We start from the raw sequence: 72,089 nt of genomic DNA, 5'->3' as shown, positions 1-72,089 counted from the left end.
CTCACCCTGAATAAACAGTGACTCTGTACAGTTACACAGTGAGTGATCCTCACCCTGAATAAACAGCGACTCTGTACAGTTACACAGTGAGTGATCCTCACCCTGAATAAACAGTGACTCTGTACAGTTACACAGTGAGTGATCCTCACCCTGCTGAATAAACAGTGACTCTGTACAGTTACACAGTGAGTGACCCTCACGCTGCTGAATAAACAGTGACTCTGTACAGTTACACAGTGACTGACCCTCACCCTGCTGAATAAACAGTGACTCTGTACAGATACACAGTGAGTGATCCTCACCCTGCTGAATAAACAGTGACTCTGTACAGATACACAGTGAGTGACCCTCACTCTGCTGAATAAACAGTGACTCTGTACAGTTACACAGTGACTGACCTTCACCCTGCTGAATAAACAGTGACTCTGTACAGTTTCACAGTGAGTGAGCCTCACCCTGCTGAATAAACAGTGACTCTGTACAGTTACACAGTGAGTGATCCTCACCCTGCTGAATAAACAGTGACTCTGTACAGTTACACAGTGAGTGACCCTCACTCTGAATAAACAGTGACTCTGTACAGTTACACAGTGCGTGATCCTCACCCTGAATAAACAGTGACTCTGTACAGTTACACAGTGAGTGATCCTCACCCTGAATAAACAGTGACTCTGTACAGTTACACAGTGAGTGATCCTCACCCTGCTGAATAAACAGTGACTCTGTACAGTTACACAGTGAGTGACCCTCACGCTGCTGAATAAACAGTGACTCTGTACAGTTACACAGTGACTGACCCTCACCCTGCTGAATAAACAGTGACTCTGTACAGATACACAGTGAGTGATCCTCACCCTGCTGAATAAACAGTGACTCTGTACAGTTACACAGTGAGTGACCCTCACTCTACTGAATAAACAGTGATTCTGTACAGTTACACAGTGACTGACCTTCACCCTGCTGAATAAACAGTGACTCTGTACAGTTACACAGTGAGTGAGCCTCACCCTGCTGAATAAACAGTGACTCTGTACAGTTACACAGTGAGTGATCCTTACCCTGCTGAATAAACAGTGACTCTGTACAGTTACTCAGTGAGTGATCCTCACCCTGAATAAACAGTGACTCTGTACAGTTACACACTGAGTGATCCTCACCCTGAATAAACAGTGACTCTGTACAGTTACACAGTGAGTGATCCTCACCCTGCTGAATAAACAGTGACTCTGTACAGTTACACAGTGAGTGACCCTTACGCTGCTGAATAAACAGTGACTCTGTACAGTTACACAGTGACTGACCCTCACCCTGCTGAATAAACAGTGACTCTGTACAGATACACAGTGAGTGATCCTCACCCTGCTGAATAAACAGTGACTCTGTACAGTTACACAGTGAGTGACCCTCACTCTGCTGAATAAACAGTGACTCTGTACAGTTACACAGTGACTGACCTTCACCCTGCTGAATAAACAGTGACTCTGTACAGTTACACAGTGAGTGAGCCTCACCCTGCTGAATAAACAGTGACTCTGTACAGTTACACAGTGAGTGATCCTCACCCTGCTGAATAAACAGTGACTCTGTACAGTTACACAGTGAGTGAGCCTCACTCTGAATAAACAGTGACTCTGTACAGTTACACAGTGCGTGATCCTCACCCTGAATAAACAGTGACTCTGTACAGTTACACAGTGAGTGATCCTCACCCTGCTGAATAAACAGTGACTCTGTACAGTTACTCAGTGAGTGATCCTCACCCTGAATAAACAGTGACTCTGTACAGTTACACAGTGAGTGATCCTCACCCTGAATAAACAGTGACTCTGTACAGTTACACAGTGCGTGATCCTCACCCTGAATAAACAGTGACTTTGTACAGTTACACAGTGAGTGATCCTCACCCTGCTGAATAAACAGTGACTCTGTACAGTTACACAGTGAGTGACCCTCACGCTGCTGAATAAACAGTGACTCTGTACAGTTACACAGTGACTGATCCTCACCCTGCTGAATAAACAGTGACTCTGTACAGTTACACAGTGCGTGATCCTCACCCTGAATAAACAGTGACTCTGTACAGTTACACAGTGCGTGATCCTCACCCTGAATAAACAGTGACTCTGTACAGTTACACAGTGAGTGATCCTCACCCTGCTGAATAAACAGTGACTCTGTACAGTTACACAGTGAGTGATCCTCACCCTGCTGAATAAACAGTGACTCTGTACAGTTACACAGTGAGTGATCCTCACCGTGAATAAACATTGAATCTGTACAGTTACACAGTGAGTGATCCTCACCCTGCTGAATAAACAGTGACTCTGTACAGTTACTCAGTGAGTGATCCTCACCCTGAATAAACAGTGACTCTGTACAGTTACACAGTGAGTGACCCTCACTCTGCTGAATAAACAGTGACTCTGTACAGTTACACAGTGAGTGATCCTCACCCTGCTGAATAAACAGTGACTCTGTACAGTTACACAGTGAGTGACCCTCACGCTGCTGAATAAACAGTGACTCTGTACAGTTACACAGTGACTGACCCTCACCCTGCTGAATAAACAGTGACTCTGTACAGATACACAGTGAGTGATCCTCACCCTGCTGAATAAACAGTGACTCTGTACAGTTACACAGTGAGTGACCCTCACTCTGCTGAATAAACAGTGACTCTGTACAGTTACACAGTGACTGACCCTCACCCTGAATAAACAGTGATTCTGTACAGATACACAGTGAGTGATCCTCACCCTGCTGAATAAACAGTGACTCTGTACAGTTACACAGTGAGTGACCCTCACTCTGCTGAATAAACAGTGACTCTGTACAGTTACACAGTTAGTGATCCTCACCCTGAATAAACAGTGACTCTGTACAGTTACACAGTGAGTGACCCTCACCCTGAATAAACAGTGATTCCGTACAGATACACAGTGCGTGATCCTCACCCTGCTGAATAAACAGTGACTCTGTACAGTTACACAGTGAGTGACCCTCACTCTGAATAAACAGTGACTCTGTACAGTTACACAGTGAGTGATCCTCACTCTGAATAAACAGTGACTCTGTACAGTTACACAGTGAGTGATCCTCACCCTGAATAAACAGTGACTCTGTACAGTTACACAGCGAGAGATCATCACCCTGAATAAACAGTGACTCTGTTCAGTTACACAGTGAGTGACCCTCACTCTGAATAAACAGTGACTGTACAGTTACACAGTGAGTGACCCTCACCCTGCTGAATAAACAGTGACTCTGTACAGTTACACAGTGAGTGATCTTCACTCTGAATATACAGTGACTCTGTACAGTTACACAGTGAGTGATGCTTATCCTGAGTGAACAGTGACTCTGTACAGTTACACAGTGTGTGATCCGCACCCTGCTGAATAAACAGTGACTCTGTACAGTTACACAGTGAGTGATCCTCACCCTGAATAAACAGTGACTCTGTACAGTTACACAGTGCGTGATCCTCACCCTGAATAAACAGTGACTCTGTACAGTTACACAGTGAGTGATCCTCACCCTGCTGAATAAACAGTGACTCTGTACAGTTACACAGTGAGTGATCCTCACCGTGAATTAACATTGACTCTGTACAGTTACACAGTGAGTGATCCTCACCCTGCTGAATAAACAGTGACTCTGTACAGTTACTCAGTGAGTGATCCTCACCCTGAATAAACAGTGACTCTGTACAGTTACACAGTGAGTGATCCTCACCCTGAATAAACAGTGACTCTGTACAGTTACACAGTGCGTGATCCTCACCCTGAATAAACAGTGACTTTGTACAGTTACACAGTGAGTGATCCTCACCCTGCTGAATAAACAGTGACTCTGTACAGTTACACAGTGACTGACCGTCACCCTGCTGAATAAACAGTGACTCTGTACAGATACACAGTGAGTGATCCTCACCCTGCTGAATAAACAGTGACTCTGTACAGTTACACAGTGAGTGACCCTCACTCTGAATAAACAGTGACTCTGTGTAGTTACACAGTGAGTGACCCTCACCCTGCTGAATAAACAGTGACTCTGTACAGTTACACAGTGAGTGATCCTCACTCTGAATAAACAGTGACTGTACAGTTACAGTGAGTGATCCTCACCCTGCTGAATAAACAGTGACTCTGTACAGTCACACAGTGAGTGATCCTCACCCTGAATAAACAGTGACTCTGTACAGTTACACAGTGAGTGATCCTCACCCTGCTGAATAAACAGTGACTCTGTACAGTTACACAGTGAGTGATCCTCACCCTGCTGAATAAACAGTGACTCTGTACAGTTACTCAGTGAGTGATCCTCACCCTGAATAAACAGTGACTCTGTACAGTTACACAGTGAGTGATCCTCACCCTGAATAAACAGTGACTCTGTACAGTTACACAGTGAGTGATCCTCACCCTGAATAAACAGTGACTCTGTACAGTTACACAGTGCGTGATATTCACCCTGAATAAACAGTGACTCTGTACAGTTACACAGTGAGTGATCCTCACCCTGCTGAATAAACAGTGACTCTGTACAGTTACACAGTGAGTGACCCTCACGCTGCTGAATAAACAGTGACTCTGTACAGTTACACAGTGACTGACCCTCACCCTGCTGAATAAACAGTGACTCTGTACAGATACACAGTGAGTGATCCTGACCCTGCTGAATAAACAGTGACTCTGTACAGTTACACAGTGAGTGACCCTCACTCTGCTGAATAAACAGTGACTCTGTACAGTTACACAGTGACTGACCTTCACCCTGCTGAATAAACAGTGACTCTGTACAGTTACACAGTGAGTGAGCCTCACCCTGCTGAATAAACAGTGACTCTGTACAGTTACACAGTGAGTGATCCTCGCCCTGCTGAATAAACAGTGACTCTGTACAGTTACACAGTGAGTGACCCTCACTCTGAATAAACAGTGACTCTGTACAGTTACACAGTGCGTGATCCTCACCCTGAATAAACAGTGACTCTGTACAGTTACACAGTGAGTGATCCTCACCGTGCTGAATAAACAGTGACTCTGTACAGTTACACAGTGAGTGATCCTCACCGTGAATAAACATTGACTCTGTACAGTTACACAGTGAGTGACCCTCACGCTGCTGAATAAACAGTGACTCTGTACAGTTACACAGTGACTGATCCTCACCCTGCTGAATAAACAGTGACTCTGTACAGTTACACAGTGAGTGATCCTCACCCTGAATAAACAGTGATTCTGTACAGTTACACAGTGAGTGATCCTCACCCTGAATAAACAGTGACTCTGTACAGTTACACAGTGAGTGATCCTCACCCTGCTGAATAAACAGTGACTCTGTACAGTTACACAGTGAGTGATCCTCACCCTGCTGAATAAACAGTGACTCTGTACAGTTACTCAGTGAGTGATCCTCACCCTGAATAAACAGTGACTCTGTACAGTTACACAGTGAGTGATCCTCACCCTGAATAAACAGTGACTCTGTACAGTTACACAGTGAGTGATCCTCACCCTGCTGAATAAACAGTGACTCTGTACAGTTACACAGTGAGTGACCCTCACGCTGCTGAATAAACAGTGACTCTGTACAGTTACACAGTGACTGACCCTCACCCTGCTGAATAAACAGTGACTCTGTACAGATACACAGTGAGTGATCCTCACCCTGCTGAATAAACAGTGACTCTGTACAGTTACACAGTGAGTGACCCTCACTCTGCTGAATAAACAGTGACTCTGTACAGTTACTCAGTGAGTGATCCTCACCCTGAATAAACAGTGACTCTGTACAGTTACACAGTGAGTGATCCTCACCCTGAATAAACAGTGACTCTGTACAGTTACACAGTGAGTGATCCTCACCGTGCTGAATAAACAGTGACTCTGTACAGTTACACAGTGAGTGATCCTCACCGTGAATAAACATTGACTCTGTACAGTTACACAGTGAGTGACCCTCACGCTGCTGAATAAACAGTGACTCTGTACAGTTACACAGTGACTGATCCTCACCCTGCTGAATAAACAGTGACTCTGTACAGTTACACAGTGAGTGATCCTCACCCTGAATAAACAGTGATTCTGTACAGTTACACAGTGAGTGATCCTCACCCTGAATAAACAGTGACTCTGTACAGTTACACAGTGAGTGATCCTCACCCTGCTGAATAAACAGTGACTCTGTACAGTTACACAGTGAGTGATCCTCACCCTGCTGAATAAACAGTGACTCTGTACAGTTACTCAGTGAGTGATCCTCACCCTGAATAAACAGTGACTCTGTACAGTTACACAGTGAGTGATCCTCACCCTGAATAAACAGTGACTCTGTACAGTTACACAGTGAGTGATCCTCACCCTGCTGAATAAACAGTGACTCTGTACAGTTACACAGTGAGTGACCCTCACGCTGCTGAATAAACAGTGACTCTGTACAGTTACACAGTGACTGACCCTCACCCTGCTGAATAAACAGTGACTCTGTACAGATACACAGTGAGTGATCCTCACCCTGCTGAATAAACAGTGACTCTGTACAGTTACACAGTGAGTGACCCTCACTCTGCTGAATAAACAGTGACTCTGTACAGTTACTCAGTGAGTGATCCTCACCCTGAATAAACAGTGACTCTGTACAGTTACACAGTGAGTGATCCTCACCCTGAATAAACAGTGACTCTGTACAGTTACACAGTGAGTGATCCTCACCCTGCTGAATAAACAGTGACTCTGTACAGTTACACAGTGAGTGACCCTCACGCTGCTGAATAAACAGTGACTCTGTACAGTTACACAGTGACTGACCCTCACCCTGCTGAATAAACAGTGACTCTGTACAGATACACAGTGAGTGATCCTCACCCTGCTGAATAAACAGTGACTCTGTACAGATACACAGTGAGTGATCCTCACCCTGCTGAATAAACAGTGACTCTGTACAGTTACACAGTGAGTGACCCTCACGCTGCTGAATAAACAGTGACTCTGTACAGTTACACAGTGACTGACCCTCACCCTGCTGAATAAACAGTGACTCTGTACAGATACACAGTGAGTGATCCTCACCCTGCTGAATAAACAGTGACTCTGTACAGTTACACAGTGAGTGACCCTCACTCTGCTGAATAAACAGTGACTCTGTACAGTTACACAGTGACTGACCTTCACCCTGCTGAATAAACAGTGACTCTGTACAGTTACACAGTGAGTGAGCCTCACCCTGCTGAATAAACAGTGACTCTGTACAGTTACACAGTGAGTGATCCTCGCCCTGCTGAATAAACAGTGACTCTGTACAGTTACACAGTGAGTGACCCTCACTCTGAATAAACAGTGACTCTGTACAGTTACACAGTGCGTGATCCTCACCCTGAATAAACAGTGACTCTGTACAGTTACACAGTGAGTGATCCTCACCGTGCTGAATAAACAGTGACTCTGTACAGTTACACAGTGAGTGATCCTCACCGTGAATAAACATTGACTCTGTACAGTTACACAGTGAGTGACCCTCACGCTGCTGAATAAACAGTGACTCTGTACAGTTACACAGTGACTGATCCTCACCCTGCTGAATAAACAGTGACTCTGGACAGTTACACAGTGAGTGATCCTCACCCTGAATAAACAGTGATTCTGTACAGTTACACAGTGAGTGATCCTCACCCTGAATAAACAGTGACTCTGTACAGTTACACAGTGAGTGATCCTCACCCTGCTGAATAAACAGTGACTCTGTACAGTTACACAGTGAGTGATCCTCACCCTGCTGAATAAACAGTGACTCTGTACAGTTACTCAGTGAGTGATCCTCACCCTGAATAAACAGTGACTCTGTACAGTTACACAGTGAGTGATCCTCACCCTGAATAAACAGTGACTCTGTACAGTTACACAGTGAGTGATCCTCACCCTGCTGAATAAACAGTGACTCTGTACAGTTACACAGTGAGTGATCCTCACCCTGCTGAATAAACAGTGACTCTGTACAGTTACACAGTGAGTGATCCTCACCGTGAATAAACATTGAATCTGTACAGTTACACAGTGAGTGATCCTCACCCTGCTGAATAAACAGTGACTCTGTACAGTTACTCAGTGAGTGATCCTCACCCTGAATAAACAGTGACTCTGTACAGTTACACAGTGAGTGACCCTCACTCTGCTGAATAAACAGTGACTCTGTACAGTTACACAGTGAGTGATCCTCACCCTGCTGAATAAACAGTGACTCTGTACAGTTACACAGTGAGTGACCCTCACGCTGCTGAATAAACAGTGACTCTGTACAGTTACACAGTGACTGACCCTCACCCTGCTGAATAAACAGTGACTCTGTACAGTTACACAGTGAGTGACCCTCACTCTGCTGAATAAACAGTGACTCTGTACAGTTACACAGTGACTGACCCTCACCCTGAATAAACAGTGATTCTGTACAGATACACAGTGAGTGATCCTCACCCTGCTGAATAAACAGTGACTCTGTACAGTTACACAGTGAGTGACCCTCACTCTGCTGAATAAACAGTGACTCTGTACAGTTACACAGTTAGTGATCCTCACCCTGAATAAACAGTGACTCTGTACAGTTACACAGTGAGTGACCCTCACTCTGCTGAATAAACAGTGACTCTGTACAGTTACACAGTGAGTGATCCTCACCCTGCTGAATAAACAGTGACTCTGTACAGTTACACAGTGACTGACCCTCACCCTGAATAAACAGTGATTCCGTACAGATACACAGTGCGTGATCCTCACCCTGCTGAATAAACAGTGACTCTGTACAGTTACACAGTGAGTGACCCTCACTCTGAATAAACAGTGACTCTGTACAGTTACACAGTGAGTGATCCTCACCCTGAATAAACAGTGACTCTGTACAGTTACCCAGTGAGTGATCCTCACCCTGAATAAACAGTGATTCTGTACAGTTACACAGTGAGTGATCCTCACTCTGAATAAACAGTGACTCTGTACAGTTACACAGCGAGAGATCATCACCCTGAATAAACAGTGACTCTGTTCAGTTACACAGTGAGTGACCCTCACTCTGCTGAATAAACAGTGACTCTGTACAGTTACACAGTTAGTGATCCTCACCCTGAATAAACAGTGACTCTGTACAGTTACACAGTGAGTGACCCTCACTCTGCTGAATAAACAGTGACTCTGTACAGTTACACAGTGAGTGATCCTCACCCTGCTGAATAAACAGTGACTCTGTACAGTTACACAGTTAGTGATCCTCACCCTGAATAAACAGTGACTCTGTACAGTTACACAGTGAGTGACCCTCACTCTGCTGAATAAACAGTGACTCTGTACAGTTACACAGTGAGTGATCCTCACCCTGCTGAATAAACAGTGACTCTGTACAGTTACACAGTGACTGACCCTCACCCTGAATAAACAGTGATTCCGTACAGATACACAGTGCGTGATCCTCACCCTGCTGAATAAACAGTGACTCTGTACAGTTACACAGTGAGTGACCCTCACTCTGAATAAACAGTGACTCTGTACAGTTACACAGTGAGTGATCCTCACCCTGAATAAACAGTGACTCTGTACAGTTACCCAGTGAGTGATCCTCACCCTGAATAAACAGTGATTCTGTACAGTTACACAGTGAGTGATCCTCACTCTGAATAAACAGTGACTCTGTACAGTTACACAGCGAGAGATCATCACCCTGAATAAACAGTGACTCTGTTCAGTTACACAGTGAGTGACCCTCACTCTGAATAAACAGTGACTGTACAGTTACACAGTGAGTGACCCTCACCCTGCTGAATAAACAGTGACTCTGTACAGTTACACAGTGAGTGATCTTCACTCTGAATATACAGTGACTCTGTACAGTTACACAGTGAGTGATGCTTATCCTGAGTGAACAGTGACTCTGTACAGTTACACAGTGTGTGATCCGCACCCTGCTGAATAAACAGTGACTCTGTACAGTTACACAGTGAGTGATCCTCACCCTGAATAAACAGTGACTCTGTACAGTTACACAGTGCGTGATCCTCACCCTGAATAAACAGTGACTCTGTACAGTTACACAGTGAGTGATCCTCACCCTGCTGAATAAACAGTGACTCTGTACAGTTACACAGTGAGTGATCCTCACCGTGAATTAACATTGACTCTGTACAGTTACACAGTGAGTGATCCTCACCCTGCTGAATAAACAGTGACTCTGTACAGTTACTCAGTGAGTGATCCTCACCCTGAATAAACAGTGACTCTGTACAGTTACACAGTGAGTGATCCTCACCCTGAATAAACAGTGACTCTGTACAGTTACACAGTGCGTGATCCTCACCCTGAATAAACAGTGACTTTGTACAGTTACACAGTGAGTGATCCTCACCCTGCTGAATAAACAGTGACTCTGTACAGTTACACAGTGACTGACCGTCACCCTGCTGAATAAACAGTGACTCTGTACAGATACACAGTGAGTGATCCTCACCCTGCTGAATAAACAGTGACTCTGTACAGTTACACAGTGAGTGACCCTCACTCTGAATAAACAGTGACTCTGTGTAGTTACACAGTGAGTGACCCTCACCCTGCTGAATAAACAGTGACTCTGTACAGTTACACAGTGAGTGATCCTCACTCTGAATAAACAGTGACTGTACAGTTACAGTGAGTGATCCTCACCCTGCTGAATAAACAGTGACTCTGTACAGTTACACAGTGAGTGATCCTCACCCTGAATAAACAGTGACTCTGTACAGTTACACAGTGAGTGATCCTCACCCTGCTGAATAAACAGTGACTCTGTACAGTTACACAGTGAGTGATCCTCACCCTGCTGAATAAACAGTGACTCTGTACAGTTACTCAGTGAGTGATCCTCACCCTGAATAAACAGTGACTCTGTACAGTTACACAGTGAGTGATCCTCACCCTGAATAAACAGTGACTCTGTACAGTTACACAGTGAGTGATCCTCACCCTGAATAAACAGTGACTCTGTACAGTTACACAGTGCGTGATATTCACCCTGAATAAACAGTGACTCTGTACAGTTACACAGTGAGTGATCCTCACCCTGCTGAATAAACAGTGACTCTGTACAGTTACACAGTGAGTGACCCTCACGCTGCTGAATAAACAGTGACTCTGTACAGTTACACAGTGACTGACCCTCACCCTGCTGAATAAACAGTGACTCTGTACAGATACACAGTGAGTGATCCTGACCCTGCTGAATAAACAGTGACTCTGTACAGTTACACAGTGAGTGACCCTCACTCTGCTGAATAAACAGTGACTCTGTACAGTTACACAGTGACTGACCTTCACCCTGCTGAATAAACAGTGACTCTGTACAGTTACACAGTGAGTGAGCCTCACCCTGCTGAATAAACAGTGACTCTGTACAGTTACACAGTGAGTGATCCTCGCCCTGCTGAATAAACAGTGACTCTGTACAGTTACACAGTGAGTGACCCTCACTCTGAATAAACAGTGACTCTGTACAGTTACACAGTGCGTGATCCTCACCCTGGATAAACAGTGACTCTGTACAGTTACACAGTGAGTGATCCTCACCGTGCTGAATAAACAGTGACTCTGTACAGTTACACAGTGAGTGATCCTCACCGTGAATAAACATTGACTCTGTACAGTTACACAGTGAGTGACCCTCACGCTGCTGAATAAACAGTGACTCTGTACAGTTACACAGTGACTGATCCTCACCCTGCTGAATAAACAGTGACTCTGTACAGTTACACAGTGAGTGATCCTCACCCTGAATAAACAGTGATTCTGTACAGTTACACAGTGAGTGATCCTCACCCTGAATAAACAGTGACTCTGTACAGTTACACAGTGAGTGATCCTCACCCTGCTGAATAAACAGTGACTCTGTACAGTTACACAGTGAGTGATCCTCACCCTGCTGAATAAACAGTGACTCTGTACAGTTACTCAGTGAGTGATCCTCACCCTGAATAAACAGTGACTCTGTACAGTTACACAGTGAGTGATCCTCACCCTGAATAAACAGTGACTCTGTACAGTTACACAGTGAGTGATCCTCACCCTGCTGAATAAACAGTGACTCTGTACAGTTACACAGTGAGTGACCCTCACGCTGCTGAATAAACAGTGACTCTGTACAGTTACACAGTGACTGACCCTCACCCTGCTGAATAAACAGTGACTCTGTACAGATACACAGTGAGTGATCCTCACCCTGCTGAATAAACAGTGACTCTGTACAGTTACACAGTGAGTGACCCTCACTCTGCTGAATAAACAGTGACTCTGTACAGTTACTCAGTGAGTGATCCTCACCCTGAATAAACAGTGACTCTGTACAGTTACACAGTGAGTGATCCTCACCCTGAATAAACAGTGACTCTGTACAGTTACACAGTGAGTGATCCTCACCGTGCTGAATAAACAGTGACTCTGTACAGTTACACAGTGAGTGATCCTCACCGTGAATAAACATTGACTCTGTACAGTTACACAGTGAGTGACCCTCACGCTGCTGAATAAACAGTGACTCTGTACAGTTACACAGTGACTGATCCTCACCCTGCTGAATAAACAGTGACTCTGTACAGTTACACAGTGAGTGATCCTCACCCTGAATAAACAGTGATTCTGTACAGTTACACAGTGAGTGATCCTCACCCTGAATAAACAGTGACTCTGTACAGTTACACAGTGAGTGATCCTCACCCTGCTGAATAAACAGTGACTCTGTACAGTTACACAGTGAGTGATCCTCACCCTGCTGAATAAACAGTGACTCTGTACAGTTACTCAGTGAGTGATCCTCACCCTGAATAAACAGTGACTCTGTACAGTTACACAGTGAGTGATCCTCACCCTGAATAAACAGTGACTCTGTACAGTTACACAGTGAGTGATCCTCACCCTGCTGAATAAACAGTGACTCTGTACAGTTACACAGTGAGTGACCCTCACGCTGCTGAATAAACAGTGACTCTGTACAGTTACACAGTGACTGACCCTCACCCTGCTGAATAAACAGTGACTCTGTACAGATACACAGTGAGTGATCCTCACCCTGCTGAATAAACAGTGACTCTGTACAGTTACACAGTGAGTGACCCTCACTCTGCTGAATAAACAGTGACTCTGTACAGTTACTCAGTGAGTGATCCTCACCCTGAATAAACAGTGACTCTGTACAGTTACACAGTGAGTGATCCTCACCCTGAATAAACAGTGACTCTGTACAGTTACACAGTGAGTGATCCTCACCCTGAATAAACAGTGACTCTGTACAGTTACACAGTGAGTGATCCTCACCCTGCTGAATAAACAGTGACTCTGTACAGTTACACAGTGAGTGACCCTCACGCTGCTGAATAAACAGTGACTCTGTACAGTTACACAGTGACTGACCCTCACCCTGCTGAATAAACAGTGACTCTGTACAGATACACAGTGAGTGATCCTCACCCTGCTGAATAAACAGTGACTCTGTACAGATACACAGTGAGTGATCCTCACCCTGCTGAATAAACAGTGACTCTGTACAGTTACACAGTGAGTGACCCTCACGCTGCTGAATAAACAGTGACTCTGTACAGTTACACAGTGACTGACCCTCACCCTGCTGAATAAACAGTGACTCTGTACAGATACACAGTGAGTGATCCTCACCCTGCTGAATAAACAGTGACTCTGTACAGTTACACAGTGAGTGACCCTCACTCTGCTGAATAAACAGTGACTCTGTACAGTTACACAGTGACTGACCTTCACCCTGCTGAATAAACAGTGACTCTGTACAGTTACACAGTGAGTGAGCCTCACCCTGCTGAATAAACAGTGACTCTGTACAGTTACACAGTGAGTGATCCTCGCCCTGCTGAATAAACAGTGACTCTGTACAGTTACACAGTGAGTGACCCTCACTCTGAATAAACAGTGACTCTGTACAGTTACACAGTGCGTGATCCTCACCCTGAATAAACAGTGACTCTGTACCGTTACACAGTGAGTGATCCTCACCGTGCTGAATAAACAGTGACTCTGTACAGTTACACAGTGAGTGATCCTCACCGTGAATAAACATTGACTCTGTACAGTTACACAGTGAGTGACCCTCACGCTGCTGAATAAACAGTGACTCTGTACAGTTACACAGTGACTGATCCTCACCCTGCTGAATAAACAGTGACTCTGTACAGTTACACAGTGAGTGATCCTCACCCTGAATAAACAGTGATTCTGTACAGTTACACAGTGAGTGATCCTCACCCTGAATAAACAGTGACTCTGTACAGTTACACAGTGAGTGATCCTCACCCTGCTGAATAAACAGTGACTCTGTACAGTTACACAGTGAGTGATCCTCACCCTGCTGAATAAACAGTGACTCTGTACAGTTACTCAGTGAGTGATCCTCACCCTGAATAAACAGTGACTCTGTACAGTTACACAGTGAGTGATCCTCACCCTGAATAAACAGTGACTCTGTACAGTTACACAGTGAGTGATCCTCACCCTGCTGAATAAACAGTGACTCTGTACAGTTACACAGTGAGTGACCCTCACGCTGCTGAATAAACAGTGACTCTGTACAGTTACACAGTGACTGACCCTCACCCTGCTGAATAAACAGTGACTCTGTACAGATACACAGTGAGTGATCCTCACCCTGCTGAATAAACAGTGACTCTGTACAGTTACACAGTGAGTGACCCTCACTCTGCTGAATAAACAGTGACTCTGTACAGTTACTCAGTGAGTGATCCTCACCCTGAATAAACAGTGACTCTGTACAGTTACACAGTGAGTGATCCTCACCCTGAATAAACAGTGACTCTGTACAGTTACACAGTGAGTGATCCTCACCCTGAATAAACAGTGACTCTGTACAGTTACACAGTGAGTGATCCTCACCCTGCTGAATAAACAGTGACTCTGTACAGTTACACAGTGAGTGACCCTCACGCTGCTGAATAAACAGTGACTCTGTACAGTTACACAGTGACTGACCCTCACCCTGCTGAATAAACAGTGACTCTGTACAGATACACAGTGAGTGATCCTCACCCTGCTGAATAAACAGTGACTCTGTACAGATACACAGTGAGTGATCCTCACCCTGCTGAATAAACAGTGACTCTGTACAGTTACACAGTGAGTGACCCTCACTCTACTGAATAAACAGTGATTCTGTACAGTTACACAGTGACTGACCTTCACCCTGCTGAATAAACAGTGACTCTGTACAGTTACACAGTGAGTGAGCCTCACCCTGCTGAATAAACAGTGACTCTGTACAGTTACACAGTGAGTGATCCTTACCCTGCTGAATAAACAGTGACTCTGTACAGTTACTCAGTGAGTGATCCTCACCCTGAATAAACATTGACTCTGTACAGTTACACAGTGAGTGACCCTCACGCTGCTGAATAAACAGTGACTCTGTACAGTTACACAGTGACTGATCCTCACCCTGCTGAATATACAGTGACTCTGTACAGTTACACAGTGAGTGATCCTCACCCTGAATAAACAGTGATTCTGTACAGTTACACAGTGAGTGATCCTCACCCTGAATAAACAGTGACTCTGTACAGTTACACAGTGAGTGATCCTCACCCTGCTGAATAAACAGTGACTCTGTGCAGTTACACAGTGAGTGATCCTCACCCTGCTGAATAAACAGTGACTCTGTACAGTTACTCAGTGAGTGATCCTCACCCTGAATAAACAGTGACTCTGTACAGTTACACAGTGAGTGATCCTCACCCTGAATAAACAGTGACTCTGTACAGTTACACAGTGAGTGATCCTCACCCTGCTGAATAAACAGTGACTCTGTACAGTTACACAGTGAGTGACCCTCACGCTGCTGAATAAACAGTGACTCTGTACAGTTACACAGTGACTGACCCTCACCCTGCTGAATAAACAGTGACTCTGTACAGATACACAGTGAGTGATCCTCACCCTGCTGAATAAACAGTGACTCTGAACAGTTACACAGTGAGTGACCCTCACTCTGCTGAATAAACAGTGACTCTGTACAGTTACTCAGTGAGTGATCCTCACCCTGAATAAACAGTGACTCTGTACAGTTACACAGTGAGTGATCCTCACCCTGAATAAACAGTGACTCTGTACAGTTACACAGTGAGTGATCCTCACCCTGAATAAACAGTGACTCTGTACAGTTACACAGTGAGTGATCCTCACCCTGCTGAATAAACAGTGACTCTGTACAGTTACACAGTGAGTGACCCTCACGCTGCTGAATAAACAGTGACTCTGTACAGTTACACAGTGACTGACCCTCACCCTGCTGAATAAACAGTGACTCTGTACAGATACACAGTGAGTGATCCTCACCCTGCTGAATAAACAGTGACTCTGTACAGATACACAGTGAGTGATCCTCACCCTGCTGAATAAACAGTGACTCTGTACAGTTACACAGTGAGTGACCCTCACTCTACTGAATAAACAGTGATTCTGTACAGTTACACAGTGACTGACCTTCACACTGCTGAATAAACAGTGACTCTGTACAGTTACACAGTGAGTGAGCCTCACCCTGCTGAATAAACAGTGACTCTGTACAGTTACACAGTGAGTGATCCTTACCCTGCTGAATAAACAGTGACTCTGTACAGTTACTCAGTGAGTGATCCTCACCCTGAATAAACAGTGACTCTGTACAGTTACACAGTGAGTGATCCTCACCCTGTATAAACAGTGACTCTGTACAGTTACACACTGAGTGATCCTCACCCTGAATAAACAGTGACTCTGTACAGTTACACAGTGAGTGATCCTCACCCTGCTGAATAAACAGTGACTCTGTACAGTTACACAGTGAGTGATCCTCACCCTGCTGAATAAACAGTGACTCTGTACAGTTACTCAGTGAGTGATCCTCACCCTGAATAAACAGTGACTCTGTACAGTTACACAGTGAGTGATCCTCACCCTGAATAAACAGTGACTCTGTACAGTTACACAGTGAGTGATCCTCACCCTGCTGAATAAACAGTGACTCTGTACAGTTACACAGTGAGTGACCCTCACGCTGCTGAATAAACAGTGACTCTGTACAGTTACACAGTGACTGACCCTCACCCTGCTGAATAAACAGTGACTCTGTACAGATACACAGTGAGTGATCCTCACCCTGCTGAATAAACAGTGACTCTGTACAGTTACACAGTGAGTGACCCTCACTCTGCTGAATAAACAGTGACTCTGTACAGTTACTCAGTGAGTGATCCTCACCCTGAATAAACAGTGACTCTGTACAGTTACACAGTGAGTGATCCTCACCCTGAATAAACAGTGACTCTGTACAGTTACACAGTGAGTGATCCTCACCCTGAATAAACAGTGACTCTGTACAGTTACACAGTGAGTGATCCTCACCCTGCTGAATAAACAGTGACTCTGTACAGTTACACAGTGAGTGACCCTCACGCTGCTGAATAAACAGTGACTCTGTACAGTTACACAGTGACTGACCCTCACCCTGCTGAATAAACAGTGACTCTGTACAGATACACAGTGAGTGATCCTCACCCTGCTGAATAAACAGTGACTCTGTACAGATACACAGTGAGTGATCCTCACCCTGCTGAATAAACAGTGACTCTGTATAGTTACACAGTGAGTGACCCTCACTCTACTGAATAAACAGTGATTCTGTACAGTTACACAGTGACTGACCTTCACCCTGCTGAATAAACAGTGACTCTGTACAGTTACACAGTGAGTGAGCCTCACCCTGCTGAATAAACAGTGACTCTGTACAGTTACACAGTGAGTGATCCTTACCCTGCTGAATAAACAGTGACTCTGTACAGTTACTCAGTGAGTGATCCTCATCCTGAATAAACAGTGACTCTGTACATTTACACAGTGAGTGATCCTCACCCTGTATAAACAGTGACTCTGTACAGTTACACACTGAGTGATCCTCACCCTGAATAAACAGTGACTCTGTACAGTTACACAGTGAGTGATCCTCACCCTGCTGAATAAACAGTGACTCTGTACAGTTACACAGTGAGTGACCCTTACGCTGCTGAATAAACAGTGACTCTGTACAGTTACACAGTGACTGACCCTCACCCTGCTGAATAAACAGTGACTCTGTACAGATACACAGTGAGTGATCCTCACCCTGCTGAATAAACAGTGACTCTGTACAGTTACACAGTGAGTGACCCTCACTCTGCTGAATAAACAGTGACTCTGTACAGTTACACAGTGACTGACCTTCACCCTGCTGAATAAACAGTGACTGTGTACAGTTACACAGTGAGTGAGCCTCACCCTGCTGAATAAACAGTGACTCTGTACAGTTACACAGTGAGTGATCCTCACCCTGCTGAATAAACAGTGACTCTGTACAGTTACACAGTGAGTGAGCCTCACTCTGAATAAACAGTGACTCTGTACAGTTACACAGTGCGTGATCCTCACCCTGAATAAACAGTGACTCTGTACAGTTACACAGTGAGTGATCCTCACCGTGCAGAATAAACAGTGACTCTGTACAGTTACACAGTGAGTGATCCTCACCGTGAATAAACATTGACTCTGTACAGTTACACAGTGAGTGATCCTCACCCTGCTGAATAAACAGTGACTCTGTACAGTTACACAGTGAGTGATCCTCACCCTGCTGAATAAACAGTGACTCTGTACAGTTACTCAGTGAGTGATCCTCACCCTGAATAAACAGTGACTCTGTACAGTTACACAGTGAGTGATCCTCACCCTGAATAAACAGTGACTCTGTACAGTTACACAGTGCGTGATCCTCACCCTGAATAAACAGTGACTTTGTACAGTTACACAGTGAGTGATCCTCACCCTGCTGAATAAACAGTGACTCTGTACAGTTACACAGTGAGAGACCCTCACGCTGCTGAATAAACAGTGACTCTGTACAGTTACACAGTGACTGATCCTCACCCTGCTGAATAAACAGTGACTCTGTACAGTTACACAGTGCGTGATCCTCACCCTGAATAAACAGTGACTCTGTACAGTTACACAGTGCGTGATCCTCACCCTGAATAAACAGTGACTCTGTACAGTTACACAGTGAGTGATCCTCACCCTGCTGAATAAACAGTGACTCTGTACAGTTACACAGTGAGTGATCCTCACCCTGCTGAATAAACAGTGACTCTGTACAGTTACACAGTGAGTGATCCTCACCGTGAATAAACATTGAATCTGTACAGTTACACAGTGAGTGATCCTCACCCTGCTGAATAAACAGTGACTCTGTACAGTTACTCAGTGAGTGATCCTCACCCTGAATAAACAGTGACTCTGTACAGTTACACAGTGAGTGACCCTCACTCTGCTGAATAAACAGTGACTCTGTACAGTTACACAGTGAGTGATCCTCACCCTGCTGAATAAACAGTGACTCTGTACAGTTACACAGTGAGTGACCCTCACGCTGCTGAATAAACAGTGACTCTGTACAGTTACACAGTGACTGACCCTCACCCTGCTGAATAAACAGTGACTCTGTACAGATACACAGTGAGTGATCCTCACCCTGCTGAATAAACAGTGACTCTGTACAGTTACACAGTGAGTGACCCTCACTCTGCTGAATAAACAGTGACTCTGTACAGTTACACAGTGACTGACCCTCACCCTGAATAAACAGTGATTCTGTACAGATACACAGTGAGTGATCCTCACCGTGAATAAACATTGACTCTGTACAGTTACACAGTGAGTGACCCTCACGCTGCTGAATAAACAGTGACTCTGTACAGTTACACAGTGAGTGATCCTCACCGTGCTGAATAAACAGTGACTCTGTACAGTTACACAGTGAGTGATCCTCACCCTGCTGAATAAACAGTGACTCTGTACAGTTACTCAGTGAGTGATCCTCACCCTGAATAAACAGTGACTCTGTACAGTTACACAGTGAGTGATCCTCACCCTGAATAAACAGTGACTCTGTACAGTTACACAGTGAGTGATCCTCACCCTGAATAAACAGTGACTCTGTACAGTTACACAGTGCGTGATATTCACCCTGAATAAACAGTGACTCTGTACAGTTACACAGTGAGTGATCCTCACCCTGCTGAATAAACAGTGACTCTGTACAGTTACACAGTGAGTGACCCTCACGCTGCTGAATAAACAGTGACTCTGTACAGTTACACAGTGACTGACCCTCACCCTGCTGAATAAACAGTGACTCTGTACAGATACACAGTGAGTGATCCTCACCCTGCTGAATAAACAGTGACTCTGTACAGTTACACAGTGAGTGACCCTCACTCTGCTGAATAAACAGTGACTCTGTACAGTTACACAGTGACTGACCTTCACCCTGCTGAATAAACAGTGACTCTGTACAGTTACACAGTGAGTGAACCTCACTCTGAATAAACAGTGACTCTGTACAGTTACACAGTGAGTGAGCCTCACCCTGCTGAATAAACAGTGACTCTGTACAGTTACACTGTGAGTGATCCTCACTCTGAATAAACAGTGACTCTGTACAGTTACACAGTGAGTGAGCCTCACCCTGCTGAATAAACAGTGACTCTGTACAGTTACACAGTGAGTGATCCTCACCCTGCTGAATAAACAGTGACTCTGTACAGTTACACAGTGAGTGACCCTCACTCTGAATAAACAGTGACTCTGTACAGTTACACAGTGCGTGATCCTCACCCTGAATAAACAGTGACTCTGTACAGTTACACAGTGAGTGATCCTCACCGTGCTGAATAAACAGTGACTCTGTACAGTTACACAGTGAGTGATCCTCACCGTGAATAAACATTGACTCTGTACAGTTACACAGTGAGTGACCCTCACGCTGCTGAATAAACAGTGACTCTGTACAGTTACACAGTGACGGATCCTCACCCTGCTGAATAAACAGTGACTCTGTACAGTTACACAGTGAGTGATCCTCACCCTGAATAAACAGTGATTCTGTACAGTTACACAGTGAGTGATCCTCACCCTGAATAAACAGTGACTCTGTACAGTTACACAGTGAGTGATCCTCACCCTGAATAAACAGTGACTCTGTACAGTTACACAGTGCGTGATCCTCACCCTGAATAAACAGTGACTCTGTACAGTTACACAGTGCGTGATCCTCACCCTGAATAAACAGTGACTCTGTACAGTTACACAGTGAGTGATCCTCACCCTGCTGAATAAACAGTGACTCTGTACAGTTACACAGTGAGCGATCCTCACCCTGAATAAACAGTGACTCTGTACAGTTACACAGTGAGTGATCCTCACCCTGCTGAATAAACAGTGACTCTGTATAGTTACACAGTGAGTGATCCTCACCCTGAATAAAGAGTGACTCTGTACAGTTACACAGTGCGTGATCCTCACCCTGAATAAACAGTGACTCTGTACAGTTACACAGTGAGTGATCCTCACCCTGCTGAATAAACAGTGACTCTGTACAGTTACACAGTGAGCGATCCTCACCCTGAATAAACAGTGACTCTGTACAGTTACACAGTGAGTGATCCTCACCCTGCTGAATAAACAGTGACTCTGTACAGTTACACAGTGAGTGACCCTTACGCTGCTGAATAAACAGTGACTCTGTACAGTTACACAGTGACTGACCCTCACCCTGCTGAATAAACAGTGACTCTGTACAGATACACAGTGAGTGATCCTCACCCTGCTGAATAAACAGTGACTCTGTACAGTTACACAGTGAGTGACCCTCACTCTGCTGAATAAACAGTGACTCTGTACAGTTACACAGTGACTGACCTTCACCCTGCTGAATAAACAGTGACTGTGTACAGTTACACAGTGAGTGAGCCTCACCCTGCTGAATAAACAGTGACTCTGTACAGTTACACAGTGAGTGATCCTCACCCTGCTGAATAAACAGTGACTCTGTACAGTTACACAGTGAGTGAGCCTCACTCTGAATAAACAGTGACTCTGTACAGTTACACAGTGCGTGATCCTCACCCTGAATAAACAGTGACTCTGTACAGTTACACAGTGAGTGATCCTCACCGTGCAGAATAAACAGTGACTCTGTACAGTTACACAGTGAGTGATCCTCACCGTGAATAAACATTGACTCTGTACAGTTACACAGTGAGTGATCCTCACCCTGCTGAATAAACAGTGACTCTGTACAGTTACACAGTGAGTGATCCTCACCCTGCTGAATAAACAGTGACTCTGTACAGTTACTCAGTGAGTGATCCTCACCCTGAATAAACAGTGACTCTGTACAGTTACACAGTGAGTGATCCTCACCCTGAATAAACAGTGACTCTGTACAGTTACACAGTGCGTGATCCTCACCCTGCTGAATAAACAGTGACTTTGTACAGTTACACAGTGAGTGATCCTCACCCTGCTGAATAAACAGTGACTCTGTACAGTTACACAGTGAGAGACCCTCACGCTGCTGAATAAACAGTGACTCTGTACAGTTACACAGTGACTGATCCTCACCCTGCTGAATAAACAGTGACTCTGTACAGTTACACAGTGCGTGATCCTCACCCTGAATAAACAGTGACTCTGTACAGTTACACAGTGCGTGATCCTCACCCTGAATAAACAGTGACTCTGTACAGTTACACAGTGAGTGATCCTCACCCTGCTGAATAAACAGTGACTCTGTACAGTTACACAGTGAGTGATCCTCACCCTGCTGAATAAACAGTGACTCTGTACAGTTACACAGTGAGTGATCCTCACCGTGAATAAACATTGAATCTGTACAGTTACACAGTGAGTGATCCTCACCCTGCTGAATAAACAGTGACTCTGTACAGTTACTCAGTGAGTGATCCTCACCCTGAATAAACAGTGACTCTGTACAGTTACACAGTGAGTGACCCTCACTCTGCTGAATAAACAGTGACTCTGTACAGTTACACAGTGAGTGATCCTCACCCTGCTGAATAAACAGTGACTCTGTACAGTTACACAGTGAGTGACCCTCACGCTGCTGAATAAACAGTGACTCTGTACAGTTACACAGTGACTGACCCTCACCCTGCTGAATAAACAGTGACTCTGTACAGATACACAGTGAGTGATCCTCACCCTGCTGAATAAACAGTGACTCTGTACAGTTACACAGTGAGTGACCCTCACTCTGCTGAATAAACAGTGACTCTGTACAGTTACACAGTGACTGACCCTCACCCTGAATAAACAGTGATTCTGTACAGATACACAGTGAGTGATCCTCACCGTGAATAAACATTGACTCTGTACAGTTACACAGTGAGTGACCCTCACGCTGCTGAATAAACAGTGACTCTGTACAGTTACACAGTGAGTGATCCTCACCGTGCTGAATAAACAGTGACTCTGTACAGTTACACAGTGAGTGATCCTCACCCTGCTGAATAAACAGTGACTCTGTACAGTTACTCAGTGAGTGATCCTCACCCTGAATAAACAGTGACTCTGTACAGTTACACAGTGAGTGATCCTCACCCTGAATAAACAGTGACTCTGTACAGTTACACAGTGAGTGATCCTCACCCTGAATAAACAGTGACTCTGTACAGTTACACAGTGCGTGATATTCACCCTGAATAAACAGTGACTCTGTACAGTTACACAGTGAGTGATCCTCACCCTGCTGAATAAACAGTGACTCTGTACAGTTACACAGTGAGTGACCCTCACGCTGCTGAATAAACAGTGACTCTGTACAGTTACACAGTGACTGACCCTCACCCTGCTGAATAAACAGTGACTCTGTACAGATACACAGTGAGTGATCCTCACCCTGCTGAATAAACAGTGACTCTGTACAGTTACACAGTGAGTGACCCTCACTCTGCTGAATAAACAGTGACTCTGTACAGTTACACAGTGACTGACCTTCACCCTGCTGAATAAACAGTGACTCTGTACAGTTACACAGTGAGTGAACCTCACTCTGAATAAACAGTGACTCTGTACAGTTACACAGTGAGTGAGCCTCACCCTGCTGAATAAACAGTGACTCTGTACAGTTACACTGTGAGTGATCCTCACTCTGAATAAACAGTGACTCTGTACAGTTACACAGTGAGTGAGCCTCACCCTGCTGAATAAACAGTGACTCTGTACAGTTACACAGTGAGTGATCCTCACCCTGCTGAATAAACAGTGACTCTGTACAGTTACACAGTGAGTGACCCTCACTCTGAATAAACAGTGACTCTGTACAGTTACACAGTGCGTGATCCTCACCCTGAATAAACAGTGACTCTGTACAGTTACACAGTGAGTGATCCTCACCGTGCTGAATAAACAGTGACTCTGTACAGTTACACAGTGAGTGATCCTCACCGTGAATAAACATTGACTCTGTACAGTTACACAGTGAGTGACCCTCACGCTGCTGAATAAACAGTGACTCTGTACAGTTACACAGTGACGGATCCTCACCCTGCTGAATAAACAGTGACTCTGTACAGTTACACAGTGAGTGATCCTCACCCTGAATAAACAGTGATTCTGTACAGTTACACAGTGAGTGATCCTCACCCTGAATAAACAGTGACTCTGTACAGTTACACAGTGAGTGATCCTCACCCTGAATAAACAGTGACTCTGTACAGTTACACAGTGCGTGATCCTCACCCTGAATAAACAGTGACTCTGTACAGTTACACAGTGCGTGATCCTCACCCTGAATAAACAGTGACTCTGTACAGTTACACAGTGAGTGATCCTCACCCTGCTGAATAAACAGTGACTCTGTACAGTTACACAGTGAGCGATCCTCACCCTGAATAAACAGTGACTCTGTACAGTTACACAGTGAGTGATCCTCACCCTGCTGAATAAACAGTGACTCTGTATAGTTACACAGTGAGTGATCCTCACCCTGAATAAAGAGTGACTCTGTACAGTTACACAGTGCGTGATCCTCACCCTGAATAAACAGTGACTCTGTACAGTTACACAGTGAGTGATCCTCACCCTGCTGAATAAACAGTGACTCTGTACAGTTACACAGTGAGCGATCCTCACCCTGCTGAATAAACAGTGACACTGTACAGTTACACAGTGAGTGATCCTCACCCTGCTGAATAAACAGTGACTCTGTACAGTTACACAGTGAGTGATCCTCACCCTGCTGAATAAACAGTGACTCTGTACAGTTACACAGTGAGTGATCCTCACCGTGAATAAACATTGAATCTGTACAGTTACACAGTGAGTGATCCTCACCCTGCTGAATAAACAGTGACTCTGTACAGTTACTCAGTGAGTGATCCTCACCCTGAATAAACAGTGACTCTGTACAGTTACACAGTGAGTGACCCTCACTCTGCTGAATAAACAGTGACTTTGTACAGTTACACAGTGAGTGATCCTCACCCTGCTGAATAAACAGTGACTCTGTACAGTTACACAGTGAGTGACCCTCACGCTGCTGAATAAGCAGTGACTCTGTACAGTTACACAGTGACTGACCCTCACCCTGCTGAATAAACAGTGACTCTGTACAGATACACAGTGAGTGATCCTCACCCTGCTGAATAAACAGTGACTCTGTACAGTTACACAGTGAGTGACCCTCACTCTGCTGAATAAACAGTGACTCTGTACAGTTACACAGTGACTGACCCTCACCCTGAATAAACAGTGATTCTGTACAGATACACAGTGAGTGATCCTCACCCTGCTGAATAAACAGTGACTCTGTACAGTTACACAGTGAGTGACCCTCACTCTGCTGAATAAACAGTGACTCTGTACAGTTACACAGATAGTGATCCTCACCCTGAATAAACAGTGACTCTGTACAGTTACACAGTGAGTGACCCTCACTCTGCTGAATAAACAGTGACTCTGTACAGTTACACAGTGAGTGATCCTCACCCTGCTGAATAAACAGTGACTCTGTACAGTTACACAGTGACTGACCCTCACCCTGAATAAACAGTGATTCTGTACAGATACACAGTGCGTGATCCTCACCTGCTGAATAAACAGTGACTCTGTACAGTTATACAGTGAGTGACCCTCACTCTGAATAAACAGTGACTCTGTACAGTTACACAGTGAGTGATCCTCACCCTGAATAAACAGTGACTCTGTACAGTTACACAGTGAGTGATCCTCACCCTGCTGAATAAACAGTGACTCTGTACAGTTACACAGTGAGTGACCCTCACGCTGCTGAATAAACAGTGACTCTGTACAGTTACACAGTGACTGACCCTCACCCTGCTGAATAAACAGTGACTCTGTACAGATACACAGTGAGTGATCCTCACCCTGCTGAATAAACAGTGACTCTGTACAGTTACACAGTGAGTGATCCTCACCCTGAATAAACAGTGATTCTGTACAGTTACACAGTGAGTGATCCTCACCCTGAATAAACAGTGACTCTGTACAGTTACACAGTGAGTGATCCTCACCCTGCTGAATAAACAGTGACTCTGTACAGTTACACAGTGAGTGATCCTCACCCTGCTGAATAAACAGTGACTCTGTACAGTTACTCAGTGAGTGATCCTCACCCTGAATAAACAGTGACTCTGTACAGTTACACAGTGAGTGATCCTCACCCTGAATAAACAGTGACTCTGTACAGTTACACAGTGAGTGATCCTCACCCTGCTGAATAAACAGTGACTCTGTACAGTTACACAGTGAGTGACCCTCACGCTGCTGAATAAACAGTGACTCTGTACAGTTACACAGTGACTGACCCTCACCCTGCTGAATAAACAGTGACTCTGTACAGATACACAGTGAGTGATCCTCACCCTGCTGAATAAACAGTGACTCTGTACAGTTACACAGTGAGTGACCCTCACTCTGCTGAATAAACAGTGACTCTGTACAGTTACTCAGTGAGTGATCCTCACCCTGAATAAACAGTGACTCTGTACAGTTACACAGTGAGTGATCCTCACCCTGAATAAACAGTGACTCTGTACAGTTACACAGTGAGTGATCCTCACCCTGAATAAACAGTGACTCTGTACAGTTACACAGTGAGTGATCCTCACCCTGCTGAATAAACAGTGACTCTGTACAGTTACACAGTGAGTGACCCTCACGCTGCTGAATAAACAGTGACTCTGTACAGTTACACAGTGACTGACCCTCACCCTGCTGAATAAACAGTGACTCTGTACAGATACACAGTGAGTGATCCTCACCCTGCTGAATAAACAGTGACTCTGTACAGATACACAGTGAGTGACCCTCACTCTGCTGAATAAACAGTGACTCTGTACAGTTACACAGTGACTGACCTTCACCCTGCTGAATAAACAGTGACTCTGTACAGTTACACAGTGAGTGAGCCTCACCCTGCTGAATAAACAGTGACTCTGTACAGTTACACAGTGAGTGATCCTCACCCTGCTGAATAAACAGTGACTCTGTACAGTTACACAGTGAGTGACCCTCACCCTGCTGAATAAACAGTGACTCTGTACAGTTACACAGTGAGTGATCCTCACCCTGCTGAATAAACAGTGACTCTGTACAGTTACACAGTGAGTGAGCCTCACCCTGCTGAATAAACAGTGACTCTGTACAGTTACACAGTGAGTGATCCTCACCCTGCTGAATAAACAGTGACTCTGTACAGTTACACAGTGAGTGACCCTCACCCTGCTGAATAAACAGTGACTCTGTACAGTTACACAGTGAGTGACCCTCACTCTGAATAAACAGTGACTCTGTACAGTTACACAGTGCGTGATCCTCACCCTGAATAAACAGTGACTCTGTACAGTTACACAGTGAGTGATCCTCACCCTGAATAAACAGTGACTCTGTACAGTTACACAGTGAGTGATCCTCACCCTGCTGAATAAACAGTGACTCTGTACAGTTACACAGTGAGTGACCCTCACGCTGCTGAATAAACAGTGACTCTGTACAGTTACACAGTGACTGACCCTCACCCTGCTGAATAAACAGTGACTCTGTACAGATACACAGTGAGTGATCCTCACCCTGCTGAATAAACAGTGACTCTGTACAGTTACACAGTGAGTGACCCTCACTCTACTGAATAAACAGTGATTCTGTACAGTTACACAGTGACTGACCTTCACCCTGCTGAATAAACAGTGACTCTGTACAGTTACACAGTGAGTGAGCCTCACCCTGCTGAATAAACAGTGACTCTGTACAGTTACACAGTGAGTGATCCTTACCCTGCTGAATAAACAGTGACTCTGTACAGTTACTCAGTGAGTGATCCTCACCCTGAATAAACAGTGACTCTGTACAGTTACACAGTGAGTGATCCTCACCCTGTATAAACAGTGACTCTGTACAGTTACACACTGAGTGATCCTCACCCTGAATAAACAGTGACTCTGTACAGTTACACAGTGAGTGATCCTCACCCTGCTGAATAAACAGTGACTCTGTACAGTTACACAGTGAGTGACCCTTACGCTGCTGAATAAACAGTGACTCTGTACAGTTACACAGTGACTGACCCTCACCCTGCTGAATAAACAGTGACTCTGTACAGATACACAGTGAGTGATCCTCACCCTGCTGAATAAACAGTGACTCTGTACAGTTACACAGTGAGTGACCCTCACTCTGCTGAATAAACAGTGACTCTGTACAGTTACACAGTGACTGACCTTCACCCTGCTGAATAAACAGTGACTCTGTACAGTTACACAGTGAGTGAGCCTCACCCTGCTGAATAAACAGTGACTCTGTACAGTTACACAGTGAGTGATCCTCACCCTGCTGAATAAACAGTGACTCTGTACAGTTACACAGTGAGTGAGCCTCACTCTGAATAAACAGTGACTCTGTACAGTTACACAGTGCTTGATCCTCACCCTGAATAAACAGTGACTCTGTACAGTTACACAGTGAGTGATCCTCACCGTGCTGAATAAACAGTGACTCTGTACAGTTACACAGTGAGTGATCCTCACCGTGAATAAACATTGACTCTGTACAGTTACACAGTGAGTGATCCTCACCCTGCTGAATAAACAGTGACTCTGTACAGTTACACAGTGAGTGATCCTCACCCTGCTGAATAAACAGTGACTCTGTACAGTTACTCAGTGAGTGATCCTCACCCTGAATAAACAGTGACTCTGTACAGTTACACAGTGAGTGATCCTCACCCTGAATAAACAGTGACTCTGTACAGTTACACAGTGCGTGATCCTCACCCTGAATAAACAGTGACTTTGTACAGTTACACAGTGAGTGATCCTCACCCTGCTGAATAAACAGTGACTCTGTACAGTTACACAGTGAGTGACCCTCACGCTGCTGAATAAACAGTGACTCTGTACAGTTACACAGTGACTGATCCTCACCCTGCTGAATAAACAGTGACTCTGTACAGTTACACAGTGCGTGATCCTCACCCTGAATAAACAGTGAGTCTGTACAGTTACACAGTGCGTGATCCTCACCCTGAATAAACAGTGACTCTGTACAGTTACACAGTGAGTGATCCTCACCCTGCTGAATAAACAGTGACTCTGTACAGTTACACAGTGAGTGATCCTCACCCTGCTGAATAAACAGTGACTCTGTACAGTTACACAGTGAGTGATCCTCACCGTGAATAAACATTGAATCTGTACAGTTACACAGTGAGTGATCCTCACCCTGCTGAATAAACAGTGACTCTGTACAGTTACTCAGTGAGTGATCCTCACCCTGAATAAACAGTGACTCTGTACAGTTACACAGTGAGTGACCCTCACTCTGCTGAATAAACAGTGACTCTGTACATTTACACAGTGAGTGATCCTCACCCTGCTGAATAAACAGTGACTCTGTACAGTTACACAGTGAGTGACCCTCACGCTGCTGAATAAACAGTGACTCTGTACAGTTACACAGTGACTGACCCTCACCCTGCTGAATAAACAGTGACTCTGTACAGATACACAGTGAGTGATCCTCACCCTGCTGAATAAACAGTGACTCTGTACAGTTACACAGTGAGTGACCCTCACTCTGCTGAATAAACAGTGACTCTGTACAGTTACACAGTGACTGACCCTCACCCTGAATAAACAGTGATTCTGTACAGATACACAGTGAGTGATCCTCACCCTGCTGAATAAACAGTGACTCTGTACAGTTACACAGTGAGTGACCCTCACTCTGCTGAATAAACAGTGACTCTGTACAGTTACACAGTTAGTGATCCTCACCCTGAATAAACAGTGACTCTGTACAGTTACACAGTGAGTGACCCTCACTCTGCTGAATAAACAGTGACTCTGTACAGTTACACAGTGAGTGATCCTCACCCTGCTGAATAAACAGTGACTCTGTACAGTTACACAGTGACTGACCCTCACCCTGAATAAACAGTGATTCTGTTCAGATACACAGTGCGTGATCCTCACCCTGCTGAATAAACAGTGACTCTGTACAGTTACACAATGAGTGACCCTCACTCTGAATAAACAGTGACTCTGTACAGTTACACAGTGAGTGATCCTCACTCTGAATAAACAGTGACTCTGTACAGTTACACAGCGAGAGATCATCACCCTGAATAAACAGTGACTCTGTTCAGTTACACAGTGAGTGACCCTCACTCTGAATAAACAGTGACTGTACAGTTACACAGTGAGTGACCCTCACCCTGCTGAATAAACAGTGACTCTGTACAGTTACACAGTGAGTGATGCTTATCCTGAGTGAACAGTGACTCTGTACAGTTACACAGTGTGTGATCCTCACCCTGCTGAATAAACAGTGACTCTGTACAGTTACACAGTGAGTGATCCTCACCCTGAATAAACAGTGACTCTGTACAGTTACACAGTGCGTGATCCTCACCCTGAATAAACAGTGACTCTGTACAGTTACACAGTGAGTGATCCTCACCCTGCTGAATAAACAGTGACTCTGTACAGTTACACAGTGAGTGATCCTCACCGTGAATTAACATTGACTCTGTACAGTTACACAGTGAGTGATCCTCACCCTGCTGAATAAACAGTGACTCTGTACAGTTACTCAGTGAGTGATCCTCACCCTGAATAAACAGTGACTCTGTACAGTTACACAGTGAGTGATCCTCACCCTGAATAAACAGTGACTCTGTACAGTTACACAGTGCGTGATCCTCACCCTGAATAAACAGTGACTTTGTACAGTTACACAGTGAGTGATCCTCACCCTGCTGAATAAACAGTGACTCTGTACAGTTACACAGTGAGTGATCCTCACCCTGAATAAACAGTGACTCTGTACAGTTACACAGTGAGTGATCCTCACCCTGCTGAATAAACAGTGACTCTGTACAGTTACACAGTGAGTGATCCTCACCCTGCTGAATAAACAGTGACTCTGTACAGTTACTCAGTGAGTGATCCTCACCCTGAATAAACAGTGACTCTGTACAGTTACACAGTGAGTGATCCTCACCCTGAATAAACAGTGACTCTGTACAGTTACACAGTGAGTGATCCTCACCCTGAATAAACAGTGACTCTGTACAGTTACACAGTGCGTGATATTCACCCTGAATAAACAGTGACTCTGTACAGTTACACAGTGAGTGATCCTCACCCTGCTGAATAAACAGTGACTCTGTACAGTTACACAGTGAGTGACCCTCACGCTGCTGAATAAACAGTGACTCTGTACAGTTACACAGTGACTGACCCTCACCCTGCTGAATAAACAGTGACTCTGTACAGATACACAGTGAGTGATCCTCACCCTGCTGAATAAACAGTGACTCTGTACAGTTACACAGTGAGTGACCCTCACTCTGCTGAATAAAGTGACTCTGTACAGTTACACAGTGACTGACCTTCACCCTGCTGAATAAACAGTGACTCTGTACAGTTACACAGTGAGTGATCCTCACCCTGCTGAATAAACAGTGACTCTGTACAGTTACACAGTGAGTGACCCTCACTCTGAATAAACAGTGACTCTGTACAGTTACACAGTGCGTGATCCTCACCCTGAATAAACAGTGACTCTGTACAGTTACACAGTGAGTGATCCTCACCGTGCTGAATAAACAGTGACTCTGTACAGTTACACAGTGAGTGATCCTCACCGTGAATAAACATTGACTCTGTACAGTTACACAGTGAGTGACCCTCACGCTGCTGAATAAACAGTGACTCTGTACAGTTACACAGTGACGGATCCTCACCCTGCTGAATAAACAGTGACTCTGTACAGTTACACAGTGAGTGATCCTCACCCTGAATAAACAGTGATTCTGTACAGTTACACAGTGAGTGATCCTCACCCTGAATAAACAGTGACTCTGTACAGTTACACAGTGAGTGATCCTCACCCTGAATAAACAGTGACTCTGTACAGTTACACAGTGCGTGATCCTCACCCTGAATAAACAGTGACTCTGTACAGTTACACAGTGCGTGATCCTCACCCTGAATAAACAGTGACTCTGTACAGTTACACAGTGAGTGATCCTCACCCTGCTGAATAAACAGTGACTCTGTACAGTTACACAGTGACTGACCCTCACCCTGAATAAACAGTGATTCTGTACAGATACACAGTGAGTGATCCTCACCCTGCTGAATAAACAGTGACTCTGTACAGTTACACAGTGAGTGACCCTCACTCTGCTGAATAAACAGTGACTCTGTACAGTTACACAGTTAGTGATCCTCACCCTGAATAAACAGTGACTCTGTACAGTTACACAGTGAGTGACCCTCACTCTGCTGAATAAACAGTGACTCTGTACAGTTACACAGTGAGTGATCCTCACCCTGCTGAATAAACAGTGACTCTGTACAGTTACACAGTGACTGACCCTCACCCTGAATAAACAGTGATTCTGTTCAGATACACAGTGCGTGATCCTCACCCTGCTGAATAAACAGTGACTCTGTACAGTTACACAATGAGTGACCCTCACTCTGAATAAACAGTGACTCTGTACAGTTACACAGTGAGTGATCCTCACTCTGAATAAACAGTGACTCTGTACAGTTACACAGCGAGAGATCATCACCCTGAATAAACAGTGACTCTGTTCAGTTACACAGTGAGTGACCCTCACTCTGAATAAACAGTGACTGTACAGTTACACAGTGAGTGACCCTCACCCTGCTGAATAAACAGTGACTCTGTACAGTTACACAGTGAGTGATGCTTATCCTGAGTGAACAGTGACTCTGTACAGTTACACAGTGTGTGATCCTCACCCTGCTGAATAAACAGTGACTCTGTACAGTTACACAGTGAGTGATCCTCACCCTGAATAAACAGTGACTCTGTACAGTTACACAGTGCGTGATCCTCACCCTGAATAAACAGTGACTCTGTACAGTTACACAGTGAGTGATCCTCACCCTGCTGAATAAACAGTGACTCTGTACAGTTACACAGTGAGTGATCCTCACCGTGAATTAACATTGACTCTGTACAGTTACACAGTGAGTGATCCTCACCCTGCTGAATAAACAGTGACTCTGTACAGTTACTCAGTGAGTGATCCTCACCCTGAATAAACAGTGACTCTGTACAGTTACACAGTGAGTGATCCTCACCCTGAATAAACAGTGACTCTGTACAGTTACACAGTGCGTGATCCTCACCCTGAATAAACAGTGACTTTGTACAGTTACACAGTGAGTGATCCTCACCCTGCTGAATAAACAGTGACTCTGTACAGTTACACAGTGACTGACCGTCACCCTGCTGAATAAACAGTGACTCTGTACAGATACACAGTGAGTGATCCTCACCCTGCTGAATAAACAGTGACTCTGTACAGTTACACAGTGAGTGACCCTCACTCTGAATAAACAGTGACTCTGTGTAGTTACACAGTGAGTGACCCTCACCCTGCTGAATAAACAGTGACTCTGTACAGTTACACAGTGAGTGATCCTCACTCTGAATAAACAGTGACTGTACAGTTACAGTGAGTGATCCTCACCCTGCTGAATAAACAGTGACTCTGTACAGTTACACAGTGAGTGATCCTCACCCTGAATAAACAGTGACTCTGTACAGTTACACAGTGAGTGATCCTCACCCTGCTGAATAAACAGTGACTCTGTACAGTTACACAGTGAGTGATCCTCACCCTGCTGAATAAACAGTGACTCTGTACAGTTACTCAGTGAGTGATCCTCACCCTGAATAAACAGTGACTCTGTACAGTTACACAGTGAGTGATCCTCACCCTGAATAAACAGTGACTCTGTACAGTTACACAGTGAGTGATCCTCACCCTGAATAAACAGTGACTCTGTACAGTTACACAGTGCGTGATATTCACCCTGAATAAACAGTGACTCTGTACAGTTACACAGTGAGTGATCCTCACCCTGCTGAATAAACAGTGACTCTGTACAGTTACACAGTGAGTGACCCTCACGCTGCTGAATAAACAGTGACTCTGTACAGTTACACAGTGACTGACCCTCACCCTGCTGAATAAACAGTGACTCTGTACAGATACACAGTGAGTGATCCTCACCCTGCTGAATAAACAGTGACTCTGTACAGTTACACAGTGAGTGACCCTCACTCTGCTGAATAAAGTGACTCTGTACAGTTACACAGTGACTGACCTTCACCCTGCTGAATAAACAGTGACTCTGTACAGTTACACAGTGAGTGAGCCTCACCCTGCTGAATAAACAGTGACTCTGTACAGTTACACAGTGAGTGATCCTCACCCTGCTGAATAAACAGTGACTCTGTACAGTTACACAGTGAGTGACCCTCACTCTGAATAAACAGTGACTCTGTACAGTTACACAGTGCGTGATCCTCACCCTGAATAAACAGTAACTCTGTACAGTTACACAGTGAGTGATCCTCACCGTGCTGAATAAACAGTGACTCTGTACAGTTACACAGTGAGTGATCCTCACCGTGAATAAACATTGACTCTGTACAGTTACACAGTGAGTGACCCTCACGCTGCTGAATAAACAGTGACTCTGTACAGTTACACAGTGACGGATCCTCACCCTGCTGAATAAACAGTGACTCTGTACAGTTACACAGTGAGTGATCCTCACCCTGAATAAACAGTGATTCTGTACAGTTACACAGTGAGTGATCCTCACCCTGAATAAACAGTGACTCTGTACAGTTACACAGTGAGTGATCCTCACCCTGAATAAACAGTGACTCTGTACAGTTACACAGTGCGTGATCCTCACCCTGAATAAACAGTGACTCTGTACAGTTACACAGTGCGTGATCCTCACCCTGAATAAACAGTGACTCTGTACAGTTACACAGTGAGTGATCCTCACCCTGCTGAATAAACAGTGACTCTGTACAGTTACACAGTGAGCGATCCTCACCCTGAATAAACAGTGACTCTGTACAGTTACACAGTGAGTGATCCTCACCCTGCTGAATAAACAGTGACTCTGTATAGTTACACAGTGAGTGATCCTCACCCTGAATAAAGAGTGACTCTGTACAGTTACACAGTGCGTGATCCTCACCCTGAATAAACAGTGACTCTGTACAGTTACACAGTGAGTGATCCTCACCCTGCTGAATAAACAGTGACTCTGTACAGTTACACAGTGAGCGATCCTCACCCTGCTGAATAAACAGTGACACTGTACAGTTACACAGTGAGTGATCCTCACCCTGCTGAATAAACAGTGACTCTGTACAGTTACACAGTGAGTGATCCTCACCGTGAATAAACATTGAATCTGTACAGTTACACAGTGAGTGATCCTCACCCTGCTGAATAAACAGTGACTCTGTACAGTTACTCAGTGAGTGATCCTCACCCTGAATAAACAGTGACTCTGTACAGTTACACAGTGAGTGACCCTCACTCTGCTGAATAAACAGTGACTTTGTACAGTTACACAGTGAGTGATCCTCACCCTGCTGAATAAACAGTGACTCTGTACAGTTACACAGTGAGTGACCCTCACGCTGCTGAATAAACAGTGACTCTGTACAGTTACACAGTGACGGATCCTCACCCTGCTGAATAAACAGTGACTCTGTACAGTTACACAGTGAGTGATCCTCACCCTGAATAAACAGTGATTCTGTACAGTTACACAGTGAGTGATCCTCACCCTGAATAAACAGTGACTCTGTACAGTTACACAGTGAGTGATCCTCACCCTGAATAAACAGTGACTCTGTACAGTTACACAGTGCGTGATCCTCACCCTGAATAAACAGTGACTCTGTACAGTTACACAGTGCGTGATCCTCACCCTGAATAAACAGTGACTCTGTACAGTTACACAGTGAGTGATCCTCACCCTGCTGAATAAACAGTGACTCTGTACAGTTACACAGTGAGCGATCCTCACCCTGAATAAACAGTGACTCTGTACAGTTACACAGTGAGTGATCCTCACCCTGCTGAATAAACAGTGACTCTGTATAGTTACACAGTGAGTGATCCTCACCCTGAATAAAGAGTGACTCTGTACAGTTACACAGTGCGTGATCCTCACCCTGAATAAACAGTGACTCTGTACAGTTACACAGTGAGTGATCCTCACCCTGCTGAATAAACAGTGACTCTGTACAGTTACACAGTGAGCGATCCTCACCCTGCTGAATAAACAGTGACACTGTACAGTTACACAGTGAGTGATCCTCACCCTGCTGAATAAACAGTGACTCTGTACAGTTACACAGTGAGTGATCCTCACCGTGAATAAACATTGAATCTGTACAGTTACACAGTGAGTGATCCTCACCCTGCTGAATAAACAGTGACTCTGTACAGTTACTCAGTGAGTGATCCTCACCCTGAATAAACAGTGACTCTGTACAGTTACACAGTGAGTGACCCTCACTCTGCTGAATAAACAGTGACTTTGTACAGTTACACAGTGAGTGATCCTCACCCTGCTGAATAAACAGTGACTCTGTACAGTTACACAGTGAGTGACCCTCACGCTGCTGAATAAACAGTGACTCTGTACAGTTACACAGTGACTGACCCTCACCCTGCTGAATAAACAGTGACTCTGTACAGATACACAGTGAGTGATCCTCACCCTGCTGAATAAACAGTGACTCTGTACAGTTACACAGTGAGTGACCCTCACTCTGCTGAATAAACAGTGACTCTGTACAGTTACACAGTGACTGACCCTCACCCTGAATAAACAGTGATTCTGTACAGATACACAGTGAGTGATCCTCACCCTGCTGAATAAACAGTGACTCTGTACAGTTACACAGTGAGTGACCCTCACTCTGCTGAATAAACAGTGACTCTGTACAGTTACACAGATAGTGATCCTCACCCTGAATAAACAGTGACTCTGTACAGTTACACAGTGAGTGACCCTCACTCTGCTGAATAAACAGTGACTCTGTACAGTTACACAGTGAGTGATCCTCACCCTGCTGAATAAACAGTGACTCTGTACAGTTACTCAGTGAGTGATCCTCACCCTGAATAAACAGTGACTCTGTACAGTTACACAGTGAGTGATCCTCACCCTGAATAAACAGTGACTCTGTACAGTTACACAGTGAGTGATCCTCACCCTGAATAAACAGTGACTCTGTACAGTTACACAGTGCGTGATATTCACCCTGAATAAACAGTGACTCTGTACAGTTACACAGTGAGTGATCCTCACCCTGCTGAATAAACAGTGACTCTGTACAGTTACACAGTGAGTGACCCTCACGCTGCTGAATAAACAGTGACTCTGTACAGTTACACAGTGACTGACCCTCACCCTGCTGAATAAACAGTGACTCTGTACAGATACACAGTGAGTGATCCTCACCCTGCTGAATAAACAGTGACTCTGTACAGTTACACAGTGAGTGACCCTCACTCTGCTGAATAAACAGTGACTCTGTACAGTTACACAGTGACTGACCTTCACCCTGCTGAATAAACAGTGACTCTGTACAGTTACACAGTGAGTGAGCCTCACCCTGCTGAATAAACAGTGACTCTGTACAGTTACACAGTGAGTGATCCTCACCCTGCTGAATAAACAGTGACTCTGTACAGTTACACAGTGAGTGACCCTCACTCTGAATAAACAGTGACTCTGTACAGTTACACAGTGCGTGATCCTCACCCTGAATAAACAGTGACTCTGTACAGTTACACAGTGAGTGATCCTCACCGTGCTGAATAAACAGTGACTCTGTACAGTTACACAGTGAGTGATCCTCACCGTGAATAAACATTGACTCTGTACAGTTACACAGTGAGTGACCCTCACGCTGCTGAATAAACAGTGACTCTGTACAGTTACACAGTGACGGATCCTCACCCTGCTGAATAAACAGTGACTCTGTACAGTTACACAGTGAGTGATCCTCACCCTGAATAAACAGTGATTCTGTACAGTTACACAGTGAGTGATCCTCACCCTGAATAAACAGTGACTCTGTACAGTTACACAGTGAGTGATCCTCACCCTGAATAAACAGTGACTCTGTACAGTTACACAGTGCGTGATCCTCACCCTGAATAAACAGTGACTCTGTACAGTTACACAGTGCGTGATCCTCACCCTGAATAAACAGTGACTCTGTACAGTTACACAGTGAGTGATCCTCACCCTGCTGAATAAACAGTGTCTCTGTACAGTTACACAGTGCGCGATCCTCACCCTGAATAAACAGTGACTCTGTACAGTTACACAGTGAGTGATCCTCACCCTGCTGAATAAACAGTGACTCTGTATAGTTACACAGTGAGTGATCCTCACCCTGAATAAAGAGTGACTCTGTACAGTTACACAGTGCGTGATCCTCACCCTGAATAAACAGTGACTCTGTACAGTTACACAGTGAGTGATCCTCACCCTGCTGAATAAACAGTGACTCTGTACAGTTACACAGTGAGCGATCCTCACCCTGCTGAATAAACAGTGACACTGTACAGTTACACAGTGAGTGATCCTCACCCTGCTGAATAAACAGTGACTCTGTACAGTTACACAGTGAGTGATCCTCACCCTGCTGAATAAACAGTGACTCTGTACAGTTACACAGTGAGTGATCCTCACCGTGAATAAACATTGAATCTGTACAGTTACACAGTGAGTGATCCTCACCCTGCTGAATAAACAGTGACTCTGTACAGTTACTCAGTGAGTGATCCTCACCCTGAATAAACAGTGACTCTGTACAGTTACACAGTGAGTGACCCTCACTCTGCTGAATAAACAGTGACTTTGTACAGTTACACAGTGAGTGATCCTCACCCTGCTGAATAAACAGTGACTCTGTACAGTTACACAGTGAGTGACCCTCACGCTGCTGAATAAACAGTGACTCTGTACAGTTACACAGTGACTGACCCTCACCCTGCTGAATAAACAGTGACTCTGTACAGATACACAGTGAGTGATCCTCACCCTGCTGAATAAACAGTGACTCTGTACAGTTACACAGTGAGTGACCCTCACTCTGCTGAATAAACAGTGACTCTGTACAGTTACACAGTGACTGACCCTCACCCTGAATAAACAGTGATTCTGTACAGATACACAGTGAGTGATCCTCACCCTGCTGAATAAACAGTGACTCTGTACAGTTACACAGTGAGTGACCCTCACTCTGCTGAATAAACAGTGACTCTGTACAGTTACACAGATAGTGATCCTCACCCTGAATAAACAGTGACTCTGTACAGTTACACAGTGAGTGACCCTCACTCTGCTGAATAAACAGTGACTCTGTACAGTTACACAGTGAGTGATCCTCACCCTGCTGAATAAACAGTGACTCTGTACAGTTACACAGTGACTGACCCTCACCCTGAATAAACAGTGATTCTGTACAGATACACAGTGCGTGATCCTCACCTGCTGAATAAACAGTGACTCTGTACAGTTATACAGTGAGTGACCCTCACTCTGAATAAACAGTGACTCTGTACAGTTACACAGTGAGTGATCCTCACTCTGAATAAACAGTGACTCTGTACAGTTACACAGCGAGAGATCATCACCCTGAATAAACAGTGACTCTGTTCAGTTACACAGTGAGTGACCCTCACTCTGAATAAACAGTGACTGTACAGTTACACAGTGAGTGACCCTCACCCTGCTGAATAAACAGTGACTCTGTACAGTTACACAGTGAGTGATCCTCACTCTGAATAAACAGTGACTCTGTACAGTTACACAGTGAGTGATGCTTATCCTGAGTGAACAGTGACTCTGTACAGTTACACAGTGTGTGATCCTCACCCTGCTGAATAAACAGTGACTCTGTACAGTTACACAGTGACTGACCCTCACCCTGCTGAATAAACAGTGACTCTGTACAGATACACAGTGAGTGATCCTCACCCTGCTGAATAAACAGTGACTCTGTACAGTTACACAGTGAGTGACCCTCACTCTGCTGAATAAACAGTGACTCTGTACAGTTACACAGTGACTGACCTTCACCCTGCTGAATAAACAGTGACTCTGTACAGTTACACAGTGAGTGAGCCTCACCCTGCTGAATAAACAGTGACTCTGTACAGTTACACAGTGAGTGATCCTCACCCTGCTGAATAAACAGTGACTCTGTACAGTTACACAGTGAGTGACCCTCACTCTGAATAAACAGTGACTCTGTACAGTTACACAGTGCGTGATCCTCACCCTGAATAAACAGTGACTCTGTACAGTTACACAGTGAGTGATCCTCACCGTGCTGAATAAACAGTGACTCTGTACAGTTACACAGTGAGTGATCCTCACCGTGAATAAACATTGACTCTGTACAGTTACACAGTGAGTGACCCTCACGCTGCTGAATAAACAGTGACTCTGTACAGTTACACAGTGACGGATCCTCACCCTGCTGAATAAACAGTGACTCTGTACAGTTACACAGTGAGTGATCCTCACCCTGAATAAACAGTGATTCTGTACAGTTACACAGTGAGTGATCCTCACCCTGAATAAACAGTGACTCTGTACAGTTACACAGTGAGTGATCCTCACCCTGAATAAACAGTGACTCTGTACAGTTACACAGTGCGTGATCCTCACCCTGAATAAACAGTGACTCTGTACAGTTACACAGTGCGTGATCCTCACATTGAATAAACAGTGACTCTGTACAGTTACACAGTGAGTGATCCTCACCCTGCTGAATAAACAGTGTCTCTGTACAGTTACACAGTGCGCGATCCTCACCCTGAATAAACAGTGACTCTGTACAGTTACACAGTGAGTGATCCTCACCCTGCTGAATAAACAGTGACTCTGTATAGTTACACAGTGAGTGATCCTCACCCTGAATAAAGAGTGACTCTGTACAGTTACACAGTGCGTGATCCTCACCCTGAATAAACAGTGACTCTGTACAGTTACACAGTGAGTGATCCTCACCCTGCTGAATAAACAGTGACTCTGTACAGTTACACAGTGAGCGATCCTCACCCTGCTGAATAAACAGTGACACTGTACAGTTACACAGTGAGTGATCCTCACCCTGCTGAATAAACAGTGACTCTGTACAGTTACACAGTGAGTGATCCTCACCCTGCTGAATAAACAGTGACTCTGTACAGTTACACAGTGAGTGATCCTCACCGTGAATAAACATTGAATCTGTACAGTTACACAGTGAGTGATCCTCACCCTGCTGAATAAACAGTGACTCTGTACAGTTACTCAGTGAGTGATCCTCACCCTGAATAAACAGTGACTCTGTACAGTTACACAGTGAGTGACCCTCACTCTGCTGAATAAACAGTGACTTTGTACAGTTACACAGTGAGTGATCCTCACCCTGCTGAATAAACAGTGACTCTGTACAGTTACACAGTGAGTGACCCTCACGCTGCTGAATAAACAGTGACTCTGTACAGTTACACAGTGACTGACCCTCACCCTGCTGAATAAACAGTGACTCTGTACAGATACACAGTGAGTGATCCTCACCCTGCTGAATAAACAGTGACTCTGTACAGTTACACAGTGAGTGACCCTCACTCTGCTGAATAAACAGTGACTCTGTACAGTTACACAGTGACTGACCCTCACCCTGAATAAACAGTGATTCTGTACAGATACACAGTGAGTGATCCTCACCCTGCTGAATAAACAGTGACTCTGTACAGTTACACAGTGAGTGACCCTCACTCTGCTGAATAAACAGTGACTCTGTACAGTTACACAGATAGTGATCCTCACCCTGAATAAACAGTGACTCTGTACAGTTACACAGTGAGTGACCCTCACTCTGCTGAATAAACAGTGACTCTGTACAGTTACACAGTGAGTGATCCTCACCCTGCTGAATAAACAGTGACTCTGTACAGTTACACAGTGACTGACCCTCACCCTGAATAAACAGTGATTCTGTACAGATACACAGTGCGTGATCCTCACCTGCTGAATAAACAGTGACTCTGTACAGTTATACAGTGAGTGACCCTCACTCTGAATAAACAGTGACTCTGTACAGTTACACAGTGAGTGATCCTCACTCTGAATAAACAGTGACTCTGTACAGTTACACAGCGAGAGATCATCACCCTGAATAAACAGTGACTCTGTTCAGTTACACAGTGAGTGACCCTCACTCTGAATAAACAGTGACTGTACAGTTACACAGTGAGTGACCCTCACCCTGCTGAATAAACAGTGACTCTGTACAGTTACACAGTGAGTGATCCTCACTCTGAATAAACAGTGACTCTGTACAGTTACACAGTGAGTGATGCTTATCCTGAGTGAACAGTGACTCTGTACAGTTACACAGTGTGTGATCCTCACCCTGCTGAATAAACAGTGACTCTGTACAGTTACACAGTGAGTGATCCTCACCCTGAATAAACAGTGACTCTGTACAGTTACATAGTGAGTGATCCTCACCCTGAATAAACAGTGACTCTGTACAGTTACCCAGTGAGTGATCCTCACCCTGCTGAATAAACAGTGACTCTGTACGGTTACACAGTGAGTGATCCTCACCCTGCTGAATAAACAGTGACTCTGTACAGTTACACAGTGAGTGATCCTCACCCTGCTGAATAAACAGTGACTCTGTACAGTTACACAGTGAGTGATCCTCACACTGCTGAATAAACAGTGACTCTGTACAGTTACACAGTGAGTGATCCTCACCCTGCTGAATAAACAGTGACTCTGTACAGTTACACAGTGAGTGATCCTCACCCTGAATAAACAGTGACACTGTACAGTTACACAGTGAGTGATCCTCGCCCTGCTGAATAAACAGTGACTCTGTGCAGTTACACAGTGAGTGATCCTCACCCTGAATAAACAGTGATTCTGTACAGTTACACAGTGAGTGATCCTCACCCTGAATAAACAGTGATTCTGTACAGTTACACAGTGAGTGATCCTCACCGTGAATAATCAGTGACTCTGTACAGTTACACAGTGAGTGATCCTCACCCTGCTGAATAAACAGTGACTCTGTACAGTTACACAATGAGTGACCCTCACCATGAATAAACAGTGACTCTGTACAGTTACACAGTGAGTGATCCTCACCCTGAATAAACAGTGCCTCTGTACAGTTACACAGTGAGTGATCCTCACTCTGAATAAACAGTGACTGTACAGTTACAGTGAGTGATCCTCACCCTGCTGAATAAACAGTGACTCTGTACAGTTACACAGTGAGTGATCCTCACCCTGAATAAACAGTGACTCTGTACAGATACACAGTGAGTGATCCTCACCCTGAATAAAAAGTGACTCTGTACAGTTACACAGTGCGTGATATTCACCCTGAATAAACAGTGACTCTGTACAGTTACACAGACAGTGATCCTCACCCTGCTGAATAAACAGTGACTCTGTACAGTTACACAGTGACTGACCCTCACCCTGCTGAATAAACAGTGACTCTGTACAGTTACACAGTGAGTGATCCTCACCCTGAATAAACAGTGACTCTGTACAGTTACACAGTGAGTGATCCTCACCCTGCTGAATAAACAGTGACTCTGTACAGTTACACAGTGAGTGATCCTCACCCTGCTGAATAAACAGTGACTCTGTACAGTTACACAGTGAGTGACCCTCACTCTGAATAAACAGTGACTCTGTACAGTTACACAGTGAGTGACCCTCACCCTGCTGAATAAACAGTGACTCTGTACAGTTACACAGTGAGTGATCCTCACCCTGAATAAACAGTGACTGTGTACAGTTACACAGTGAGTGATCCTCACTCTGAATAAAGAGTGACTCTGTACAGTTACACAGTGAGTGATCCTCACCCTGAATAAACAGTGACTCTGTACAGTTACACAGTGAGTGACCCTCACTCTGAATAAACAGTGACTGTACAGTTACACAGTGAGTGACCCTCACCCTGCTGAATAAACAGTGACTCTGTACAGTTACACAGTGAGTGATCCTCACTCTGAATAAACAGTGACTCTGTACAGTTACACAGTGAGTGATCCTCACCCTGCTGAATAAACAGTGACTCTGTACAGTTACACAGTGAGTGATCCTCACTCTGAATAAACAGTGACTCTGTACAGTTACACAGTGAGTGATGCTTATCCTGAGTGAACAGTGACTCTGTACAGTTACACAGTGTGTGATCCTCACCCTGCTGAATAAACAGTGACTCTGTACAGTTACACAGTGAGTGATCCTCACCCTGAATAAACAGTGACTCTGTACAGTTACATAGTGAGTGATCCTCACCCTGAATAAACAGTGACTCTGTACAGTTACCCAGTGAGTGATCCTCACCCTGCTGAATAAACAGTGACTCTGTACAGTTACACAGTGAGTGATCCTCACCCTGAATAAACAGTGACTGTGTACAGTTACACAGTGAGTGATCCTCACTCTGAATAAAGAGTGACTCTGTACAGTTACACAGTGAGTGATCCTCACCATGAATAAACAGTGACTCTGTACAGTTACACAGTGAGTGATCCTCACCCTGAATAAACAGTGACTGTGTACAGTTACACAGTGAGTGATCCTCACTCTGAATAAAGAGTGACTCTGTACAGTTACACAGTGAGTGACCCTCACCCTGCTGAATAAACAGTGACTCTGTACAGTTACACAGTGAGTGATCCTCACTCTGAATAAACAGTGACTCTGTACAGTTACACAGTGAGTGATCCTCACCCTGAATAAACAGTGACTGTGTACAGTTACACAGAGAGTGATCCTCACCCTGCTGAATAAACAGTGACTCTGTACAGTTACACAGTGAGTGACCCTCACCATGAATAAACAGTGACTCTGTACAGTTACACAGTGAGTGACCCTCACTCTGAATAAACAGTGACTCTGTACAGTTACACAGTGAGTGACCCTCACCCTGCTGAATAAACAGTGACTCTGTACAGTTACACAGTGAGTGATCCTCACCCTGAATAAACAGTGACTGTACAGTTACACAGTGAGTGATCCTCACCCTGCTGAATAAACAGTGACTCTGGACAGAAACACAGTGAGTGATCCTCACCCTGCTGAATAAACAGTGACTCTGTACAGTTACACAGTGAGTGACCCTCACTCTGCTGAATAAACAGTGACTCTGTACAGTTACACAGTGACTGACCCTCACCCTGCTGAATAAACAGTGACTCTGTACAGTTACACAGTGAGTGACCCTCACCCTGCTGAATAAACAGTGACTCTGTACAGTTACACAGTGAGTGATCCTCACTCTGAATAAACAGTGACTCTGTACAGTTACACAGTGAGTGATGCTTATCCTGAGTGAACAGTGACTCTGTACAGTTACACAGTGTGTGATCCTCACCCTGCTGAATAAACAGTGACTCTGTACAGTTACACAGTGAGTGATCCTCACCCTGAATAAACAGTGACTCTGTACAGTTACATAGTGAGTGATCCTCACCCTGAATAAACAGTGACTCTGTACAGTTACCCTGTGAGTGATCCTCACCCTGCTGAATAAACAGTGACACTGTACAGTTACACAGTGAGTGATCCTCACCCTGCTGAATAAACAGTGACTCTGTACAGTTACAGTGAGTGATCCTCACCCTGCTGAATGAACAGTGACTCTGTACAGTTACACAGTGAGTGACCCTCACCCTGAATAAACAGTGACTCTGTACAGTTACACAGTGAGTGATCCTCACCCTGCTGAATAAACAGTGACTGTGCAGTTACACAGTGAGTGATCCTCAGCCTGAATAAACAGATTCTGTACAGTTACACAGTGAGTGATCCTCACCCTGAATAAACAGTGACTCTCTACAGTTACACAGAGAGTGATCCTCACCCTGAATAAACAGTGATTCTGCACAGTTACACAGTGAGTGATCCTCACCCTGAATAAACAGTGACTGTGTACAGTTACACAGAGAGTGATCCTCACCCTGCTGAATAAACAGTGACTCTGTACAGTTACACAGTGAGTGACCCTCACCATGAATAAACAGTGACTCTGTACAGTTACACAGTGAGTGACCCTCACTCTGAATAAACAGTGACTCTGTACAGTTACACAGTGAGTGACCCTCACCCTGCTGAATAAACAGTGACTCTGTACAGTTACACAGTGAGTGATCCTCACCCTGAATAAACAGTGACTGTACAGTTACACAGTGAGTGATCCTCACCCTGCTGAATAAACAGTGACTCTGGACAGAAACACAGTGAGTGATCCTCACCCTGCTGAATAAACAGTGACTCTGTACAGTTACACAGTGAGTGACCCTCACTCTGCTGAATAAACAGTGACTCTGTACAGTTACACAGTGACTGACCCTCACCCTGCTGAATAAACAGTGACTCTGTACAGTTACACAGTGAGTGATCCTCACCCTGAATAATCAGTGACTCTGTACAGTTACACAGTGAGTGATCCTCACCCTGAATAATCAGTGACTCTGTACAGTTACACAGTGAGTGATCCTCACCCTGAATAAACAGTGACTCTGTACAGTTACACAGTGAGTGATCCTCACCCTGTTGAATAAACAGTGACTCTGTACAGTTACACAGTGAGTGATCCTCACCCTGTTGAATAAACAGTGACTCTGTACAGTTACACAGTGAGTGATGCTTATCCAGAGTGAACAGTGACTCTGTACAGTTACACAGTGAGTGATCCTCACCCTGCTGAATAAAGAGTGGCTCTGTACAGTTACACAGTGAGTGATCCTCACCCTGAATAAACTGTGACTCTGTACAGTTAGACAGTGAGTGATCCTCACCCTGCTGAATAAACAGTGACTCTGTACAGTTACAGTGAGTGATCCTCACCCTGCTGAATAAACAGTGACTCTGTACAGTGACACAGTGAGTGATCCTCACCCTGCTGAATAAACAGTGACTCTGTACAGTTACACAGTGAGTGATCCTCACCCTGCTGAATAAACAGTGACTCTGTACAGTTACACAGTGAGTGATCCTCACCCTGAATAAACAGTGACTCTGTACAGTTACACAGTGAGTGATCCTCACCCTGAATAAACAGTGACTCTGTACAGTTACACAGTGAGTGATCCTCACCCTGCTGAATAAACAGTGACTCTGTACAGTTACAGTGTGTGATCCTCACACTGAATAAACAGTGACTCTGTACAGTTACACAGTGAGTGACCCTCACCCTGCTGAATAAACAGTGACTCTGTACAGTTACACAGTGAGTGATCGTCACTCTGAATAAACAGTGACTGTACAGTTACAGTGAGTGATCCTCACCCTGCTGAATAAAGAGTGACTCTGTACAGTTACACAGTGAGTGATCCTCACCCTGAATAAACAGTGACTCTGTACAGTTACACAGTGAGTGATCCTCACCCTGCTGAATAAATAATGACTCTGTGCAGATACACAGTGAGTGATCCCTACACTGCTGAATAAACAGTGACTCTGCACAGTTACACAGTGAGTGACCCTCACTCTGAATAAACAGTGACTCTGTACAGTTACACAGTGAGTGACCCTCACCCTGCTGAATAAACAGTGACTCTGTACAGTTACACAGTGAGTGATCCTCACCCTGAATAAACAGTGACTGTGTACAGTTACACAGTGAGTGATCCTATCTCTGAATAAAGAGTGACTCTGTACAGTTACACAGTGAGTGATCCTCACCCTGAATAAACAGTGACTCTGTACAGTTACACAGTGAGTGACCCTCACTCTGAATAAACAGTGACTGTACAGTTACACAGTGAGTGACCCTCACCCTGCTGAATAAACAGTGACTCTGTACAGTTACACAGTGAGTGATCCTCACTCTGAATAAACAGTGACTCTGTACAGTTACACAGTGAGTGACCCTCACCCTGAATAAACAGTGACTCTGTACAGTTACACAGTGAGTGATCCTCACCCTGCTGAATAAACAGTGACTGTGCAGTTACACAGTGAGTGATCCTCACCCTGAATAAACAGATTCTGTACAGTTACACAGTGAGTGATCCTCACCCTGAATAAACAGTGACTCTCTACAGTTACACAGAGAGTGATCCTCACCCTGAATAAACAGTGATTCTGTACAGTTACACAGTGAGTGATCCTCACCCTGAATAAACAGTGACTCTGTACAGTTACACAGAGAGTGATCCTCACCCTGAATAAACAGTGATTCTGTACAGTTACACAGTGAGTGATCCTCACCCTGAATAAACAGTGACTCTGTACAGTTACACAGTGAGTGATCCTCACCCTGAATAAACAGTGACTCTGTGCAGTTACACAGTGACTGACCCTCACCCTGCTGAATAAACAGTGACTCTGTACAGTTACACAGTGAGTGATCCTCACTCTGAATAAACAGTGACTCTGTACAGTTACACAGTGAGTGATCCTCACTCTGAATAAACAGTGACTCTGTACAGTTACACAGTGAGTGATGCTTATCCTGAGTGAACAGTGACTCTGTACAGTTACACAGTGAGTGATCCTCACCCTGAATAAACAGTGACTCTGTACAGTTACATAGTGAGTGATCCTCACCCTGAATAAACAGTGACTCTGTACAGTTACCCAGTGAGTGATCCTCACCCTGCTGAATAAACAGTGACTCTGTACAGTTACACAGTGAGTGATCCTCACCCTGAATAAACAGTGACTGTGTACAGTTACACAGTGAGTGATCCTCACTCTGAATAAAGAGTGACTCTGTACAGTTACACAGTGAGTGATCCTCACCATGAATAAACAGTGACTCTGTACAGTTACACAGTGAGTGATCCTCACCCTGAATAAACAGTGACTGTGTACAGTTACACAGTGAGTGATCCTCACTCTGAATAAAGAGTGACTCTGTACAGTTACACAGTGAGTGACCCTCACCCTGCTGAATAAACAGTGACTCTGTACAGTTACACAGTGAGTGATCCTCACTCTGAATAAACAGTGACTCTGTACAGTTACACAGTGAGTGATCCTCACCCTGAATAAACAATGACTGTGTACAGTTACACAGAGAGTGATCCTCACCCTGCTGAATAAACAGTGACTCTGTACAGTTACACAGTGAGTGATCGTCACTCTGAATAAACAGTGACTGTACAGTTACAGTGAGTGATCCTCACCCTGCTGAATAAAGAGTGACTCTGTACAGTTACACAGTGAGTGATCCTCACCCTGAATAAACAGTGACTCTGTACAGTTACACAGTGAGTGATCCTCACCCTGCTGAATAAATAGTGACTCTGTGCAGATACACAGTGAGTGATCCCTACACTGCTGAATAAACAGTGACTCTGTACAGTTACACAGTGAGTGACCCTCACCCTGCTGAATAAACAGTGACTCTGTACAGTTACACAGTGAGTGATCCTCACCCTGAATAAACAGTGACTGTGTACAGTTACACAGTGAGTGATCCTATCTCTGAATAAAGAGTGACTCTGTACAGTTACACAGTGAGTGATCCTCACCCTGAATAAACAGTGACTCTGTACAGTTACACAGTGAGTGACCCTCACTCTGAATAAACAGTGACTGTACAGTTACACAGTGAGTGACCCTCACCCTGCTGGATAAACAGTGACTCTGTACAGTTACACAGTGAGTGATCCTCACTCTGAATAAACAGTGACTCTGTACAGTTACAGTGAGTGATCCTCACCCTGCTGAATAAACAGTGACTCTGTACAGTTACACAGTGAGTGACCCTCACCCTGAATAAACAGTGACTCTGTACAGTTACACAGTGAGTGATCCTCACCCTGCTGAATAAACAGTGACTGTGCAGTTACACAGTGAGTGATCCTCACCCTGAATAAACAGATTCTGTACAGTTACACAGTGAGTGATCCTCACCCTGAATAAACAGTGACTCTCAACAGTTACACAGAGAGTGATCCTCACCCTGAATAAACAGTGATTCTGTACAGTTACACAGTGAGTGATCCTCACCCTGAATAAACAGTGACTCTGTACAGTTACACAGAGAGTGATCCTCACCCTGAATAAACAGTGATTCTGTACAGTTACACAGTGAGTGATCCTCACCCTGAATAAACAGTGACTCTGTACAGTTACACAGTGAGTGATCCTCACCCTGAATAAACAGTGACTCTGTACAGTTACACAGTGAGTGATCCTCACCCTGCTGAATAAACAGTGACTCTGTACAGTTACACAGAGAGTGATCCTCACCCTGAATAAACAGTGATTCTGTACAGTTACACAGTGAGTGACCCTCACCCTGAATAAACAGTGACTCTGTACAGTTACACAGTGAGTGATCCTCACCCTGCTGAATAAACAGTGACTGTGCAGTTACACAGTGAGTGATCCTCACCCTGAATAAACAGATTCTGTACAGTTACACAGTGAGTGATCCTCACCCTGAATAAACAGTGACTCTCTACAGTTACACAGAGAGTGATCCTCACCCTGAATAAACAGTGATTCTGTACAGTTACACAGTGAGTGATCCTCACCCTGAATAAACAGTGACTCTGTACAGTTACACAGAGAGTGATCCTCACCCTGAATAAACAGTGATTCTGTACAGTTACACAGTGAGTGATCCTCACCCTGAATAAACAGTGACTCTGTACAGTTACACAGTGAGTGATCCTCACCCTGCTGAATAAACAGTGACTCTGTACAGTTATACAATGAGTGACCCTCACCATGAATAAACAGTGACTCTGTACAGTTACACAGTGAGTAATCCTCACCCTGAATAAACAGTGACTCTGTACAGTTACACAGTGACTGACCCTCACCCTGCTGAATAAACAGTGACTCTGTACAGTTACACAGTGAGTGATCCTCACTCTGAATAAACAGTGACTCTGTACAGTTACACAGTGAGTGATCCTCACTCTGAATAAACAGTGACTCTGTACAGTTACACAGTGAGTGATGCTTATCCTGAGTGAACAGTGACTCTGTACAGTTACACAGTGAGTGATCCTCACCCTGAATAAACAGTGACTCTGTACAGTTACATAGTGAGTGATCCTCACCCTGAATAAACAGTGACTCTGTACAGTTACCCAGTGAGTGATCCTCACCCTGCTGAATAAACAGTGACTCTGTACAGTTACACAGTGAGTGATCCTCACCCTGAATAAACAGTGACTGTGTACAGTTACACAGTGAGTGATCCTCACTCTGAATAAAGAGTGACTCTGTACAGTTACACAGTGAGTGATCCTCACCATGAATAAACAGTGACTCTGTACAGTTACACAGTGAGTGATCCTCACCCTGAATAAACAGTGACTGTGTACAGTTACACAGTGAGTGATCCTCACTCTGAATAAAGAGTGACTCTGTACAGTTACACAGTGAGTGACCCTCACCCTGCTGAATAAACAGTGACTCTGTACAGTTACACAGTGAGTGATCCTCACTCTGAATAAACAGTGACTCTGTACAGTTACACAGTGAGTGATCCTCACCCTGAATAAACAGTGACTGTGTACAGTTACACAGAGAGTGATCCTCACCCTGCTGAATAAACAGTGACTCTGTACAGTTACACAGTGAGTGACCCTCACCATGAATAAACAGTGACTCTGTACAGTTACACAGTGAGTGACCCTCACTCTGAATAAACAGTGACTCTGTACAGTTACACAGTGAGTGACCCTCACCCTGCTGAATAAACAGTGACTCTGTACAGTTACACAGTGAGTGATCCTCACCCTGAATAAACTGTGACTGTACAGTTACACAGTGAGTGATCCTCACCCTGCTGAATAAACAGTGACTCTGGACAGAAACACAGTGAGTGATCCTCACCCTGCTGAATAAACAGTGACTCTGTACAGTCACACAGTGAGTGACCCTCACTCTGCTGAATAAACAGTGACTCTGTACAGTTACACAGTGACTGACCCTCACCCTGCTGAATAAACAGTGACTCTGTCCAGTTACACAGTGAGTGACCCTCACCCTGCTGAATAAACAGTGACTCTGTACAGTTACACAGTGAGTGATCCTCACTCTGAATAAACAGTGACTCTGTACAGTTACACAGTGAGTGATGCTTATCCTGAGTGAAAAGTGACTCTGTACAGTTACACAGTGTGTGATCCTCACCCTGCTGAATAAACAGTGACTCTGTACAGTTACACAGTGAGTGATCCTCACCCTGAATAAACAGTGACTCTGTACAGTTACATAGTGAGTGATCCTCACCCTGAATAAACAGTGACTCTGTACAGTTACCCAGTGAGTGATCCTCACCCTGCTGAATAAACAGTGACTCTGTACAGTTACACAGTGAGTGATCCTCACCCTGCTGAATAAACAGTGACTCTGTACAGTTACAGTGAGTGATCCTCACCCTGCTGAATAAACAGTGACTCTGTACAGTTACACAGTGAGTGACCCTCACCCTGAATAAACAGTGACTCTGTACAGTTACACAGTGAGTGATCCTCACCCTGCTGAATAAACAGTGACTGTGCAGTTACACAGTGAGTGATCCTCACCCTGAATAAACAGATTCTGTACAGTTACACAGAGAGTGATCCTCACCCTGAATAAACAGTGATTCTGTACAGTTACACAGTGAGTGATCCTCACCCTGAATAAACAGTGACTGTGTACAGTTACACAGAGAGTGATCCTCACCCTGCTGAATAAACAGTGACTCTGTACAGTTACACAGTGAGTGACCCTCACCATGAATAAACAGTGACTCTGTACAGTTACACAGTGAGTGATCCTCACTCTGAATAAACAGTGACTCTGTACAGTTACACAGTGAGTGACCCTCACCCTGCTGAATAAACAGTGACTCTGTACAGTTACACAGTGAGTGATCCTCACCCTGAATAAACAGTGACTGTACAGTTACACAGTGAGTGATCCTCACCCTGCTGAATAAACAGTGACTCTGGACAGAAACACAGTGAGTGATCCTCACCCTGCTGAATAAACAGTGACTCTGTACAGTTACACAGTGAGTGACCCTCACTCTGCTGAATAAACAGTGACTCTGTACAGTTACACAGTGACTGACCCTCACCCTGCTGAATAAACAGTGACTCTGTACAGTTACACAGTGAGTGATCCTCACCCTGAATAATCAGTGACTCTGTACAGTTACACAGTGAGTGATCCTCACCCTGAATAATCAGTGACTCTGTACAGTTACACAGTGAGTGATCCTCACCCTGCTGAATAAACAGTGACTCTGTACAGTTATACAATGAGTGACCCTCACCATGAATGAAGAGTGACTCTGTACAGTTACACAGTGAGTGATCCTCACCCTGAATAAACAGTGACTCTGTACAGTTACACAGTGACTGACCCTCACCCTGCTGAATAAACAGTGACTCTGTACAGTTACACAGTGAGTGATCCTCACTCTGAATAAACAGTGACTCTGTACAGTTACACAGTGAGTGATCCTCACTCTGAATAAACAGTGACTCTGTACAGTTACACAGTGAGTGATGCTTATCCTGAGTGAACAGTGACTCTGTACAGTTACACAGTGAGTGATCCTCACCCTGAATAAACAGTGACTCTGTACAGTTACATAGTGAGTGATCCTCACCCTGAATAAACAGTGACTCTGTACAGTTACCCAGTGAGTGATCCTCACCCTGCTGAATAAACAGTGACTCTGTACAGTTACACAGTGAGTGATCCTCACCCTGAATAAACAGTGACTGTGTACAGTTACACAGTGAGTGATCCTCACTCTGAATAATGAGTGACTCTGTACAGTTACACAGTGAGTGATCCTCACCATGAATAAACAGTGACTCTGTACAGTTACACAGTGAGTGATCCTCACCCTGAATAAACAGTGACTGTGTACAGTTACACAGTGAGTGATCCTCACTCTGAATAAAGAGTGACTCTGTACAGTTACACAGTGAGTGACCCTCACCCTGCTGAATAAACAGTGACTCTGTACAGTTACACAGTGAGTGATCCTCACTCTGAATAAACAGTGACTCTGTACAGTTACACAGTGAGTGATCCTCACCCTGAATAAACAATGACTGTGTACAGTTACACAGAGAGTGATCCTCACCCTGCTGAATAAACAGTGACTCTGTACAGTTACACAGTGAGTGATCGTCACTCTGAATAAACAGTGACTGTACAGTTACAGTGAGTGATCCTCACCCTGCTGAATAAAGAGTGACTCTGTACAGTTACACAGTGAGTGATCCTCACCCTGAATAAACAGTGACTCTGTACAGTTACACAGTGAGTGATCCTCACCCTGCTGAATAAATAGTGACTCTGTGCAGATACACAGTGAGTGATCCCTACACTGCTGAATAAACAGTGACTCTGTACAGTTACACAGTGAGTGACCCTCACCCTGCTGAATAAACAGTGACTCTGTACAGTTACACAGTGAGTGATCCTCACCCTGAATAAACAGTGACTGTGTACAGTTACACAGTGAGTGATCCTATCTCTGAATAAAGAGTGACTCTGTACAGTTACACAGTGAGTGATCCTCACCCTGAATAAACAGTGACTCTGTACAGTTACACAGTGAGTGACCCTCACTCTGAATAAACAGTGACTGTACAGTTACACAGTGAGTGACCCTCACCCTGCTGGATAAACAGTGACTCTGTACAGTTACACAGTGAGTGATCCTCACTCTGAATAAACAGTGACTCTGTACAGTTACAGTGAGTGATCCTCACCCTGCTGAATAAACAGTGACTCTGTACAGTTACACAGTGAGTGACCCTCACCCTGAATAAACAGTGACTCTGTACAGTTACACAGTGAGTGATCCTCACCCTGCTGAATAAACAGTGACTGTGCAGTTACACAGTGAGTGATCCTCACCCTGAATAAACAGATTCTGTACATTTACACAGTGAGTGATCCTCACCCTTAATTAAACAGTGACTCTCAACAGTTACACAGAGAGTGATCCTCACCCTGAATAAACAGTGATTCTGTACAGTTACACAGTGAGTGATCCTCACCCTGAATAAACAGTGACTCTGTACAGTTACACAGAGAGTGATCCTCACCCTGAATAAACAGTGATTCTGTACAGTTACACAGTGAGTGATCCTCACCCTGAATAAACAGTGACTCTGTACAGTTACACAGTGAGTGATCCTCACCCTGCTGAATAAACAGTGACTCTGTACAGTTATACAATGAGTGACCCTCACCATGAATAAACAGTGACTCTGTACAGTTACACAGTGAGTGACCCTCACCCTGAATAAACAGTGACTCTGTACAGTTACACAGTGAGTGATCCTCACCCTGCTGAATAAACAGTGACTGTGCAGTTACACAGTGAGTGACCCTCACCCTGAATAAACAGATTCTGTACAGTTACACAGTGAGTGATCCTCACCCTGAATAAACAGTGACTCTCTACAGTTACACAGAGAGTGATCCTCACCCTGAATAAACAGTGATTCTGTACAGTTACACAGTGAGTGATCCTCACCCTGAATAAACAGTGACTCTGTACAGTTACACAGAGAGTGATCCTCACCCTGAATAAACAGTGATTCTGTACAGTTAAACAGTGAGTGATCCTCACCCTGAATAAACAGTGACTCTGTACAGTTACACAGTGAGTGATCCTCACCCTGCTGAATAAACAGTGACTCTGTACAGTTATACAATGAGTGACCCTCACCATGAATAAACAGTGACTCTGTACAGTTACACAGTGAGTGATCCTCACCCTGAATAAACAGTGACTCTGTACAGTTACACAGTGACTGACCCTCACCCTGCTGAATAAACAGTGACTCTGTACAGTTACACAGTGAGTGATCCTCACTCTGAATAAACAGTGACTCTGTACAGTTACACAGTGAGTGATGCTTATCCTGAGTGAACAATGACTCTGTACAGTTACACAGTGAGTGATCCTCACCCTGAATAAACAGTGACTCTGTACAGTTACATAGTGAGTGATCCTCACCCTGAATAAACAGTGACTCTGTACAGTTACCCAGTGAGTGATCCTCACCCTGCTGAATAAACAGTGACTCTGTACAGTTACACAGTGAGTGATCCTCACCCTGAATAAACAGTGACTGTGTACAGTTACACAGTGAGTGATCCTCACCCTGAATAAACAGTGACTCTGTACAGTTACACAGTGAGTGATCCTCACCATGAATAAACAGTGACTCTGTACAGTTACACAGTGAGTGATCCTCACCCTGAATAAACAGTGACTGTGTACAGTTACGCAGTGAGTGATCCTCACTCTGAATAAAGAGTGACTCTGTACAGTTACACAGTGAGTGACCCTCACCCTGCTGAATAAACAGTGACTCTGTACAGTTACACAGTGAGTGATCCTCACTCTGAATAAACAGTGACTCTGTACAGTTACACCGTGAGTGATCCTCACCCTGAATAAACAGTGACTGTGTACAGTTACACAGAGAGTGATCCTCACCCTGCTGAATAAACAGTGACTCTGTACAGTTACACAGTGAGTGACCCTCACCATGAATAAACAGTGACTCTGTACAGTTACACAGTGAGTGACCCTCACTCTGAATAAACAGTTACTCTGTACAGTTACACAGTGAGTGACCCTCACCCTGCTGAATAAACAGTGACTCTGTACAGTTACACAGTGAGTGATCCTCACCCTGAATAAACTGTGACTGTACAGTTACACAGTGAGTGATCCTCACCCTGCTGAATAAACAGTGACTCTGGACAGAAACACAGTGAGTGATCCTCACCCTGCTGAATAAACAGTGACTCTGTACAGTTACACAGTGAGTGACCCTCACTCTGCTGAATAAACAGTGACTCTGTACAGTTACACAGTGACTGACCCTCACCCTGCTGAATAAACAGTGACTCTGTACAGTTACACAGTGAGTGACCCTCACCCTGCTGAATAAACAGTGACTCTGTACAGTTACACAGTGAGTGATCCTCACTCTGAATAAACAGTGACTCTGTACAGTTACACAGTGAGTGATGCTTATCCTGAGTGAACAGTGACTCTGTACAGTTACACAGTGTGTGATCCTCACCCTGCTGAATAAACAGTGACTCTGTACAGTTACACAGTGAGTGATCCTCACCCTGAATAAACAGTGACTCTGTACAGTTACATAGTGAGTGATCCTCACCCTGAATAAACAGTGACTCTGTACAGTTACCCAGTGAGTGATCCTCACCCTGCTGAATAAACAGTGACCCTGTACAGTTACACAGTGAGTGATCCTCACCCTGCTGAATAAACAGTGACTCTGTACAGTTACAGTGAGTGATCCTCACCCTGCTGAATAAACAGTGACTCTGTACAGTTACACAGTGAGTGACCCTCACCCTGAATAAACAGTGACTCTGTACAGTTACACAGTGAGTGATCCTCACCCTGCTGAATAAACAGTGACTGTGCAGTTACACAGTGAGTGATCCTCACCCTGAATAAACAGATTCTGTACAGTTACACAGTGAGTGATCCTCACCCTGAATAAACAGTGACTCTCTACAGTTACACAGAGAGTGATCCTCACCCTGAATAAACAGTGATTCTGTACAGTTACACAGTGAGTGATCCTCACCCTGAATAAACAGTGACTGTGTACAGTTACACAGAGAGTGATCCTCACCCTGCTGAATAAACAGTGACTCTGTACAGTTACACAGTGAGTGACCCTCACCATGAATAAACAGTGACTCTGTACAGTTACACAGTGAGTGATCCTCACTCTGAATAAACAGTGACTCTGTACAGTTACACAGTGAGTGACCCTCACCCTGCTGAATAAACAGTGACTCTGTACAGTTACACAGTGAGTGATCCTCACCCTGAATAAACAGTGACTGTACAGTTACACAGTGAGTGATCCTCACCCTGCTGAATAAACAGTGACTCTGGACAGAAACACAGTGAGTGATCCTCACCCTGCTGAATAAACAGTGACTCTGTACAGTTACACAGTGAGTGACCCTCACTCTGCTGAATAAACAGTGACTCTGTACAGTTACACAGTGACTGACCCTCACCCTGCTGAATAAACAGTGACTCTGTACAGTTACACAGTGAGTGATCCTCACCCTGAATAATCAGTGACTCTGTACAGTTACACAGTGAGTGATCCTCACTCTGAATAAACAGTGACTCTGTACAGTTACACAGTGAGTGATCCTCACCCTGAATAATCAGTGACTCTGTACAGTTGAACAGTGAGTGATCATCACCCTGAATAAACAGTGACTCTGTACAGTTACACAGTGTGTGATCCTCACCCTGTTGAATAAACAGTGACTCTGTACAGTTACACAGTGAGTGATCCTCACTCTGAATAAACAGTGACTCTGTACAGTTACACAGTGAGTGATGCTTATCCAGAGTGAACAGTGACTCTGTACAGTTACACAGTGAGTGATCCTCACCCTGCTGAATAAACAGTGGCTCTGTACAGTTACACAGTGAGTGATCCTCACCCTGAATAAACTGTGACTCTGTACAGTTACACAGTGAGTGATCCTCACCCTGCTGAATAAACAGTGACTCTGTACAGTTACACAGTGAGTGATCCTCACCCTGAATAAACAGTGACTCTGTACAGTTACACAGTGAGTGATCCTCACCCTGCTGAATAAACAGTGACTCTGTACAGTTACAGTGAGTGATCCTCACCCTGCTGAATAAACAGTGACTCAGTACAGTTACACAGTGAGTGACCCTCACCCTGAATAAACAGTGACTCTGTACAGTTACACAGTGAGTGATCCTCACCCTGCTGAATAAACAGTGACTGTGCAGTTACACAGTGAGTGATCCTCACCCTGAATAAACAGATTCTGTACAGTTACACAGTGAGTGATCCTCACCCTGAATAAACAGTGACTCTCTACAGTTACACAGAGAGTGATCCTCACCCTGAATAAACAGTGATTCTGTACAGTTACACAGTGAGTGATCCTCACCCTGAATAAACAGTGACTCTGTACAGTTACACAGAGAGTGATCCTCACCCTGAATAAACAGTGATTCTGTACAGTTACACAGTGAGTGATCCTCACCGTGAATAAACAGTGACTCTGTACAGTTACACAGTGAGTGATCCTCACCCTGCTGAATAAACAGTGACTCTGTACAGTTATACAATGAGTGACCCTCACCATGAATAAACAGTGACTCTGTACAGTTACACAGTGAGTGATCCTCACCCTGAATAAACAGTGACTCTGTACAGTTACACAGTGACTGACCCTCACCCTGCTGAATAAACAGTGACTCTGTACAGTTACACAGTGAGTGATCCTCACTCTGAATAAACAGTGACTCTGTACAGTTACACAGTGAGTGATCCTCACTCTGAATAAACAGTGACTCTGTACAGTTACACAGTGAGTGATGCTTATCCTGAGTGAACAGTGACTCTGTACAGTTACACAGTGAGTGATCCTCACCCTGAATAAACAGTGACTCTGTACAGTTACATAGTGAGTGATCCTCACCCTGAATGAACAGTGACTCTGTACAGTTACCCAGTGAGTGATCCTCACCCTGCTGAATAAACAGTGACTCTGTACAGTTACACAGTGAGTGATCCTCACCCTGAATAAACAGTGACTGTGTACAGTTACACAGTGAGTGATCCTCACTCTGAATAAAGAGTGACTCTGTACAGTTACACAGTGAGTGATCCTCACCATGAATAAACAGTGACTCTGTACAGTTACACAGTGAGTGATCCTCACCCTGAATAAACAGTGACTGTGTACAGTTACACAGTGAGTGATCCTCACTCTGAATAAAGAGTGACTCTGTACAGTTACACAGTGAGTGACCCTCACCCTGCTGAATAAACAGTGACTCTGTACAGTTACACAGTGAGTGATCCTCACTCTGAATAAACAGTGACTCTGTACAGTTACACAGTGAGTGATCCTCACCCTGAATAAACAGTGACTGTGTACAGTTACACAGAGAGTGATCCTCACCCTGCTGAATAAACAGTGACTCTGTACAGTTACACAGTGAGTGACCCTCACCATGAATAAACAGTGACTCTGTACAGTTACACAGTGAGTGACCCTCACTCTGAATAAACAGTGACTCTGTACAGTTACACAGTGAGTGACCCTCACCCTGCTGAATAAACAGTGACTCTGTACAGTTACACAGTGAGTGATCCTCACCCTGAATAAACTGTGACTGTACAGTTACACAGTGAGTGATCCTCACCCTGCTGAATAAACAGTGACTCTGGACAGAAACACAGTGAGTGATCCTCACCCTGCTGAATAAACAGTGACTCTGTACAGTTACACAGTGACTGACCCTCACCCTGCTGAATAAACAGTGACTCTGTACAGTTACACAGTGAGTGACCCTCACCCTGCTGAATAAACAGTGACTCTGTACAGTTACACAGTGAGTGATCCTCACTCTGAATAAACAGTGACTCTGTACAGTTACACAGTGAGTGATGCTTATCCTGAGTGAACAGTGACTCTGTACAGTTACACAGTGTGTGATCCTCACCCTGCTGAATAAACAGTGACTCTGTACAGTTACACAGTGAGTGATCCTCACCATGAATAAACAGTGACTCTGTACAGTTACACAGTGAGTGATCCTCACCCTGAATAAACAGTGACTGTGTACAGTTACACAGTGAGTGATCCTCACTCTGAATAAAGAGTGACTCTGTACAGTTACACAGTGAGTGACCCTCACCCTGCTGAATAAACAGTGACTCTGTACAGTTACACAGTGAGTGATCCTCACTCTGAATAAACAGTGACTCTGTACAGTTACACAGTGAGTGATCCTCACCCTGAATAAACAGTGACTGTGTACAGTTACACAGAGAGTGATCCTCACCCTGCTGAATAAACAGTGACTCTGTACAGTTACACAGTGAGTGACCCTCACCATGAATAAACAGTGACTCTGTACAGTTACACAGTGAGTGACCCTCACTCTGAATAAACAGTGACTCTGTACAGTTACACAGTGAGTGACCCTCACCCTGCTGAATAAACAGTGACTCTGTACAGTTACACAGTGAGTGATCCTCACCCTGAATAAACTGTGACTGTACAGTTACACAGTGAGTGATCCTCACCCTGCTGAATAAACAGTGACTCTGGACAGAAACACAGTGAGTGATCCTCACCCTGCTGAATAAACAGTGACTCTGTACAGTTACACAGTGACTGACCCTCACCCTGCTGAATAAACAGTGACTCTGTACAGTTACACAGTGAGTGACCCTCACCCTGCTGAATAAACAGTGACTCTGTACAGTTACACAGTGAGTGATCCTCACTCTGAATAAACAGTGACTCTGTACAGTTACACAGTGAGTGATGCTTATCCTGAGTGAACAGTGACTCTGTACAGTTACACAGTGTGTGATCCTCACCCTGCTGAATAAACAGTGACTCTGTACAGTTACACAGTGAGTGATCCTCACCCTGAATAAACAGTGACTCTGTACAGTTACATAGTGAGTGATCCTCACCCTGAATAAACAGTGACTCTGTACAGTTACCCAGTGAGTGATCCTCACCCTGCTGAATAAACAGTGACTCTGTACAGTTACACAGTGAGTGATCCTCACCCTGCTGAATAAACAGTGACTCTGTACAGTTACAGTGAGTGATCCTCACCCTGCTGAATAAACAGTGACTCTGTACAGTTACACAGTGAGTGATCCTCACTCTGAATAAACAGTGACTCTGTACAGTTACACAGTGAGTGATGCTTATCCTGAGTGAACAGTGACTCTGTACAGTTACACAGTGTGTGATCCTCACCCTGCTGAATAAACAGTGACTCTGTACAGGTACACAGTGAGTGATCCTCACCATGAATAAACAGTGACTCTGTACAGTTACACAGTGAGTGATCCTCACCCTGAATAAACAGTGACTGTGTACAGTTACACAGTGAGTGATCCTCACTCTGAATAAAGAGTGACTCTGTACAGTTACACAGTGAGTGACCCTCACCCTGCTGAATAAACAGTGACTCTGTACAGTTACACAGTGAGTGATCCTCACTCTGAATAAACAGTGACTCTGTACAGTTACACAGTGAGTGATCCTCACCCTGAATAAACAGTGACTGTGTACAGTTACACAGAGAGTGATCCTCACCCTGCTGAATAAACAGTGACTCTGTACAGTTACACAGTGAGTGACCCTCACCATGAATAAACAGTGACTCTGTACAGTTACACAGTGAGTGACCCTCACTCTGAATAAACAGTGACTCTGTACAGTTACACAGTGAGTGACCCTCACCCTGCTGAATAAACAGTGACTCTGTACAGTTACACAGTGAGTGATCCTCACCCTGAATAAACTGTGACTGTACAGTTACACAGTGAGTGATCCTCACCCTGCTGAATAAACAGTGACTCTGGACAGAAACACAGTGAGTGATCCTCACCCTGCTGAATAAACAGTGACTCTGTACAGTTACACAGTGACTGACCCTCACCCTGCTGAATAAACAGTGACTCTGTACAGTTACACAGTGAGTGACCCTCACCCTGCTGAATAAACAGTGACTCTGTACAGTTACACAGTGAGTGGTCCTCACTCTGAATAAACAGTGACTCTGTACAGTTACACAGTGAGTGATGCTTATCCTGAGTGAACAGTGACTCTGTACAGTTACACAGTGTGTGATCCTCACCCTGCTGAATAAACAGTGACTCTGTACAGTTACACAGTGAGTGATCCTCACCCTGAATAAACAGTGACTCTGTACAGTTACATAGTGAGTGATCCTCACCCTGAATAAACAGTGACTCTGTACAGTTACCCAGTGAGTGATCCTCACCCTGCTGAATAAACAGTGACTCTGTACAGTTACACAGTGAGTGATCCTCACCCTGCTGAATAAACAGTGACTCTGTACAGTTACAGTGAGTGATCCTCACCCTGCTGAATAAACAGTGACTCTGTACAGTTACACAGTGAGTGACCCTCACTCTGCTGAATAAACAGTGACTCTGTACAGTTACACAGTGACTGACCCTCACCCTGCTGAATAAACAGTGACTCTGTACAGTTACACAGTGAGTGATCCTCACCCTGAATAATCAGTGACTCTGTACAGTTACACAGTGAGTGATCCTCACCCTGAATAATCAGTGACTCTGTACAGTTACACAGTGAGTGATCCTCACCCTGCTGAATAAACAGTGACTCTGTACAGTTATACAATGAGTGACCCTCACCATGAATGAACAGTGACTCTGTACAGTTACACAGTGAGTGATCCTCACCCTGAATAAACAGTGACTCTGTACAGTTACACAGTGACTGACCCTCACCCTGCTGAATAAACAGTGACTCTGTACAGTTACACAGTGAGTGATCCTCACTCTGAATAAACAGTGACTCTGTACAGTTACACAGTGAGTGATCCTCACTCTGAATAAACAGTGACTCTGTACAGTTACACAGTGAGTGATGCTTATCCTGAGTGAACAGTGACTCTGTACAGTTACACAGTGAGTGATCCTCACCCTGAATAAACAGTGACTCTGTACAGTTACATAGTGAGTGATCCTCACCCTGAATAAACAGTGACTCTGTACAGTTACCCAGTGAGTGATCCTCACCCTGCTGAATAAACAGTGACTCTGTACAGTTACACAGTGAGTGATCCTCACCCTGAATAAACAGTGACTGTGTACAGTTACACAGTGAGTGATCCTCACTCTGAATAATGAGTGACTCTGTACAGTTACACAGTGAGTGATCCTCACCATGAATAAACAGTGACTCTGTACAGTTACACAGTGAGTGATCCTCACCCTGAATAAACAGTGACTGTGTACAGTTACACAGTGAGTGATCCTCACTCTGAATAAAGAGTGACTCTGTACAGTTACACAGTGAGTGACCCTCACCCTGCTGAATAAACAGTGACTCTGTACAGTTACACAGTGAGTGATCCTCACTCTGAATAAACAGTGACTCTGTACAGTTACACAGTGAGTGATCCTCACCCTGAATAAACAATGACTGTGTACAGTTACACAGAGAGTGATCCTCACCCTGCTGAATAAACAGTGACTCTGTACAGTTACACAGTGAGTGATCGTCACTCTGAATAAACAGTGACTGTACAGTTACAGTGAGTGATCCTCACCCTGCTGAATAAAGAGTGACTCTGTACAGTTACACAGTGAGTGATCCTCACCCTGAATAAACAGTGACTCTGTACAGTTACACAGTGAGTGATCCTCACCCTGCTGAATAAATAGTGACTCTGTGCAGATACACAGTGAGTGATCCCTACACTGCTGAATAAACAGTGACTCTGTACAGTTACACAGTGAGTGACCCTCACCCTGCTGAATAAACAGTGACTCTGTACAGTTACACAGTGAGTGATCCTCACCCTGAATAAACAGTGACTGTGTACAGTTACACAGTGAGTGATCCTATCTCTGAATAAAGAGTGACTCTGTACAGTTACACAGTGAGTGATCCTCACCCTGAATAAACAGTGACTCTGTACAGTTACACAGTGAGTGACCCTCACTCTGAATAAACAGTGACTGTACAGTTACACAGTGAGTGACCCTCACCCTGCTGGATAAACAGTGACTCTGTACAGTTACACAGTGAGTGATCCTCACTCTGAATAAACAGTGACTCTGTACAGTTACAGTGAGTGATCCTCACCCTGCTGAATAAACAGTGACTCTGTACAGTTACACAGTGAGTGACCCTCACCCTGAATAAACAGTGACTCTGTACAGTTACACAGTGAGTGATCCTCACCCTGCTGAATAAACAGTGAATGTGCAGTTACACAGTGAGTGATCCTCACCCTGAATAAACAGATTCTGTACATTTACACAGTGAGTGATCCTCACCCTTAATTAAACAGTGACTCTCAACAGTTACACAGAGAGTGATCCTCACCCTGAATAAACAGTGATTCTGTACAGTTACACAGTGAGTGATCCTCACCCTGAATAAACAGTGACTCTGTACAGTTACACAGAGAGTGATCCTCACCCTGAATAAACAGTGATTCTGTACAGTTACACAGTGAGTGATCCTCACCCTGAATAAACAGTGACTCTGTACAGTTACACAGTGAGTGATCCTCACCCTGCTGAATAAACAGTGACTCTGTACAGTTATACAATGAGTGACCCTCACCATGAATAAACAGTGACTCTGTACAGTTACACAGTGAGTGACCCTCACCCTGAATAAACAGTGACTCTGTACAGTTACACAGTGAGTGATCCTCACCCTGCTGAATAAACAGTGACTGTGCAGTTACACAGTGAGTGACCCTCACCCTGAATAAACAGATTCTGTACAGTTACACAGTGAGTGATCCTCACCCTGAATAAACAGTGACTCTCTACAGTTACACAGAGAGTGATCCTCACCCTGAATAAACAGTGATTCTGTACAGTTACACAGTGAGTGATCCTCACCCTGAATAAACAGTGACTCTGTACAGTTACACAGAGAGTGATCCTCACCCTGAATAAACAGTGATTCTGTACAGTTAAACAGTGAGTGATCCTCACCCTGAATAAACAGTGACTCTGTACAGTTACACAGTGAGTGATCCTCACCCTGCTGAATAAACAGTGACTCTGTACAGTTATACAATGAGTGACCCTCACCATGAATAAACAGTGACTCTGTACAGTTACACAGTGAGTGATCCTCACCCTGAATAAACAGTGACTCTGTACAGTTACACAGTGACTGACCCTCACCCTGCTGAATAAACAGTGACTCTGTACAGTTACACAGTGAGTGATCCTCACTCTGAATAAACAGTGACTCTGTACAGTTACACAGTGAGTGATGCTTATCCTGAGTGAACAATGACTCTGTACAGTTACACAGTGAGTGATCCTCACCCTGAATAAACAGTGACTCTGTACAGTTACATAGTGAGTGATCCTCACCCTGAATAAACAGTGACTCTGTACAGTTACCCAGTGAGTGATCCTCACCCTGCTGAATAAACAGTGACTCTGTACAGTTACACAGTGAGTGATCCTCACCCTGAATAAACAGTGACTGTGTACAGTTACACAGTGAGTGATCCTCACCCTGAATAAACAGTGACTCTGTACAGTTACACAGTGAGTGATCCTCACCATGAATAAACAGTGACTCTGTACAGTTACACAGTGAGTGATCCTCACCCTGAATAAACAGTGACTGTGTACAGTTACGCAGTGAGTGATCCTCACTCTGAATAAAGAGTGACTCTGTACAGTTACACAGTGAGTGACCCTCACCCTGCTGAATAAACAGTGACTCTGTACAGTTACACAGTGAGTGATCCTCACTCTGAATAAACAGTGACTCTGTACAGTTACACCGTGAGTGATCCTCACCCTGAATAAACAGTGACTGTGTACAGTTACACAGAGAGTGATCCTCACCCTGCTGAATAAACAGTGACTCTGTACAGTTACACAGTGAGTGACCCTCACCATGAATAAACAGTGACTCTGTACAGTTACACAGTGAGTGACCCTCACTCTGAATAAACAGTTACTCTGTACAGTTACACAGTGAGTGACCCTCACCCTGCTGAATAAACAGTGACTCTGTACAGTTACACAGTGAGTGATCCTCACCCTGAATAAACTGTGACTGTACAGTTACACAGTGAGTGATCCTCACCCTGCTGAATAAACAGTGACTCTGGACAGAAACACAGTGAGTGATCCTCACCCTGCTGAATAAACAGTGACTCTGTACAGTTACACAGTGAGTGACCCTCACTCTGCTGAATAAACAGTGACTCTGTACAGTTACACAGTGACTGACCCTCACCCTGCTGAATAAACAGTGACTCTGTACAGTTACACAGTGAGTGACCCTCACCCTGCTGAATAAACAGTGACTCTGTACAGTTACACAGTGAGTGATCCTCACTCTGAATAAACAGTGACTCTGTACAGTTACACAGTGAGTGATGCTTATCCTGAGTGAACAGTGACTCTGTACAGTTACACAGTGTGTGATCCTCACCCTGCTGAATAAACAGTGACTCTGTACAGTTACACAGTGAGTGATCCTCACCCTGAATAAACAGTGACTCTGTACAGTTACATAGTGAGTGATCCTCACCCTGAATAAACAGTGACTCTGTACAGTTACCCAGTGAGTGATCCTCACCCTGCTGAATAAACAGTGACCCTGTACAGTTACACAGTGAGTGATCCTCACCCTGCTGAATAAACAGTGACTCTGTACAGTTACAGTGAGTGATCCTCACCCTGCTGAATAAACAGTGACTCTGTACAGTTACACAGTGAGTGACCCTCACCCTGAATAAACAGTGACTCTGTACAGTTACACAGTGAGTGATCCTCACCCTGCTGAATAAACAGTGACTGTGCAGTTACACAGTGAGTGATCCTCACCCTGAATAAACAGATTCTGTACAGTTACACAGTGAGTGATCCTCACCCTGAATAAACAGTGACTCTCTACAGTTACACAGAGAGTGATCCTCACCCTGAATAAACAGTGATTCTGTACAGTTACACAGTGAGTGATCCTCACCCTGAATAAACAGTGACTGTGTACAGTTACACAGAGAGTGATCCTCACCCTGCTGAATAAACAGTGACTCTGTACAGTTACACAGTGAGTGACCCTCACCATGAATAAACAGTGACTCTGTACAGTTACACAGTGAGTGATCCTCACTCTGAATAAACAGTGACTCTGTACAGTTACACAGTGAGTGACCCTCACCCTGCTGAATAAACAGTGACTCTGTACAGTTACACAGTGAGTGATCCTCACCCTGAATAAACAGTGACTGTACAGTTACACAGTGAGTGATCCTCACCCTGCTGAATAAACAGTGACTCTGGACAGAAACACAGTGAGTGATCCTCACCCTGCTGAATAAACAGTGACTCTGTACAGTTACACAGTGAGTGACCCTCACTCTGCTGAATAAACAGTGACTCTGTACAGTTACACAGTGACTGACCCTCACCCTGCTGAATAAACAGTGACTCTGTACAGTTACACAGTGAGTGATCCTCACCCTGAATAATCAGTGACTCTGTACAGTTACACAGTGAGTGATCCTCACTCTGAATAAACAGTGACTCTGTACAGTTACACAGTGAGTGATCCTCACCCTGAATAATCAGTGACTCTGTACAGTTGAACAGTGAGTGATCATCACCCTGAATAAACAGTGACTCTGTACAGTTACACAGTGTGTGATCCTCACCCTGTTGAATAAACAGTGACTCTGTACAGTTACACAGTGAGTGATCCTCACTCTGAATAAACAGTGACTCTGTACAGTTACACAGTGAGTGATGCTTATCCAGAGTGAACAGTGACTCTGTACAGTTACACAGTGAGTGATCCTCACCCTGCTGAATAAACAGTGGCTCTGTACAGTTACACAGTGAGTGATCCTCACCCTGAATAAACTGTGACTCTGTACAGTTACACAGTGAGTGATCCTCACCCTGCTGAATAAACAGTGACTCTGTACAGTTACACAGTGAGTGATCCTCACCCTGAATAAACAGTGACTCTGTACAGTTACACAGTGAGTGATCCTCACCCTGCTGAATAAACAGTGACTCTGTACAGTTACAGTGAGTGATCCTCACCCTGCTGAATAAACAGTGACTCAGTACAGTTACACAGTGAGTGACCCTCACCCTGAATAAACAGTGACTCTGTACAGTTACACAGTGAGTGATCCTCACCCTGCTGAATAAACAGTGACTGTGCAGTTACACAGTGAGTGATCCTCACCCTGAATAAACAGATTCTGTACAGTTACACAGTGAGTGATCCTCACCCTGAATAAACAGTGACTCTCTACAGTTACACAGAGAGTGATCCTCACCCTGAATAAACAGTGATTCTGTACAGTTACACAGTGAGTGATCCTCACCCTGAATAAACAGTGACTCTGTACAGTTACACAGAGAGTGATCCTCACCCTGAATAAACAGTGATTCTGTACAGTTACACAGTGAGTGATCCTCACCGTGAATAAACAGTGACTCTGTACAGTTACACAGTGAGTGATCCTCACCCTGCTGAATAAACAGTGACTCTGTACAGTTATACAATGAGTGACCCTCACCATGAATAAACAGTGACTCTGTACAGTTACACAGTGAGTGATCCTCACCCTGAATAAACAGTGACTCTGTACAGTTACACAGTGACTGACCCTCACCCTGCTGAATAAACAGTGACTCTGTACAGTTACACAGTGAGTGATCCTCACTCTGAATAAACAGTGACTCTGTACAGTTACACAGTGAGTGATCCTCACTCTGAATAAACAGTGACTCTGTACAGTTACACAGTGAGTGATGCTTATCCTGAGTGAACAGTGACTCTGTACAGTTACACAGTGAGTGATCCTCACCCTGAATAAACAGTGACTCTGTACAGTTACATAGTGAGTGATCCTCACCCTGAATGAACAGTGACTCTGTACAGTTACCCAGTGAGTGATCCTCACCCTGCTGAATAAACAGTGACTCTGTACAGTTACACAGTGAGTGATCCTCACCCTGAATAAACAGTGACTGTGTACAGTTACACAGTGAGTGATCCTCACTCTGAATAAAGAGTGACTCTGTACAGTTACACAGTGAGTGATCCTCACCATGAATAAACAGTGACTCTGTACAGTTACACAGTGAGTGATCCTCACCCTGAATAAACAGTGACTGTGTACAGTTACACAGTGAGTGATCCTCACTCTGAATAAAGAGTGACTCTGTACAGTTACACAGTGAGTGACCCTCACCCTGCTGAATAAACAGTGACTCTGTACAGTTACACAGTGAGTGATCCTCACTCTGAATAAACAGTGACTCTGTACAGTTAGACAGTGAGTGATCCTCACCCTGAATAAACAGTGACTGTGTACAGTTACACAGAGAGTGATCCTCACCCTGCTGAATAAACAGTGACTCTGTACAGTTACACAGTGAGTGACCCTCACCATGAATAAACAGTGACTCTGTACAGTTACACAGTGAGTGACCCTCACTCTGAATAAACAGTGACTCTGTACAGTTACACAGTGAGTGACCCTCACCCTGCTGAATAAACAGTGACTCTGTACAGTTACACAGTGAGTGATCCTCACCCTGAATAAACTGTGACTGTACAGTTACACAGTGAGTGATCCTCACCCTGCTGAATAAACAGTGACTCTGGACAGAAACACAGTGAGTGATCCTCACCCTGCTGAATAAACAGTGACTCTGTACAGTTACACAGTGACTGACCCTCACCCTGCTGAATAAACAGTGACTCTGTACAGTTACACAGTGAGTGACCCTCACCCTGCTGAATAAACAGTGACTCTGTACAGTTACACAGTGAGTGATCCTCACTCTGAATAAACAGTGACTCTGTACAGTTACACAGTGAGTGATGCTTATCCTGAGTGAACAGTGACTCTGTACAGTTACACAGTGTGTGATCCTCACCCTGCTGAATAAACAGTGACTCTGTACAGTTACACAGTGAGTGATCCTCACCATGAATAAACAGTGACTCTGTACAGTTACACAGTGAGTGATCCTCACCCTGAATAAACAGTGACTGTGTACAGTTACACAGTGAGTGATCCTCACTCTGAATAAAGAGTGACTCTGTACAGTTACACAGTGAGTGACCCTCACCCTGCTGAATAAACAGTGACTCTGTACAGTTACACAGTGAGTGATCCTCACTCTGAATAAACAGTGACTCTGTACAGTTACACAGTGAGTGATCCTCACCCTGAATAAACAGTGACTGTGTACAGTTACACAGAGAGTGATCCTCACCCTGCTGAATAAACAGTGACTCTGTACAGTTACACAGTGAGTGACCCTCACCATGAATAAACAGTGACTCTGTACAGTTACACAGTGAGTGACCCTCACTCTGAATAAACAGTGACTCTGTACAGTTACACAGTGAGTGACCCTCACCCTGCTGAATAAACAGTGACTCTGTACAGTTACACAGTGAGTGATCCTCACCCTGAATAAACTGTGACTGTACAGTTACACAGTGAGTGATCCTCACCCTGCTGAATAAACAGTGACTCTGGACAGAAACACAGTGAGTGATCCTCACCCTGCTGAATAAACAGTGACTCTGTACAGTTACACAGTGACTGACCCTCACCCTGCTGAATAAACAGTGACTCTGTACAGTTACACAGTGAGTGACCCTCACCCTGCTGAATAAACAGTGACTCTGTACAGTTACACAGTGAGTGATCCTCACTCTGAATAAACAGTGACTCTGTACAGTTACACAGTGAGTGATGCTTATCCTGAGTGAACAGTGACTCTGTACAGTTACACAGTGTGTGATCCTCACCCTGCTGAATAAACAGTGACTCTGTACAGTTACACAGTGAGTGATCCTCACCCTGAATAAACAGTGACTCTGTACAGTTACATAGTGAGTGATCCTCACCCTGAATAAACAGTGACTCTGTACAGTTACCCAGTGAGTGATCCTCACCCTGCTGAATAAACAGTGACTCTGTACAGTTACACAGTGAGTGATCCTCACCCTGCTGAATAAACAGTGACTCTGTACAGTTACAGTGAGTGATCCTCACCCTGCTGAATAAACAGTGACTGTGCAGTTACACAGTGAGTGATCCTCACCCTGCTGAATAAACAGTGACTCTGTACAGTTACACAGTGAGTGATCCTCACCCTGCTGA

Source organism: Scyliorhinus torazame, chromosome 19, assembly GCF_047496885.1.
Source record: "Scyliorhinus torazame isolate Kashiwa2021f chromosome 19, sScyTor2.1, whole genome shotgun sequence".
Classification (NCBI taxonomy): domain Eukaryota; kingdom Metazoa; phylum Chordata; class Chondrichthyes; order Carcharhiniformes; family Scyliorhinidae; genus Scyliorhinus; species Scyliorhinus torazame.
Note: the sequence above shows the minus strand (reverse complement) of the source record.